This window comes from Chenopodium album, chromosome 26 (assembly GCF_948465745.1).
Source record: "Chenopodium album chromosome 26, dcCheAlbu1.1, whole genome shotgun sequence".
NCBI lineage: Eukaryota > Viridiplantae > Streptophyta > Magnoliopsida > Caryophyllales > Amaranthaceae > Chenopodium > Chenopodium album.
Window position 1 is genome coordinate 2,721,823 of NC_137859.1, and position 62,714 is coordinate 2,784,536.

General features: G+C 35.4%; 11 protein-coding genes across 14 annotated transcripts; 4 read left to right on the plus strand and 7 right to left on the minus strand.

Annotated features, from left to right (window-relative positions):
- Nucleotides 1-947: 947 nt before the first annotated feature.
- On the minus strand, nucleotides 948-4,156 carry LOC145617560 (laccase-17-like). The gene is made up of 6 exons (XM_081672274.1): nucleotides 3,999-4,156; nucleotides 3,667-3,818; nucleotides 3,288-3,532; nucleotides 3,039-3,173; nucleotides 1,962-2,951; nucleotides 948-1,300 (listed from the first exon to the last, which is right to left on the minus strand). The coding sequence occupies exons 1-6, from the start codon at nucleotides 4,101-4,103 to the stop codon at nucleotides 1,170-1,172; spliced, it is 1,758 nt and encodes a 585-aa protein (XP_081528400.1). The 5' UTR covers nucleotides 4,104-4,156; the 3' UTR covers nucleotides 948-1,169.
- A 3,504-nt stretch (nucleotides 4,157-7,660) lies between these two features.
- Nucleotides 7,661-10,697, minus strand: LOC145616602 (laccase-17-like). Its single transcript, XM_081671353.1, has 6 exons — nucleotides 10,519-10,697; nucleotides 10,190-10,341; nucleotides 9,812-10,056; nucleotides 9,562-9,696; nucleotides 8,496-9,479; nucleotides 7,661-7,994 (listed from the first exon to the last, which is right to left on the minus strand). The coding sequence occupies exons 1-6, from the start codon at nucleotides 10,624-10,626 to the stop codon at nucleotides 7,864-7,866; spliced, it is 1,755 nt and encodes a 584-aa protein (XP_081527479.1). The 5' UTR covers nucleotides 10,627-10,697; the 3' UTR covers nucleotides 7,661-7,863.
- Nucleotides 10,698-13,586: 2,889 nt separating this feature from the next.
- Nucleotides 13,587-16,133, plus strand: LOC145616154 (aluminum-activated malate transporter 2-like). The gene is made up of 6 exons (XM_081670852.1): nucleotides 13,587-13,857; nucleotides 14,104-14,253; nucleotides 14,391-14,663; nucleotides 14,871-14,986; nucleotides 15,092-15,235; nucleotides 15,606-16,133. Exons 1-6 carry the CDS (start codon nucleotides 13,587-13,589, stop codon nucleotides 16,131-16,133), a joined length of 1,482 nt encoding a protein of 493 aa, XP_081526978.1.
- A 442-nt stretch (nucleotides 16,134-16,575) lies between these two features.
- LOC145617512 (zinc transporter 1-like) lies at nucleotides 16,576-18,594 on the minus strand. Its single transcript, XM_081672221.1, has 2 exons — nucleotides 17,328-18,594; nucleotides 16,576-17,056 (listed from the first exon to the last, which is right to left on the minus strand). The coding sequence occupies exons 1-2, from the start codon at nucleotides 17,965-17,967 to the stop codon at nucleotides 16,665-16,667; spliced, it is 1,032 nt and encodes a 343-aa protein (XP_081528347.1). The 5' UTR covers nucleotides 17,968-18,594; the 3' UTR covers nucleotides 16,576-16,664.
- Nucleotides 18,595-18,729: 135 nt separating this feature from the next.
- On the minus strand, nucleotides 18,730-23,199 carry LOC145617513 (E3 ubiquitin-protein ligase SDIR1-like). The gene is made up of 9 exons (XM_081672222.1): nucleotides 23,062-23,199; nucleotides 22,158-22,282; nucleotides 21,974-22,028; nucleotides 21,817-21,869; nucleotides 21,474-21,702; nucleotides 21,232-21,346; nucleotides 20,752-20,800; nucleotides 19,309-19,422; nucleotides 18,730-19,115 (listed from the first exon to the last, which is right to left on the minus strand). Exons 2-9 carry the CDS (start codon nucleotides 22,233-22,235, stop codon nucleotides 18,990-18,992), a joined length of 819 nt encoding a protein of 272 aa, XP_081528348.1. The 5' UTR covers nucleotides 22,236-22,282; nucleotides 23,062-23,199; the 3' UTR covers nucleotides 18,730-18,989.
- Nucleotides 23,200-26,237: 3,038 nt separating this feature from the next.
- On the plus strand, nucleotides 26,238-33,221 carry LOC145617511 (pumilio homolog 1-like). The gene is made up of 9 exons (XM_081672220.1): nucleotides 26,238-27,504; nucleotides 28,121-29,571; nucleotides 29,654-29,795; nucleotides 29,972-30,079; nucleotides 30,790-31,002; nucleotides 31,099-31,209; nucleotides 31,969-32,163; nucleotides 32,368-32,542; nucleotides 32,866-33,221. The coding sequence occupies exons 1-9, from the start codon at nucleotides 26,875-26,877 to the stop codon at nucleotides 32,901-32,903; spliced, it is 3,063 nt and encodes a 1,020-aa protein (XP_081528346.1). The 5' UTR covers nucleotides 26,238-26,874; the 3' UTR covers nucleotides 32,904-33,221.
- Nucleotides 33,222-33,864: 643 nt separating this feature from the next.
- Nucleotides 33,865-34,695, minus strand: LOC145618141 (uncharacterized). Its single transcript, XM_081672932.1, has 2 exons — nucleotides 34,225-34,695; nucleotides 33,865-34,140 (listed from the first exon to the last, which is right to left on the minus strand). Exons 1-2 carry the CDS (start codon nucleotides 34,576-34,578, stop codon nucleotides 33,967-33,969), a joined length of 528 nt encoding a protein of 175 aa, XP_081529058.1. The 5' UTR covers nucleotides 34,579-34,695; the 3' UTR covers nucleotides 33,865-33,966.
- Nucleotides 34,696-36,960: 2,265 nt separating this feature from the next.
- Nucleotides 36,961-40,701, plus strand: LOC145617962 (transcription factor PCL1-like). 3 transcript variants are annotated; one of them, XR_014107824.1, is made up of 3 exons: nucleotides 36,962-38,048; nucleotides 38,873-39,006; nucleotides 39,356-40,701. XR_014107824.1 is itself a non-coding variant. In XM_081672734.1 (2 exons), exon 1 carries the CDS (start codon nucleotides 37,102-37,104, stop codon nucleotides 37,999-38,001), a length of 900 nt encoding a protein of 299 aa, XP_081528860.1. In that variant the 5' UTR covers nucleotides 36,961-37,101; the 3' UTR covers nucleotides 38,002-38,048; nucleotides 38,793-39,210. The 3 variants fall into 3 exon arrangements, 2 of the variants coding, with proteins under 2 accessions (XP_081528860.1, XP_081528859.1); XM_081672734.1 differs by lacking the exon at nucleotides 39,356-40,701 and having other exon boundaries at nucleotides 36,961-38,048; nucleotides 38,793-39,210; XM_081672733.1 differs by lacking the exon at nucleotides 39,356-40,701 and having other exon boundaries at nucleotides 38,873-39,210.
- Nucleotides 40,702-41,579: 878 nt separating this feature from the next.
- Nucleotides 41,580-43,459, minus strand: LOC145618305 (pentatricopeptide repeat-containing protein At5g59600-like). The gene has a single exon (XM_081673081.1). The coding sequence runs from the start codon at nucleotides 43,363-43,365 to the stop codon at nucleotides 41,725-41,727; it is 1,641 nt and encodes a 546-aa protein (XP_081529207.1). The 5' UTR covers nucleotides 43,366-43,459; the 3' UTR covers nucleotides 41,580-41,724.
- A 6,003-nt stretch (nucleotides 43,460-49,462) lies between these two features.
- On the plus strand, nucleotides 49,463-53,983 carry LOC145617914 (uncharacterized). 2 transcript variants are annotated; one of them, XM_081672682.1, is made up of 5 exons: nucleotides 49,463-50,017; nucleotides 52,436-52,601; nucleotides 53,193-53,225; nucleotides 53,418-53,512; nucleotides 53,608-53,983. In XM_081672682.1, exons 1-5 carry the CDS (start codon nucleotides 49,631-49,633, stop codon nucleotides 53,830-53,832), a joined length of 906 nt encoding a protein of 301 aa, XP_081528808.1. In that variant the 5' UTR covers nucleotides 49,463-49,630; the 3' UTR covers nucleotides 53,833-53,983. The 2 variants fall into 2 exon arrangements, with proteins under 2 accessions (XP_081528808.1, XP_081528809.1); XM_081672683.1 differs by lacking the exon at nucleotides 53,193-53,225 and having other exon boundaries at nucleotides 49,467-50,017.
- A 161-nt stretch (nucleotides 53,984-54,144) lies between these two features.
- LOC145617913 (protein TOC75-3, chloroplastic-like) lies at nucleotides 54,145-60,687 on the minus strand. The gene is made up of 8 exons (XM_081672681.1): nucleotides 59,888-60,687; nucleotides 59,250-59,676; nucleotides 58,298-58,519; nucleotides 58,100-58,207; nucleotides 57,548-57,739; nucleotides 57,201-57,449; nucleotides 54,938-55,192; nucleotides 54,145-54,682 (listed from the first exon to the last, which is right to left on the minus strand). Exons 1-8 carry the CDS (start codon nucleotides 60,622-60,624, stop codon nucleotides 54,443-54,445), a joined length of 2,430 nt encoding a protein of 809 aa, XP_081528807.1. The 5' UTR covers nucleotides 60,625-60,687; the 3' UTR covers nucleotides 54,145-54,442.
- Between the last annotated feature and the right edge of the window lie 2,027 nt (nucleotides 60,688-62,714).

Below are 62,714 nucleotides of genomic sequence, written 5' to 3' on the forward strand. Positions count from 1 at the left end.
CAATCTTCCTTGATAAGATAATAAGCTAGGAGACTAGGAGTATCACCTATATATTGAAAAATATATACAGTATTTTAAATAATTCTTACAAATTGGAAACAAAAATCAGAAATTTCTTACAAATTGGAAACAAGAAGTTGGATAATAATTGAAAAATGATATGAAGAGAATAAATAAAAAAAATCATCAAAGTCATTAGTATGACAACCATAGGGCTTTACATCTGCTTTTCTGTTTGATAAGAAAGAAATTCAGAGGTTTGGGCCCACAGCATGTCTAGGTTCTGGATTTTAGGGCCTTGGGCCCGCTTGTCAACTCAGCCTCATCTGTTGTGGGTTTGAAATTAAGCAACGAATATGACATTTTTTACGGGTTATGGCCCAACTACTTTGCCACTCAATTAACTACTGCCTCTTTCTTATTTTCCACCAACCCACCCAAATACTCAAACGGTTAATAAAGAGAACCATCACGGTAAAAATAAATTAATTACTGTAAGATATTTTAACTCGCATCATTCGAGAACATAATGCACATCCTCTGATTGACTGATTACTAAGTAGCGTGTAAAGTTCTCATTCTAACCATAAGTAAAAAGATTAGTAGTGGGATAAAAAACACGTAAACATTTTTCAAACGATACACTTCAGATTATTTGATTTGTAATTACTTATTTCAATTTTAAAGATGAAAGCACACCCAAACTCTTGAGTATAAGAAAAAAAAAGGGCAATGAAGAATTAGGGCCTATTCTCATTGACTGAACTCAGCTGAACTGAACTGAACTGAATTGAACTCAGCTGAACTGAACTGAAATGAATATTTTATAAGAGAAGGAAATTAGGAGCTGAAGTGAACTGAACTGAGCTGAACTGAACTGAACTGAACTGAACTCAGCTGAACTGAACTGAATTTCAACGTAAGAGAACAGGCCCTTAGTCTCAAAACTCAAAATATTTTGATATTAATTTCATTAGATGGAAAATTGGGAATTGTACAAAACCATCCTTATTCCAAACAAACTCTACAATTCAATGCCTCACCTTGCTTTTCTCTCAAACTCAAGCAAAACCATCACACAAAAACAAAATAATTTAAATTCATACAAAAACAAAAAAATGGAAACAGAAACTTGTAACGAATTAACGGCCAATGAAAAGGCTGACAAATCAGCATTTGGGAAGGTCGGCGGGCGGAGGTGGCACCTTCTGATTGGGTAGTTTTCCATCAAGGACAATCCAAGCCATCCTTAGTCCCCAACTCATGTGAACCTCAAAATGGCAATGCATAAACCATACTCCTGTTTTCAATAATTAAACAAAATTAATTATAAATTAAGGTATTCCATTATTGTTAATTAATCACAATATACTTCAAACTAATAAAACATTTTGATATTAAAGCAATTAACACGCGTGTTCTTACACTAACTTAATGATTACTTAACATTACACTTTGGTTAAAATATCGTTATTAGTGTATGCTAATGTAGCACTTGTTTTATTATTAGCCTTAGCTTATGCAATTACCACTTGTTGGTACACAATCTAATCCAATTGATGAAAAGTCTTAATCTTGTCCCTTCAATAAAAAGGGTCATGATTTAATGGCCATTTAATTTAATTATAGTCAATGCTTAATTGAAGTATTAATTAGATGGAGATTACGATTTTACGACAAAAATTCTAGATCGTTACATGCATTTTTACTATGCTCCACTTTGAATGTTGACTGTCTAATCCAATTTAGTAACTATCAAACATTCATTCTTGTTCAAATGTTGCAAATGCATGCGAATGTGTAACTATTATGCACAAATCATGAATGAGCTAGTTACTCGTATACTATTGTTATTAATTATTATGCACCCGACTTGATATATATTTTAAGTGACAGATAATATGAAAGAAAAAATATTTTCGCGTCTTTATGATTATTATTAATGTAGTACTAATACTAACCTGGGTTATCGGCCTTGAATCGAATGGCAACCCAACCACCGGAGGGTACTCCAACGGTGTTCCTAGCAACAGGATCAACAAGGTTATAGTTGGCAGGGTCCTTCTTAGGGTTAAAGTTACCAAAACCTTGGCCAACGACGTAAAAATCATAGCCGTGTAGATGAAGAGGGTGACTCTCCGCGCTAATAATGCTAGTGTCTTGCAAAACAAGCTCTACGTTTGTGTTATATGGGATCACTAACACTTCGGTATTATTCATTGTGTTAGTATTATTAGGTGGTGTGCCGGTGTAATTAAATTGCTTAAGAGGCATTTGAGGGAAATTAGTCTTGTAAACCCCTGCATTTTGGCCAAAGAAATAGGATTGAAGCAGGGCAGTTGATGGCAGGGCCATAGAAATGTTGTTTACTGAGGCCGCGAATTTGGTCCGGTTATTAGGCCCTTGGCATGTTTGGTTCTTAGGGCAAGGGCTAGTTCCAAGTCCTACTGTGAAGAAGAAGTGTTTGTCCACTTTTTTTGGGACTTCGGCTGGAAACTTTGCATTGTTCAAACTTCGGAATTTTTGTGAGAAATTTCCTACAAACGAAGTGTCGTTAATGGAAGGGAGACGAGGGAGATCCTTAGAGGTTACATTGATGATCTTGTGATGAGTAGCCGAGGAGGGTTTTGATGGGATTTCGTACTCTAGGATAGCTGCCGCGGTAGTGTTGTCAAAGGTGCCACTACCGGTGAAGTAAGGCCTAACTGCCATTAGGTATGTGGTGTGTCTAGGATTAGGCTTGGTTTTAAGGAGTACATTGGTGGTTTGCCCCGGTGCAATGACTAGAATGTCGGTATTAAACGGCTTTAGATAGAGTGCATCGGCTTCAACCAATGTCATAGTGTGGTTTGCTATGCTGAAGAATAGCTCGTCATTGAGTGCAGCATTAACCAAACGCAAGAGGTAAGTCTTCCCTGGCTTAACCTTAAGCTTATACGTGTCCGCCATACCTACAAGCCAAAGGCAAATTGTATTAATTTAACATGTACAAAGTACAAAAATGTTTAGGCTGTATAACACAGTGATATGTCAAGTACCTTTAGCTCCGGTACATGAATTGTACAATGGCCCGGGAAATCCATTGAATGTATATGCATCCGATACGTTAGGGCCTCCGCCAGTTTGAAGGGCTTGACTAATGACTGCTTCAGTGTCATTGTTCCACCATTCACCTACAACATAAGTATGGACAATTTATATATGTGTGATCAACTACATAGATTTTAAGGGGCTAAAACATACAAGTTTGAGTGGTGATTATTATTAGTCTTAATAATAGTACGTACCAAACATTATGGTGGCTTCCTTGTGAGGCTTAGGGAATGGATAGGATTCATTTCTTCTTGGGAGAATAATGATAGGTCCATAGACAGATGCCCTAAGCCAAGAGACATGAGCATGCCAAAAAAGAGTCCCTCTTTGACCTTTGATCGTAAAGTTGTACACGTAACTATTGTTTATCTGAATTGGACATTGTGTTATGTAACCTGGACCGTCTGCCCATGGGCTCCCTAGTTGTCGAATACCATGCCTGTAATATTAAATGATTATTAGTTTATGAAATGAAATGGTCAACTAGTGGAGGCCAGGCATAATCGACGAACTATATCTCATATTGATAACAACAAAGTTCATCACTAGCTTTCATTATTTAGTTTATCATACCAGTGGATTGAAACATTGTTCTTGACATGGTTTACAACTTTTACAATGACTCGGTCACCCTCCCTAGCAATGATTCTTGGCCCAGGGAACTTGCCATTCACAGTGATCATGCTCTTTGTTTTGCACAAATGTGTCACATTTTGCAACTTTATCTACAAAATCATAATGCAAAATCCAAGAAAAAAACTTTATACTCGTAGTAAGCAAAATATTAAAATCATTACATAAAAAGAAGCATCATAAAATAAAAATAGCATACTAGTATATTCAAATCATATTAATTTCATTGGCTAATAAAAAAGTGAATTTCTTTTTTTTAAAAAAATACATACATCAAATCTATAGTGCCTTGTCACTCCATGACACAACCAAACATTGGCAATAAACAAAAGTAGAGTTGCACAAAATGCAGGAGACGAAAGAAAAAAAGCACCCATATTTTTTTTTTCCTTTAGTATAGAAAAATGTGTGTAGATGTTATTGGATGGTTTTTTTTGTGCAAGTTTGGAGTGATTAGTGAGAGTTAACATAGTTATTTATATAAGAATGATGTGGTAAAGGTATGTTTGGGTTGGGTGTGCAATTAGGTGATTAATTTTTGAGGGACTTGTCACTCACCCTTGAGTGCTATTCAAGTCAATATTATATGGTCATAATATAATATCTCCTAATATTTTGTCAATTGGAAGTTGTTCTATATAGCTTGAAGTTATAACTTTCCATTTTTGTTTTGGATTACTAAATGAGTTATTTTTATGTTTATCCAACCATTTTTTTTCATACACGTACTTGTATAGTTTTATCTCTAATTTCATTAACATTACTATATATGTGTATGTACCTAGATACTTTATGTTAGTTATATGTTTGTAAGTACTGTAAATCAATCTTTTTTTTTTTTTTTGAAGGGTACTGTAAATCAATCTGAAATACTAGTACTCCAAAGTTTTTGAATGGAATTTCTTTTCACAAATGTATTTTATTTATGTTATACTCCATGTTCCACCTCAAAACTATATGGCAATGAGGGGAGTAGCCCCTTAACCTTATAAAGTGGACACAATTATCTTTTTTCTTCAATGTCATCCCAATACAAACTCTCACTTATACACTCAATTAATGTAGGACAACACACCACTCATATGTGAGTTTTCTCATAAGCTAAACAGTATGTGCAAAAGATAATAAAAAAAAATGATCCAACTATGAAATCTTGAATTTCACACGAAACTAAAAGTTACCTCATGCTAAATATACATTGAATATGTTTTACCTCTAATCCTAAGAATGGCTCAACATATGGGGGTATCTTGAATCTTAATAATAACGGTATCTGTTGTTATCTCAAGTTGCAATTTTCTGTTCGAACTAATATTAAGGGCCTATTTTGTTTTCGATTAGGGAGTATTATATAAACTACATCTAGATTTTAACACAATCTATTTTGAAATATGTACATTTTCTCAAGATTAACAAAACTTTACATGTCTATTCACAAATCTACATATAGCTAAAACATTTTTAGTGAACCCTGTAAATTTTTGTATTATTCATTAATCTTTCTTATTCCTTCATAACACAACTATTATCCAACATTCCAACTAAGGTATATCAAGTCATTGTTCAATTCCAAAGACTAAGAAACATTGCCCCAATAATATATAATTATTTTTTTACCTATCTTATTATCCAAAGTATAGTAGTTTGGACGTTGAATCTTGTTAAATGATGCAAGCATGTTGATTTGAAAACATAAAAAATAAAAAAATAATAATTAGCCTTAGTACGTAATCAAGATGCTGAATCTAACCATCCTTAGTTTAGAAATAATGCTTTAAATTTGGTAATGGTTTTAGTTCGAGAGAGAGCTAATTAAGGTCCCACTAATAAGCACAAAGTGTAAGTGTAAATTTGCGTTCACGTTCTCTGTCTCTCGTTTAGAGAAGGACATTTTATCCGCCTTTCCTGTTGTCTACGCTTTTTCATTATTTTTTTTTTTTTTTTTTTTTTTTCCCTTCATTTAATTTTTTAGCGTTATTATATTAGTTGTCAAAAAATTAAAAATTAGTAATTGAGTTCAAGTGTCACTAGTAAGTCAAACTTTGAATAGTATAGACTATAGACTATAGAGATTACTAGTTGAGATGTTATTCGGTTAACACTATATTTTTATTTTCAATTTTGAAAATCTACAGTATTCATAATTCTTAAAAAGTTTACCATTATATTCAAATTTAATAATTGGTTGGTTTTTTTTTTTTTTTTACTTTTTTTTGCTGGCTTTTGATTGCATTATGTGATTTATACGTTAGGAAAAATATGCTCATGTGAGTTCTTGTTAACTTTGTCTCTATACATACTTTCAAAACATTAATAAATTTTCATAAGTTTTACTAAAGTATGAGTACAGAACGATATTAATGTTGTAAACTTTGTATTGACAAATGTGAGAACTCCAACATTGTAATTAAAAAGAACGGAAGAAACATAACACATCAGTTGGAGCTTTTTTCACATAGAATAGACATATTAATTAGAGTGTTGAAGTACATATCAATCCCAAACACAAGTAGCAGTAGTAGTAGTCCATAGTAGTTTGTAGTTTCACCAACCATGCACTTTGTATGACACTCTACCTTGCTTTCTACTGTACTCAAGGATATTTAATTTAATTAATTATATTATATATTAAAGGTCCTCAAAATAAGCTTGACATACAATTATTATGTGCATGCATGCATGTAAATTGCACGTCAACAACATTACTATAATAATGTTATTATATTGTGACAATATCTATTATGGAACAGGTTACAATTATATACTACCTCCGTTACAAGTTATGTGCAACGATTTGACATAAAGTAGAGAGGGAAAATGTCCAATCGTTGCACATAATATGTAACGGAGGTAGTATATCCTCTTATAAAGTTTTTGTCCTTTAAGAACAATTTAGATTTACAGCACATAATTGGCAAATTAAGCTTTAGCTCTTTAATTTTTGCTTAATAAATTTTTGCATGAATGAATTATTTGTTGACCCTTAAAATTAGCTCCCTATTCCCACTACAACGAACTCCTAAAATTTGGTAAAGTTAATCTGATCTGCAACTTGAACTTCTATCTTGTCTGTCAACTGCCATTACCAGTCCTTTCTGTTAATGACAAGACAATGATTTGTTCAACTTAATTGTTTGTTAGATTTTCTTATGATTGGCTTCATCTTCTGTTAGCTTGCTGACTTGATCTATTCATTCGTCTCACAAATTTTGGGCATTGTACTCCTACCACGTTGAAAATAGTTTATCTGTTTCTAGTTAGTAAAATAATGTTTCGTAATGTTTTTCTTTTTCTTAACAGTACAATAAAATAAATAAATAAATAAATAAACCCTAATCAAACCAACTAATGTAATTACTAATGAGATCTTGGCCTAATGGCTAACACCAGTGATCTGCTATAATAGGTTGTAAATTACTAAATTACCCTTATTGTTTATTCTGCCAAAAAAAAATAAAATTAAAAAAAAAAAAACAAAAAACAAACCCCTTATGTGGCTAAAATAAATTTCAAGTTGGACTGGACAGTGGTCTTAATGTGAATCCAGATTGCAGCCCAAATTTATGGGCCCAGTTCATAATTTCAAAATTCCTCGATTTTTTTTTTAACACTTGCTTTATTGCTTAATTTAAAAAATAATAGGATCTTATACACGAACATTTCTAGTAAAAAAATCTTGTTAGCTTATATTTCCAAAAAAGCTTTTCATCGTTTATTATGTATGCAATCACTTTGATTATGTATTTTAACTTTACAATAGAATAAGCTGTGCATTCCATCTTTAACGTACGTTTGGGAGACGTTATGCACTTATGCTACAATAATTAAATTTTTCAAGTGACCAAGTTATCCTAAAACATACATATGATATGAAAGTCAATCAAGAATAAGTCTTGAATAGTTCTAGTTCTTGAGCAAATTAGAGGTCTTAGACTGAAATCGAACGCCTTTATCTTATTGAAAGTAAAACTTAGGAAATTAAATCAAATGTTACAAAGCCGCCTTCATTATTCTACATGTACAAATAATTAATTAAACTCCTCAGCTGGCTTTTACAACTTACAATCCTCACTCAAGCAAAATCCCATAACAAACAATCAAAATGGCAGAAGGCCAGGGTACGGTGTCATCGATCAGTTAGCATTTTGGAAGGTCGGCGGGTGGTGGTGGCAGCTTCTGATTGGGTAGCTTGCCGTCGAGGACAATCCAAGCCATCCTCAGACCCCAACTAATGTGCACCTCAAAATGGCAATGCATGAACCATACCCCTGTTTCATAATAGTAATTATATTATAATCTTTAATTTTGTCTCAATTTATTAAGCATGAAATCTACATGAAAATGATATTTTGATAGTACATGTTCGTTGCTTTATATTAAAACATAGGTTAATGTGACACATGTTTAGTTGTCATATGATTTTCAATTATTAATTGGTGAATATTAGCCAGTTAGCCACATTTACTAATTTGTATCCTAGCCAATTAATTAAAGAGAAATATCTAGCTATCTAATTGAGTTTACATCAATTTGATTTTAGAATCAACTTCTCTACCAATTCTAATTAGACTAATAAATGACAAGGGCACAAAACAATGTATGTACCTAGTTAAGACTCATGATGCCTACATACGTTTTATTAGTGTATACTGATTTTTACTGAATAGAACTGATATAAAAGAGCTAGTTTTCGCAGTTCCGATCAATTGAACATAACCTAATTTGACGACTATGATATGACAAATTTTATTGATATGTGTTACACAAACCTGGATTATCAGCTCTAAATCGAATAGCGACCCAACCACCGGAAGGCACGGCCACCGTGTTCCTTTCAACAGGATCAACAAGATTATATTTGGCAGGATCTTTGCTAGGGTTAAAGTTACCATAACCTTGACCGACAACATAAAAATTGTAGCCATGAAGGTGAAGAGGGTGACTCTCAGCACTAACAATACTAGTGTCCTGCATTACAACCTCAACACTTGTGTTGTAAGGAATCACAACAGTTTCAGTAGCATTCATCACATTGGTGTTGTTCGGGGGTGTGCCGGTGTAGTTAAACTCTTTGAGGGGGAATTGAGGGAAATTGGTCTTGTAAACCCCATCATTTTGGCCAAAGAAGTGGGATTGAAGCATAGCAGTTGATGGAAGAGCCATAGAAATGTTGTTAACTGTGGCTGCGAATTTAGTGTTATTATTAGGCCCTTGGCATGTTTGGTTCTTAGGGCAAGGGCTAGTCCCAAGTCCTACTGTGAAGAAGAAGTTTTTATCAACTTTTTGTGGGACATCAACGGGATATTTAGCATTGTTCAAACTTCGAAACTTGTTACTAAAATTGGCTACAAATGAAGTGTCATTGACTGAAGGTAGACGTGGGAGATCTTTGGATGTAACGTTAATAATATTGTGAATGTTTGAGGCTTTTGGTGGCACTTCGTACTCTAGTATGGCTGCCGCGGTTGTGTTGTCAAAGGTGCCACTACCGGTGAAATAGGGGCTAACCGCCATTAAGTAAGAGGTGTGGCTAGGAATTGGCTTGGTTTTAAGGAGAACATTGGTGGTTTGGCCTGGTGTTATGAGAAGAATGTCGGTTTCGAATGGCTTAAGGTAGAGTGCATCGGCTTCAACCAATGTCATGGTGTGGTTCGCGATACTAAAGAACAAATCATCGTTGAGTGCAGCATTGATCAAACGCAAGAGGTAAGTTTTCCCTGGCTTGACCTTTAGCTTGTATGTATCTTCCAATCCTATTATACAACAAAATTGAAATTATAAAGTATTGTTCTTTTAAAGAAAACAAAATGTTATTAGGCCTATCAAATTAAGCACCTTTAGCCCCTGTACATGAATTGTACAATGGCCCTGGAAATCCATTGAACGTATAAGCATCCGACACGTTAGGGCCTCCTCCACTCTGAAGGGCTTGACGAATGACTGCTTCAGTGTCATTGTACCACCACTCTCCTACACAATTATTTGTGCACAACGCGACATGATTAGTATCATACAAGTGTGTATAAAATAAGGGTTTGTGCTCTTATGTTTAACCAAAAGTAAAGATTTGAGCGCGATATGATACCAAAGATGATGGTTTTCTCCTCATGGGGCTTAGGGAATGGATATGGTTCATGTTTCTTAGGGAGGATGATCATAGCTCCATATAAAGTAGCCCTAAGCCATGATATGTGGGCATGCCAAAAAAGAGTCCCTCTTTGTCCTTTGATTGTGAAGTTGTACACGTAACTGTGATTACTTTGAATTGGACATTGTGTTACATAGGCCGGACCATCAGCCCACTGACTCCCTATCTGTCGGATTCCATGCCTATACATGAAAATTTCATCATCATTATACAAACAACAATTATTAGTGCAAATTATTATAATTACACATAATTTATAATTATTGTTCAAATTAACTACTTGTGGTAGCTGGTCTTAAAATCGACAAATCGTACCAGTGGATGGAGACATTATTTTGGACATGGTTAACAACTTTAACGACAACTTGATCGCCTTCTCTAGCAACAATAGGAGGCCCAGGGAACTTGCCATTGACAGTGAGCATGGTCTTTGTCTTGCACAAGTGTGTCACATTTTGCAATTTTACCTACAAATTCATAATATAAAGTTACAACTTTACAATACATGGTAAGCAATTCAACCATACAATATGATCAAAATATTAACTAAAGAGGGTGATATAACACTGTAAGAAAAAATAATTAATAATGATACATGATCATAGCATTTAATGTAATTGGTTCATAAAAGAGGGGACACATACATCAAATGTATAGTGTCTAGTTATTCCATGACAATGCCAAACATTGTTGGCCAGGAAAAGAAAAATGGCTGCAGCAAATGCTGGTAAGGAAAGAGTAGAAGCACCCATAGATCAGATCTTCTATCTCAAACTCGATATCGATTTCGATCTTTGCTATGATACTTGTTGCTAAGCTTTTGTGGAAGTGAAGAGAGCCTAAGTGAGGGTTTAAAACAGTAGTTTATATAGAAGTGAGAATGTGAGGAGTTTGTGGCTTGGTTGAGTAAATTAAAATCAGGTTTTTGAATTAAGGTCCCTTTCGATCACTATAGAGTGCTATACAAGACAATTTTACATGGATATATTTGACCCTATTATATTGTCATTTTGAAACTGTTTCACACTCATTTTAGATAGTATTTTAATACATCTATATATGCTTTAATTCTTCATGAGATAATTTTTATAAGAGCATTGATAGAGCTGGCAATTTTTTACTCAACTTAATAACTTGATTCGAACTCAATTTAAAGTTATCGATAATTTTAGATCCAATATAAAATAAACATGCATAAATTATTCGGATATTTCATATTTTCATACTGATATTAAGGTTTACACTATTTTGATATTTTTAACTAAACCCCAACATGATTCATTCCTATTTTTATATGCGAATATGTCTAAATGACATATGATGATTAGATCAACGCTAATATACTTAATAGTTTAACGATGAGTAATCTTAGCTTGATTACCATTATTACATCATTTAATCAATTAAACCATCCCTTTACACGATCATTATGAATGTGGGGTGCGCAAATTTTAAAACGGAGCTTCAAGGAGTGAAAGATTGATCGAACACATGACACGAAATGAGGAGGACATCTTATCTGCCTTTCTTTCAAGCAAGATAAAGATGATAAAGATTACTAACTGTTCTTGTCTATTGAGTTTTTTTTATGTCAACTTAATTCAACCAGTAAGAATTAATGCACATTAAACTTCACTTTCTTCTTTTTTACACCTAGGAAAAAAATAATTATGAAAAAAAAAAATTAAAGCTAGGAATTTTAGAATTAGGAGCATGTAACTTTTAATAATATTGCAAAAAAAAAAAACTTTTAATTATTTTTTAGTGAAATTATATTTAATTATGATTATTAGTATTCCATTATCTAATGGCAATTCCAAGTATCTTGTTGGTTATTATTTGATTTAACTAGTTTTTATATTAATCTATATCAAGTTATGAATTGATTATTAAAAAATAATTTATAGATCTTGATCTAAGTTACTAAACCTTCTTTTCTTTTACTCTCTTATGACAATATTTATTGTTATAGATTTGAATTCAAGACTAATAAGCTCGAAATGATTTGATAGTTATAAGTATTAGCATCTAAACTATAATCAAATTATGTTTTTATATGCAACTTATGCAAGTAATGCAACTAATATATCTAATTCGAAGTTGGGGTATTTATTTTCCAATAGTTTTGCTATTATTTGCGTTACTTTCGTGTAAATTTTAAAATTCAAATAATTTCACCCGTAAGTAGCATCGCCACACGCCCACACACTATTTAAAATATTGCAGTAATACTACATACACTGATATTATAAGTAAATGTAATTGTAGTTTGTAGTTGCACCAACTTCGCACCTTGTTTGGCACTCTGGATTTACGCTTGGTTTGTACTGTACTCAAAGGGGATTAATTAGACCGTCTATCAAAACTCTTGTGTTCTTACCTGATATACAGTATTTATTATATGCATGCATGCATTCACATGGTACGTGAAATTGACGACTTTACTGAGTATTGGCCATTTGGCCGAGTATCTAGAATAAAGTCGATCCCTTCATTTTTGTTTATTATCAAGGAAACCAAAAAGGATCTCTTAATTAAAAAGCTTCAAAATATATACTAGGATGGAGTAGGTGTAATATGGTTGCTTTGTATGTACGTACTGTATCAATCTTAAACGAAGTAAACAAGGATGTGTATTCATACGTAAATTATTGATACTTAACTAAAATTACTTTTACAGATTAAAACTTACACGGAGCCTTTTCTAAATCATTATTATATTTGTTATTAAAATTACTGGTTTTTTATTAAACTGGAATTATCTTGCGTACGTAAAATAAAATTAAATTGAATATGTTTTTTTTTCTAAGGCGAAGAAAATAGAGTCTTTTTATACAAAGTAATTAAACAAGACTACTCGGATTAGCTGATTAGATGGGCCTAGCTAGGTAGCTAAACCCAATCAAAGATATATTTGTACCTAACATGAGCTACCAAGAGCCTAATACTTAGTTATTGGGCGAGCAAATGCATGACTTAGCCCAATCTGCTTTGATCAGATATCAAGATTTGAATATTTGTACACTAACCTTTAAGACAAAAGCTATCAAATGAGAAATGTCATTATATACATATTAATAAGTTCAAATAAAAATTTTATGATTACTTTTATAATTAAAGAATTACAAATATTTGTGAAATACAGAGTACAAGATTTTGATCAGCTTTGGTTTGATATGATCTTATTTGATTATCTGAGATACAGAGTAAATAAATATTTGCTTAGATAAGCTAAATCGAGCCATAGTCAAACACTCAAACCTGATTGTATGACCGTCGTACACAGAGTAAATTCTTAATTGATGGAAATTTTACGCTATAAGATTTTCCTTGGGACATTGCAATATTTATGGTATAATAAATGGACAAGATAATATACTTCATACTAGAATAAGTATTTAAAAAAAAAAAAAAAAAAAAAACTCACATATTTGCCAACAATTAGGGTGGAAACATTTTATAATGTACTCCGTTTGGTTCCTTTAGCCTAAAAAAGCTCATAATACTAGAAGTACCCGCCCCAAATAAAATTTGTCACTCCAATAAAAGTTGTCACTAGTTCTTCCCTACCCCATATAAAATTTTCTCTTATCTAAGTAAACACCTCACTTACTTATAATCTCTCTTCATAATTAGATTGATAGATATTACTCATAGAATGAATAAGCTAACTAATTAATTATACATTAGGAGAGAAATAAGAATCTAATTAATGGAGAGCCCTAACCAAGAAACATCAAGTCACACAAGAAATTGTTTTAATGCTAAGTTTGAAATTTTGAGGACTAATGTTGGTGATATTTCGAAGTTAACTAAGCAACTTGCAAAAGATGATCCTAGAAGAATTGTTCACTCCATCAAAGTTGGGTTTGCCATCACATTGGTCTCACTCTTCTACTACTTTGATCCTTTCTACAATGGCTTGGGTGTCGATGCAATGTGGGCCGTTCTCACCGTGGTGGTTGTCTTCGAATTCTCAGTTGGTAAGTGTTCAACACTAGCACAATATCTTAGTGATCATTTGATTACTGATTAGACATGTACTTAGACAAATAATACGTAGTTAGGGAGTCATTACATTTCTAAAATATGATTGTTTGGTCGAGTATATAACATATTCCTAGACCCCTCAACCATCAAATTAATCTGGTTGAGTTGGTCGTCCTTTAAAGGATTATTCTGTACCTTATAATTTGTGTAATGTGTATCATGATGACTTGTATATATAGGTGCAACGCTAGGAAAAGGGGTGAATAGAGTGGTTGCAACAGTTCTAGGTGGTTTTTCAGCAGTTGGAGCTCACAAATTATCCAGTCTTCCTGAGGAGAAGCTGCCTATGCTAGAGCCTCTTTTTCTTGGACTTTCCGTTTTCTTAACAGGTAAATAAATAAACTACAAAATCACGACACGTTTATCAAAATCGTAATATTAGACATAACCCGGGTCATTATTTGGTAGGCAATAATAAATAAATTGCGTTAATAGTAATGAATTTGTATGTAATTTTGATTTGCAGCTGGAGTATTGACATTTATACGATTTTTTCCAAAGATGAAGGCGAGATTTGATTATGGACTATCGATATTCATATTGACATTCAGTTTAATATGTGTATCGGGGTATCGAACGGATGAAATTCTAGACATGGCAAGTAGAAGGATTACCACCATTTTAATAGGAACCTGTACGGCCGTGATTATTTGTGTCCTCATATGCCCTGTCTGGGCTGGCTCTGATCTTCACTCACTTGTTGCCACCAATCTTGAAACCCTTGCCGATTTTTTTCAAGGTAATATACAATTATATATGTCGAATGTATATCTTACTCGATCAATTTTATCATAGTTATGTTACGAACTCAAATCTTGTACAAACATAACTATGTATGTGTACCTCAATTGACTACTCTAGTCGTGATACTTTAGGAATGTAATACAAAGTATGTACAAGTCACGACGTACATTTGTGAACAAGAACTAACACATTTTGGTGACAGAATTCGGAGGAGAATACTTTAAACCTTCTTCGGGTGCATTTTCGAAGGACCACAAAAAACTCACACTAGACAGATTGAATAAAGTACTCGATTCCAAAAATAATGTAGATTCTTTGGTTAGTTTTTCTACCTTTCTTCATTATTTATTTCCAGTGAAGATTTTGTTCGTTTGCTACGTACTTTAATTTACCTAAGATATTAACATGCTCAAATGTAAGCAGTTTAATTTAGCAATGTGGGAGCCTCGGCATAGACACTTCAAGTATGATCATCCATGGACACAATACCAGAATATAAGTGAGTTGGTTCGGCGTTGTGCTTGTAGAGCTCAAGTTCTTCATAGTTTCCTATTTACTCAAGTCCAGGTACAAATTCTACTCTACACGTAAATTACTACTCCCCCGTCTCAAATTTTTTACCTCATAAAAACATTTCACTTTATTAAGTTTTAGTTGAGTGGAATTGATTAGTAAAAAATGGAACGTCTAAAGTAATAAGGAAATTGGGGCAAACAAAAAAGGACAGAGGGAGTAAACTTTTGTTGGGTTTAGCTTAATTAGTTACGCTCTTACATTGGGTTAACTACATTATTGTACATGTGCTATGTCTAGAATGTCGAGTTAGGTCAGGTCAGGTCAATTTTTGCTAATACTAGACCTAGCTACATTGTGGCTACATACTACTGTGTTGATTGTATGCTAACTTCATTTGATTATTATGATTGAACATGTAAAGACACCAACAGAAGTGAAGGTCAAGTTCCGTAAAGCATGCATGACGATGAGCACAGAGTCAGGAAAAGGCCTGAAGGAACTATCGTTGGCAATCATGAGAATGAACCAACCTTCTAATGCAAATCACCACATCCAAAAGGCGAAACAAACAGCTGAAAGTCTATATCCCTTGCTAACATCAAACATATGGGATAATGTCGTACTTTTAGATGTAACACCAGCAGCCACAGTCGCCACCTTACTAACAGATGTAGTAGTTTGCACCGAGGAGATTGCTAAGGCGGTCCAAGAGCTTGCGTCCCTAGCCAAATTTAAAGACAAGAATTTCACCATCATGGATGGTAGGGTTGCGTGTGGAATCGACAGAACCAAATTGGCTAATCAAGGATCAATTAACAGAAGTTATCTTAGTAATAATCAGTTGACTATAATCCATGATGGGGATTCATCCCCACTTTGTTCACCGAAAATTTCAATATCGGATCAGGATCCGCCTTCCTTGGCTATGGCTCAACAAAATGCAGAGTAACTGAGACACTGAGTAAACATTATAGTCTGATAGAGTAATAGTCTGTTTGACCTCCTGTTTTTTTTTTTTCATTTTTGATTATTTGGTATATGAAACACCTTGGGGCCTATCGTCTTCTCCCAGAGATCATCCTATATCCCACGCATTTGCACGAGTATATATATAACAACGAAGAAATTAATATAGATAGACATGGCACACAGATGAAATAACATCAAACTAATTGGAATCTATACAGGTTGTGTATCTGTGATTGTCCTGTATAGGCTGGCATTCATCTATCTTTACAAAGTTAATGCTTCTGATTTATACAGATTACAGGTTAAAATATAACATCTTTCTTCCAAACGAATTATATTTCATTTTGCCAAGACACATACAAACAGGTAGTTTTTTTTTTTTTTTTTCTTTTTTTTTTGGAAACATACAAACAGGTAGTATATAATGAACAAAGTTTTATGGAAATTTTGTATTAATTACCTCAAATACTGAACAAAGTTTAGATGAAAATAATTACAATTGTGATGGATTTTAATCCCATATCATCACAACTGCAATGACAGCAACTCCAAGAAGAACAGCAAAGAATCTATAAAATGGGGTGTCAAAGTAACAAGGAGAATGTGGCTTATAACCTTTGGAAATGAGATGATTAATAGCAACATAGATGAATATCCCGGTAGCAAATCCCATGGAAATGGCGTAAGTCCAGTCAGCTGCAGGGCCTTCGGTTGTTGCATCAATGGCAATTCCAATCCCTATACCGATAGGACTTGAAATCGCAAAGGCAAAAGAGTAGGCCACTGTTGCCAAAAATGGCCGCTTTGGGATCATTCTTAAGAGGGCAATTCCCATTGCAATGGCCGCGAACACTTTGTGCAGGGCTATAGTCCATAAATTCTTCCATGCATCTCCTTCATTATCTGTACCCCAAAAAACAAATTTGTCTTTCTAATGAGAATATAATTAACGGTTATGATACACGCAGTCTTAAGAACTAAGTATAACTGTTACTGAATAAGGACTTATATATATTTCCTACATTGGGAATTGTTTAGGAATGGAATTTTATAACGCAAAAAAAAAAAAAAAAAAAAAAAAAAAAAAAAAAAAAAAAAAAAAAAAAAAAAGGAGACAAACTTAGAGGCAGGAAAATTAAATAATGAGTTAGGTTTAAGTTAAAAAGTTGGTTACCTGCAATACCAACAGCAATGCCCTCAAAAATAGAGTGAAAACAAAGAGCAACTATGAGAAGAACAGAGTTCCCAATTGATGTAGTTCTTATGAAGATTGGACTGTGCTCCACTGCTTCGTCTCTCTCTGGCTGCTCCTCGTCTCCATGTTCTTCTACTGCCACCCTCTTTTTCCCTGCGCTTTTCTTGGCAACGTACATAATTATGCAATCCCCGAACATGGTAATGACATATCCAGCACAAGCTAACATGAAAGCAAATGGATATTCCAGGGATGTGAGGTTCGAAAAAACAGAAGAGGAATCGCTTAAGAAATGCATCATCGCTGTTCCAAGGAAGACTCCTCCAGCAAACTGAGTCCCAAGAACGAGAAAGTTCTCGTTCCATCGTAAGAAGTAGGGGGAGACTCCAAATACAAAGGTGCTAACAAGAAATATGACTAAACACCATATTTTGACAATGACAAGCTTCCTTGAATCGACATTCTTGGGAGTACTACTAGATTCATCATGACTGACTGGACTATCTTCGTGATCATGACTTATACCACCATGGGCATCGATCAAAATAAATTGAATCGAAAGAATGAGTGTTACAACAATAACGAAAGAAGTCGATTTGAGGGAAGAGATGGAAGTCATTGTATGTATGCAGCTCCTAATTCCACCTCTTTGTCCCTCTCAATGGCTAGAAGTCTACAAAACTTGATTTTGTTATGCCTATTTGCATGAATGACAAAAGAATAATCACATTATTTATTCATCAAGTAAAATCAGGCTTAACTTGTGTGGAGGTCATTCAACCTTCAGATTTGTAGTACATCATTGACTTTACAAAAATTGTACTACACAACTGATTAACAATCTGTCAATATCATAATTGGGCTGTGTTTGGGAGAATATTTTATGTAATTTAGACTTACATTATTTTGAAATCTAAATTATGTAAGACCAATGTTCATATATTTTGTGATATAGTAAAGGAAGACTTAATCAAACTAGTCAAGAAAGGCATGAAACATGCTGTTTTTGTCCCCATAATTGATATGCTAGTCCACCATCAACTATCTGGGAAAGACTCATCTAATCAAAAACATAATTTCAATTTATAATTCCAAAAAAATACAGTATATTTGTATATATTAGAAAGCTATAGATAAAATTATGTCATACAGTAACCTCACTCTTTGATGAAAGCAATGACGGAGAGTCTGAGACATGGTTGCCACGACACAGTTCGACTTTGAAGTGTTTTCCACCTTCATACATCTCATCTAGTTCTGCAGATCTTTCAATATCACTGTATATAACACAATAATTATCTGGGAGCTTTTCACATTTCAAATATAACATATAATGGCAGACAAGATCAGTTTCAGCAGAGCATCATTGACAAGTTTCCAATACAAAAAATTAAAGATTATGATGCTAGCAAGCTAATGTTTATGTCTTTCCAGGAATCCCAATTCACTCAGTATAATGAAGAACTGAAACAAGTCGAGCACTAATTGCAAGTAGTTCTACCATCTAATACACCAGTTGCTATACACAGGACGAGGCTAGAGAGCCCTTGAGGTAAGTCATGTACAGGCCATCTCATGCTAATATACACTGGAGTATATAGAAACTTTTTTTTTTTTTTGACAGAAGGAGTATATAGAAACTTAAACCATGTCAGAAACATCATTAGTACTATCCAAGACACCTTGCATTTCGGATCCTATTTTTAGTTTGCATACGGGGCATGTGCCTTGTTGCCTCAACCATGGATCAATGCAATTGGAATGGAACTGCAAAAAATGGAACATGGAGGCATTCAATTCTTATTCATATAGCAGCATTCAGCAACATCAATAACAAGAAATTGTATAAAGTATGATATATAGAAAAAAAAAATGCAGAGCATAATTTCTGGTCAATTATGCATTTAGAAGTTTCTAAATTGAGGGTATAGTGCATAAATCAGTCAGATGAATCACACACCTGATGTAAACATGGTAAGGTACGCAGGAGTTCTCCTCTCTTCACTTGCTCCAAGCATATAGTACAAGTAAGATCTTCTTCTGTACCCTTTGTGCTACTAGCATCTTGCTTTAGCTGTTCAAGAAACAGACACAAAATATATCATTGATTAAGAGACAGACACGAGATATATCATAAATCATAACGGAAAGCTATACTAATATAGCAACACCAAAGCCATTTATACTCAGCAATAACTCACAGTTCAGAATAAAAAGTGTTGAAATAAGAGGATTAGAAGAGAAAGGAAAGAGAGAAAGTAATTGATCCATTTTTCTTTAATTGGATGTGGTTCAGGAATGGAAAAGGGAAGAAATGGCCTATTTGCCAAATGGGTTTATTTCAAACACCAAAAAAAGAACGGCAACTGATTGGCATTTTGAAAAGCCCTGTTGCCCATATAACCCGTTTTCATAGGAATTCATTATGGAGCTAACCTTACCTTGTGAACACAGCCCATTTATGCTTATTTTCCCCTTTTCTTTTCTACATCCTCATTTTGCCCATTAAGCCATTAATCCTTATTTCTCCCTACTTTTTCTTCCATCTCCCTTTCATTTGTAAATTAATCCTTCATTACACACACAAATTTGCAGTGGATGATTAATACATCATCAAATAGTGTGCAGTCATTTTATCTTGTTTTATCTAGAGTCATGCTTTAAATTGCCCATATTGCTCATTCTTTCTTAACTACCAAATCTGAAACATTAAGCTGTGAGAACAGATAGTCAAGAGAGTCTATTGAGACAGCAAGTGCATAAAGACAAGCACCTAATGTAAATTATGCAAAATTCCACAAAACTACAGGACAAGCAGCTCCTAAGGCTTTTAATTGAGGCCAAGCGAACTGTCAAGAACATAATAGAATGGAGTGGAAGCTCCATGTAAATATGTACAGAATTAAGGTTACACACACTGTAAGCATAGTTCCAATGGTTTTCCGAACCACTAAACGCATATAATTGGTACTACTTTATATTTACTCAGCATTAACATGAACCATAGCTGTAAACAAAGAAGAAAGGAAGAATGCAAAACAGGAGTGACAAAATCCCTCATAGCCACTTGAAATCTCAATAACGCAAAAGCTAATAGATAAAGGATTTACTTCTCTATAGTTTAAGAGAATAGATCCTGTATAATTTACCCCATGCCACGCACAGTATAATTATAACTTTTTGTTTGGAAGCAGGGGATTTATTAGTTATAAAAGCATCCCATGCATGATTATGTTGGCATGCACAGATGCTCACAGAAAGAGGGGGGTGGGGAGAGGGGGGGGGGGGGGGGATGTAAGATTACACAGCATAACTACAGAAGAACCAAGAAAGATGAGATAACAGAAGGCAACAATTTTTCCACAAGTATAGTAGTACACCAAACAAGGTAAAGGAGAAATACCTCAAGGGACGTTGACGAAGATGAAGCCTCTTGTGATTGTGAAACCTCACTAATAAGAATGTCAAGAAATTATATGAGATGGAAGTACAATGAGCGAGTGTAACGCTCTTCCAATCATTACACAATCAACAAAATTACTTATTTCATATTATAAGAAGCATTAAACTCTTCCGGATGCAGAAGATAATTGCAAGATTAGCACTGAATATATGCATATTTAGTTACTGAATAAATACTGAAAATCTAAGTAAGTTACTACAAACTATGAGTAGGCAAGACCGCAAGAGTGATATTCTGGCAACATACTGAAGATTTCTAAGTACAAGCTACTAACATATATAAATGAGTATAACAGAATTAAAATCAAACTAATTCACCAAGAAAAAAAACATGCAGGCCGACTTCATAACTGAGCCACTGTAATTTTTTTAAAATTTAACCAAACTACCAGCAGTCATTGATAAATAAAGTGTCCCATACCACTCTGGTCCTGCGCCATTATACTTGTGGACTGGTAAGGCATTTATTTCTTCTTCACTCATTGAAGGAATGTTCGAGACATTGTCAGCATCCAGTGCTCTTAATGCTTCATAATCTACAGCATAATTTTGGAGAATTTAACGCCTAATAATGTATCATATTGACAAACCAACTAAAACATTCAAGTTTGTTTCTAAGATATGATGGTATAGGAATTTGTAATGTATGAATTTGCAGTATACCTAGGTCATCAAATTCACGATCCAGAAGTGCAAGCTGAAGCCTCAGTCCTTGTAGTCGCCCTCTGCTTGCTAAAGCTATGGATGGTGGCATCTGCAAACGGAACTCAGTATGTCCAAATAAGCCGCTAGCGGCTGCAGCATGAGCTTGAGCTTGAACTTGCAATTGTTGACAAGTTGCATACATCCTTAAGCTTGTTGCGATCAGAAACACACCAAGAACCAGCCAGAGCTGGTACATTCACATTACACAGCTCAAGTAAGCGGCAGCAAACACAAGTACAGCCGTACAGATCACATAGATTACAGTAATAGACAACAAGACGTAGATTTTGGAACAAATTACCAGAAAATTAGGTGACATCTGGTGGGTATTTAGAATTGTAAACAACAAAAGAACTGCAAAACAATAAACAAAGTGAAAGTTAGGTAATAGTCATATGAAAATATAAACAAGAAATCTCACTTCAGTCTAATGACATAGCATAAACCTTACCACTTACCAGTGACAAGAAAAGCCAACGAATTTGTATTTACAGGCCGAACTGGGTGAATTCTCTGTGGCATGAGAAAATGCAAGTTGGGTTAAATAAAACTGATCCAGCATAACAACCAATGTAACTCTCACCAAGTAAAGACAACCACATAAAAAAAGGAAATCAATCATGAACAAATAAGAAGACATACTACTGAGCGCCTTTCCGGAACTAATCCTGATAATCCATTTTCGATATCTCCTCGGCTACCACGGAAAACAAAACTCATGTTTCCAAGAGTAGCAAACAGCCTATATGCCTAGCACTTAGCAATGCCTGCAAAGCGCCGAGAACGACAAACTATGTGAGCAGTATAAGTTTTCATGTTCAGAACTTGCATATGAAATAGTATTTAGCAGCAACACATAGATCAGTGATAAGCAATGTGAGCCAACTACTAAACCACACACAAATTGAGTTCACATATATAACCTCATTGCCCTCAAATACATAGCCTTTTTGTCTGTTACTAAACACACAGAAAAACTTCCCTTTCCTTCTAGAATAACATCAAGGTCAATTAAAGGAAAAAAAAAAATTATAATTAGGCATTCAGGCACTTAAAATATACTTAAATTGCAAACCACAAAGTGACAAAGCTCATAACTTTTGCTATAGATTTATATAAAACTTAAATTTTGCATAATTGGGAAGAATAGGACCATCTCCAAACATACAAATTAAGCATGCGACAAGCTTAACCTAATCAAATATACTTTTAATTTCATCATATGGTTAATGTTGATTCTTCAATGTAATCATCGATAATGCAGCATTAATCAGCTACTTTTGTCATATGATTACACAAAATAATTGGACCATTATAACCCATCAAGATATAATCAAACTTTAGTTGAACAATTTCAAATGCAGATATTAATAAACAGAGGAATACCCAAAAAAATGCCCAATTTCACAAATTTGAGGATTCGCAAATAAAAGAGAGAAAGAAATACCAAATTTCAAACAGTTTGCCGGTAAATTCAAAAACCCACCATTAAAGTTGCAAGCTTTGAAACAATAACATGAATAATTAAACAGGAAAATTTACTTACAGTGGTAAAATTGGAGAATAAAGTTGCAATTTTTCAAGTGTATTGAAGCTAGCAAGATGAAGAGAGTGATGAAGTACAAGATCCCAACAACAACCCAATTTTTGGAGTGAACTTTTTTCTAGAAAAAAGTATGTTCATATTTTTAGTTAGAATGCTCCAGAAATTGACATCTGGAAGTCTCACAGGTATTTAGTACTGAAAATCTTGACCCTTGGATTGGATTCTACTTGTAATACACATCGTGCGATTAAAGCCATTAATTGTTCTGGTTTATCTCTAATTCTGTCAATTTTAGGTGAGATTTCGTACAAAGGTGTCATACTGCTTTCACAATTCACATGGATGCTTTTGGTATGAGTTTGATGTTGGTTTCCTACTATGAAGAGTGAGGACTACCAAACTCACGTGTTAATGCTTTAGCAATATTCTTAGGATGAAAGATTAAATTATAAAGTAAGTATTTAGATTTCGCAATTGCTATTGGAAACTAAGGGCCTGTTCACATTTACTTAATTTCAGTTCAGTTCAGCTCCAATCAGTTCAGTTCAGTTCCAATCAGTTCAGTTCAGTTCATCTCTTAATTTCCCTCTCACTTAACATATTCATTTCAGCTCAATTCAGTTCAGTTCAGTTCCAATCAGTTCAGTTCAGCTTCAATCAGTTCAGTTCAGTTCAGTTCAGCTCAATTCAGTAAATATGAACAGGCCCTAAGTTTGGTCGTTAAGAAAAAAATTGATCCGTTTTGCATTTTAAAATAAAGATTTACAAGTCTAACTAGTTTCAAATGTTATGTTTGAAATTTAAATACATACTTATACTTGTATTTTTTTAAAAAAAAATTTTGGTGCTCTACTTATACTTGTATTTCATTGGGTATATTCTTATGTGAAGTCATTAAGTGTTTGATTTTAACCCTTAACTTAGTTTTTTTTTTTTTTTTTACATGTATATGTTCTCTTATGTACATTTTTTTTTTTTTTTATTAATCCAATACTAGGGTTTTTGGGGCTTAGATAATAGTGTTCGGACACGTATATATTTGCATATTAGAATGACGAAATTAATCATCAACAATAAAGAAAGACCAACCAATTAGTTAGCAACATTTAATCGTAGGGCTTCATTCAAATCATTGCTATGCCATAAAGTTGTTTTAATGTGATCAAATTTGTTAAATACCGGCCGAGTTCAAAATCATTTATAGATTTCATCTCTTCTACTAAGTTTTTCATTTGTTCAGTTCGGTTTTTTTTTAAAAAAAAATTATTTATTTATTTATTTTTTTTTTTTTGTGGGGTTGAAAGTTTTTAATGTAAATGGAATATAATAAATTAATAATCCTTTAACAAAACATAGTTATGTGCAATTTTGTTAAACTCATCTCGATATTTAGTTTCTTTTTTGAAGAGAATCCCAACCACCCTTAATTTTCATCAATAAGAAGATCACTTTCCAAATTAGGTGAAATGCAACTAGTATAATCTGACAATTAAATTCTACGTACTACTCATTCCCCATGGCAAACAATGAACTAATTCAGGGACAAATTTATTTCCTTCCCTACAAACAAAGCTCAAGGACACTAATTCGTTCTTAAGAATTACAAACACGATAAATATATATCATCATCCAAGATAAAGCTATAGATTATTGTTCTTTTGGTCTCATGTGATTTGAGTGCGTTCACTAACTCAAGACGATCACTTTTCACAATCCATCTCTGAAACTTGAAGTCAGCAGTAGCTCTAAGTCCCCAAAGAAGAGCCTTAGCCTCAGCAATACTAGGATCACAAATTTATATGCTACGTAATTTCTTGTAATATGTATCTTAAGATATAATTTTACTGTTTAAAGTATATCTTAAGATATTTTAATTATAATATCACATTAAAATTATGTAAAATGCAGTAGCATTTATCAAAACCGTGACAGTATGACTTTTTATAATATTACTTGTTATACACCGTGTATAACATAATACAACAAGGATTCTAGAGAACAATTACATGCATATAGAGCACAAGTGCATTGTGCACAATGTTAAAGACTTGTAAAAAAATAACTAAAAATTCACGAAACAAAGTTATTCATACAAAATTTAATTGTTATCTATTAGCTCGTGCAATTTCCGAATTTGAAAGCTAGTACTGCAATATATGAAAAAAAAAAAAAAAACCCTACTCGTCTACTATATCTTTAACGGGAATAAAGGAGACAAATTATTGGCATATACTACTCCAATTATATTTGAGGAAAGTATATTAGAGGCACACTACCATTTTTGATATAGAGTAGCTTTTAAATATAACCAAAAAAGACTAAAAATAGAAACCATTGGATAACTATCTTACTGGAAATCACCTAAACTAGTTAACAACAATTACCAAACACTCCTAAAAAGGTTGAGATTTTCAACAACAAATACAAAATGGTCAAAAACCTAAAATCTAAGTAAATATTTGGTAACCCTCAAATTAAGTACTTTTAAGTTCTATAAACACAATTGATTACCCAATAAGGGTAAATCTGAAACTTCACATTTCCTAACTTTTTTTAAAAAAAACTGTCTAACTAAATAAAGGGCTTTTCAATAGTTCTCATGCTTCAATGAAAACCCACCGAATCTAATGCGATGACGTGGCATTTCTCAAAAAAGCTTTTTAATTTTGGATGTATGAGGTGGCCAAATTATTAAAAAAAATAAAAAATAGTTAAAATTAAATTAAATAAATAAACCCCACTTATCTGCATTTTGCCACTTCCATCGGTCCGTTATCACTTGGTCAATCACCTTATTTTTTGGAAATGAAGTGCTTACTTTACTTAATTTCTTTTAAAAATTCCATTTACTTATTATTTAACAATTTCCAACTCTTTTTTGACCTAATATGTTCATACCTAATATACTTAATCAAATAAAGAAACAAAATAAAAAATATTAACAAATATACTTCGTATATCTCAGCGTATATATTAGCTTATATCTCAATACGATCAGGAAAATCAAAGAAGTGCCTGATCAGAGCGGAACCTCAACTTAAGTACTTTTCGAGGTCAATTAACTATGAAAGGTGTAGGCATTAGCAGCAATTAGCAAACAACAATAATAATGTTTGTTAAAAAGGGTTACTAAAAGAAAAAGGGTCAGGTGAGCAGCAGTATTTATTCAGTATTTTGATGAAAAACACATTTTCTCTCTCCTCTAATTTTTCTCTCACCAAAAAAAAAAAAAAGTCCTCTTTCATGATACAAAAACCCTAAACAGGGGTTCTTGTAATAAGAAGAAGAGGGGGGAAAACAAGCTAAGGAAACCCTTTTGTTAAATAGCCGCCGGAATTGATCTCAGTCGTTGAATAACCCCTTCTCCGATTATTTTCTCTCTCTAAATTTTCTCTCTCTTCAATTTTTTTTACTCATTTTGCAGTTTTTCTGGAGGGGTTTTACTCTGTGATTGAAGTATTCAAACATGGCGTATGCTGTTGCTTGATCATCGTCCGATCAATCAGACCCAGATAATCTTTTCTTTTCTATCCCATATTTTGTTTTGTGAAATTATTAATTGGGTAAAGAAAAAGATTGATGCTTGATCATTAATAATCATAATAATAATTGGATTTTGATGAATTTGGGGTTTTAGGGAATTAGGGTTTTGAAAAAAAAACTGGGTGTAGTTGTAAATACTCTATATAAAATTAGGGTGTTTAGGGTTTTTGGAAAGTTTTCAGCTTTGTATGCAATTAGGGTTTCTAGGGTTTGTGGGTTTGGTGTAATTTGTCAACTTTTGGTATTGTGTTATTTAATTTGGGTTTGATAATGTTATCTGAATTGGGAAGGAGACCGATGATTGGTGGGAACAATGATGGATCATTTGGGGATGAATTAGAGAAGGAGATAGGGATGTTGCTCCGCGAACAGAGGCGGCAGCAAGACCCAGCTGATGATCGCGAGCGCGAGCTCAATATTTACCGGAGTGGTTCAGCCCCTCCCACTGTAGAGGGCTCATTGAGTGCGGTAGGAGGGTTATTTGGGAATACTGATGCCTTTTCTGAATTATCCCTAAGTAAGAATGGCAATGGGGTTATGTCTGAGGAGGAGCTTAGGTCTGATCCTGCTTATCTGTCGTATTATTATTCGAATGTCAACTTAAATCCTAGGTTGCCCCCGCCCCTTTTGTCCAAGGAGGATTGGAGGTATGCCCAACGGGCGCAAGGTGGGAACTCGGTGTTGGGTGGAATTGGGGATAAGAGGAAAGTGAATAAGACCGAGAATGGGCCTGGTAGGTCACCCTTTCTGATGCCTCCTGGGTTTGGTTCAAAGAAAGAGGAAAGGGAGGCTGAGCCGGAGAAAGTTCAGGGGTCAGCTGATTGGGGTAAGGATGGACTCCCTGGGCTGCCAGGTATTGGACTTGGAGCTAAACAGAAGAGTCTGGCAGAAATATTTCAGGTAATAGTTTGGTGCAGTTATACTTCTGTGGCACTAACCTATTGTTTGGCCTGTGTTGATTCTTTCTAAGTATTGGTATTGCTTGTTGATGACCTTTCGTAGTTCCATTATTGGTTGGAATAATCTTTGGCATGTTTGTGTGATCATAACGTACACTTTGAGGCATGTTCATTTGTTTAGCACCAGGATTTTGGTCTTGTTTAACTTTCTTGACTGATTATTGCGGTGACTGGCAATTCTTGTGAACCATACCATATTTTTAGGGTGTGTTTACTGGGAGCTGATGATTTCTTGCCTTGTTTGTAAATGGACAAAGTTGTACTGGAGATTGTGCTGCACTTGACCATGTTTGCTTAATCTTGCAATTATTGGGAGTCAAATATCTGTTCTATACAGCTTTTAATTTGTGTTGGAAGATTTAATTGTTCAAAGTGCTGGGCATATAATTGTTTAAGTCGTCGTCTGCTTTTGGAGCCAACTCAATGCTCCATGATTATCCAATGCCCATGAACTTACTAGTTAAGCTATCAATCTTAGCTAGTAAATTTTCCCCTATCTTTCTTTCTCTATGTTCACCTTCTCATATACTGTTTATTATCTTATTTAATTCCTACAGAATGATTTGGGACGTTCTAATCCACCATCAAGGCATCCCTCTCGCCCCGCCAGCCGCAATGCTTTTGATGAAAATGTTGATACACTAGGGTCAGCTGAAGCCGAGCTGGCTCTTTTGCGTCGTGAAGGTTCGAATATTCAGGGGTCTTCTGTTTCCCAGAGTCTTGCTTCACCTGCTTCATATTCCTATGCTGCTGCATTGGGCACACCCTTGTCTAGAAGCACTACACCTGATCCTCAACATATAGCTCGGGCTCCAAGTCCTTGCCCAACCCCGATTGGCGAGGGTCGGGCAGGAGCATCGAAAAAGAGTACTGCCGGTCAAAATGCTTTCAATGGCATGTCATCAGGGATGAGTGACTCTTCTGATCTGGTAGCTGCTTTGTCTGGCATGAATCTTAAGACAAATGGTAATCTTGACAATGGAAATCATTTGCCATCACAGATTGAACAAGACAGTTCCGATAACCATAACTACATGTTTAGTATGCCAGGTGGTCATGAGCATGTTAAGCAACATTCATATATGAAGAAGTCTGAACCTGGTCATCTGCATATGCCTACCGCTACTCACTCTGCGGCTAGAGGTAATATGGGTGGCTCTGATCTCAGGAGCCCCCAGGTTGAGCATCCTAAACCTGGTTATAATACTGGTGTTCCATACTCTAAGGGATCATCTCCATCCTCTTTAAATGGAGGAGGTTTGCCGCCTCATTATACTCAAATGGATGGCGCCGGGTCATCATTTGCAAATTATGGCTTGGGTGGATTTTCCTTGAATTCACCTGTCATGGGAGGCCAAATTGGGAACTACAATCTGCCTCCATTACTGGAAAATGTTGCTGCAGCTTCGGCAATGGGTGTTCATGGGATGGATTCAAGAGTTATGGCTGGTGGTTTGCCTGGACAGAATATGCCAGCTTCTCCAGATTCTGGTCGATTAGGGAATCAAATGTCAGGAAATGCTCTGCAGGCTTCTCTTGCAGATGCTATGTATCTCCAGTATTTAAGATCTGCTGAGTATGCTGCACATGTAGCTGCTTTGAGTGATCAGTCTCCCGATAAGTATTATATCGAGTTACTTCAAAAGGCATACATGGGTTCTGTGATGTCGCCTCAGAAGTCACAATATGGGGCTCCTTTGGGAAACAAAACCGGTGGTTCTAATCATGGTTATTATGGGAATCATGCTTATGGGGTCGGCATGGGTTACCCTGGAAGTCCATTGACAAGTCCAGTTATTCCAAACTCGCCTGCTGGTCCCGGTAGTCCTATCAGGCACAATGATTTTAACATGCGATATCCTTCTACGATGAGAAACATAGGGGGTGGTGCCATGGGACCTTGGCACGTGGATGGTGCCTTTGGATCCTCACTGTTGGAGGAGTTTAAGAGTAATAAGACAAAGTGTTTTGAGCTTTCAGAAATTGCTGGTCATGTTGTTGAATTCAGGTATGTCTGTGTGTGTATGTTGTGCTTTTCTTTTGGGTGCAACTTGCCAGTTAGATTTCTAATTATTGTGTTATGCAAACAGTGCCGATCAGTATGGAAGTCGTTTCATCCAGCAAAAACTTGAAACTGCTTCTACGGAAGAGAAAAATATGGTGTTTGAAGAGATTATTCCTCAAGCGCTTTCTTTAATGACTGATGTGTTTGGGAATTATGTGATTCAGAAGGTGATTTCATTTTTTTAAAAAACCTTTTCCCACTTGTGTAGTATCTCAAAATGAACTCTTCCTTGTTAGGTCCTGATTTGCACAGCTGCATTTGTCTATGATAGAATTGATTTATTACTAATATCTTTTTCCACTCTACTCTATCTTTACTGTACAATATCTGTTGCTATTTGCAGTTCTTTGAGCATGGAATGGATACTCAAAGAAGAGAACTTGCCATCAAGCTTGATGGTCACGTGTTGAACCTTAGCTTGCAAATGTATGGCTGTCGTGTTATCCAGAAGGTATGTTAATTCGCACGTTATCTTAATTGCTTTGGTTTTTGTAATGAGGTGCTTTGGTTTTTGTAAAGAGGTGCTTTGTTTTTCAGATTGGGAGTTATTTTCTGCAGGCTTACTGTTTTGGAGATATGCTGAAGTTCTAAAGTATCATTTCACACATACTATTTTGTTATTCTATTTACAATGATGGTTTTAAAACCTAAAGTGCTGCTACCAAGCTTGTGCTATATTCCTTTCACGTCAATTAGTTTTGAGTGTTATGATAAAGAATTCATATTTGTGTAATCGTTCTTTCTTGTTTCTTCATTTTGGTTTTGTATTACTTGGGTAATGGTAACTTCTGTATTGTAATTGTTTAGCACTTATTATATGTGTCCACTGCCTTGTTCATGGTGTTAATTGGCTTTTAATTGGCTTGTTAACTGAAAGGCTCTGACTTTACAAATGTAATGGAGATGTTTTATTTTACAACAATATTAGTTTCCCAAGAATGACACATTGTTTATAGCCTGCTTTCTTGTTAATTACTGCATTTTGATCTGAAAGCTTATTATTTACTTAACATTCCATTTTTAATATATTCCCTTGTAAAAGTAAAATTGTATTGACAGTTGCTTTACTGTGATCTATTTATTTGATTTCATAAAGTCTATTGAAGACATATTAGATTCGGTGGTTTTCTTAAGACTTGTTTTACCTATTTTGGTTGGCAGGCCATTGAAGTAGTTGATCTGGATCAGAAGATTAAAATGGTTCAAGAACTTGATGGTCATATTATGCGATGTGTGCGTGATCAAAATGGGAACCATGTAATCCAGAAATGCATTGAATGTGTCCCTGAAGACCATATTCAGTTTATAGTTGAATCATTCTTTGATCAAGTTGTTACTCTTTCAACTCATCCTTATGGGTGCCGTGTGATTCAGGTTTCTACCTCGATGCTTAAGTTGCTAAAGTTATTGCACTTTTGTTACTTCGTAAAAAGAAGCACCTAGTTTAATTGGTGTATTTTGTGCTTTTAGAGAGTTCTGGAGCACTGCAAAGACCCACACACTCAGAGCAAAGTTATGGATGAGATTCTGGGTTCAGTTAGCATGTTGGCTCAAGATCAGTATGGAAATTATGTGGTTCAGGTTTGTTATCTTTATCTGGAATTTGGAACATGGGTTTAAAATTACACTGTATTTGACTGTTCGGCATTGGATCTTTATAAATCAAGTTAACAATAGAAGAAAAATCTTTGAATCACATTTATACTATCACAGCTTTTTATACGAGTCTGAAAAGTTGGGAATGCCTGCTTTTATGGCAATCTTCTGATGAAATACAATTCTTAATTTATCTACCCTCGGTCGAATGGTAGAAACTTAGATATTTGGAAAAAAAAAGGCTTTAATCTTAGGAACTTGTACATGAGTATTCACATTAAGGCTTTAATTTCTTTCTGGGGATCACAGGATGTATAGTGACTTTTGTAGGTTCCCTAGGCTGCTATAATATTCACATTTCCTCATATGAACTTGATAGCAACTTTTCCTTTGGCTTTCAATTATATTTATATGTATAACCTGTCTCCAAGCAGAAAAAATCATTCCCAAATTATTCAGTTCAGTCGATATAGGAAGTCGATTCTCCATAGCTTTTCTATAGAAGTGTTTCAGATCACTAGTGCAGAGGATGTGGAAAGGGGAGGGATGGTGGAGGAGAAAAAAGGGATAGGTGGTGTTGTGTTGTCTGCTTGGTTTGTGTTCTTGGTGTCTTCCTAGTTATGTTTCTTATCATGTTTGCTTATCCATTCATTTTCATACTTTGATGCTAGAAGGTTTTAGTATCTGATGATTTGTTGGATGCATAGTCACCTTTTATGAATGTTTTTCACTTCTGTTGAGCAGCATGTGCTGGAGCATGGGAAGCCACATGAAAGGACAGCTATAATCAAGGAGTTAGCTGGTAACATTGTGCAGATGAGCCAGCAAAAGTTTGCATCCAATGTTGTCGAAAAATGTCTGAGTTTTGGCAATGCTGAAGAACGAGAGATTCTGGTAAATGAGATGCTTGGAACAACTGATGAAAATGAGCCTCTCCAGGTAAATGAGATGCTTGAAATCAGCTTGAATCACGTTTTAAGCCTTCTTTCAATTTCTTTAAGCACTAACTTTATGATTTCTAGGATTTTCCATTATCTTTTTCTTTTATGATTGAAAAAATAAATATTTGTAGTGAAACTTTATAACTTTCACTCCAATGATGCCTAAAAATTTATTGATCACGCTCTTTCTTATTTTGTTCAGGCAATGATGAAAGACCAATTCGCTAATTATGTTGTTCAGAAGGTGTTGGAAACCTGCAGTGATCAGAAGAGGGAGCATATCCTATCACGAATTAAGGTTCATTTGAATGCATTGAAGAAATACACATATGGGAAGCATATTGTTGCACGTGTAGAAAAACTTGTTGCTGCAGGAGGTACACTCCATGATCTTCTTTTTCATATCCGTTGTTCTGTACAGAGTTTTTTGCATATTCTGCTGAATTTGCTGTACTTTTATGGGGTTGACAACTTTGGAAAGTGCAATTAGTTCGCTGATGTTGTCATTTCCATTTCTGTCACATGTCTCTTTAGAGTTGTGATCAATTAGATTTGTCAAGTGTTTTGACAAGTATAGCTGTGTTTAGATGGCAAAATTTGCACATGCTGATGTTTGTTTGTTTTTTTTTTTTTTTTTTTCTAAATATATTTTTTTTATCTGATTTTCTGTGCTAATGTTGCAAATATCTTTCCTATGCAGAAAGGAGAATTGCCGGGCAGTCTCCACAGCCTGTGTAGGTGGGATAGTGAACCAGTGTTTGTACAGCTGACTGAAGCTACTGTGCTTCATTTTTTTCAGTCTTCTCTTTTTTCTTTCGCTTAAGATTTAGTTATTGCTCCGCCACTCCTTCGAAGGCTTGGTTAGGGAGCCCAGGAATAAAGGTTGTTGCTTTTGTACTTGGGAAATTGTACATTTTGTAGTTTTAAGGCTATACATAGAATCGAGCAAGCTGCACTGCAGATGTGATATATGCTTTTGCTCCTGCAGAGATAAAAGTGAGCATACAGGGGTGTAAAAAAAATCATTGAATGGTGAAGGGTAGGTTTTTTTCTAGTGATCTTGACTGTACAAATGTGGCCATGTCGAGAGCTGTTGATGTTCTAGGAAGCTCAGAAATTTTCCTTGTATGGTATCGATGTTCTTTCTATTTCCCAGAAGAAGAAAAAAAGAAAGTACAATCTTGTTCAGCTAATTCTTCTCGTCTTACTCCTCTAACCCTATTTTTCGTGTTCAGTAATCTTTATTACATTGACATTTTCCATATATTTTGAGATTGAAAGAGTATCTACTGAATTAGTGTCAATCTCATTTGTTTGAGACTAGAGCAAGGAAATTGCCCTTCATATTTTTAGTTTTGACCACCAACCTAAAATGAAACTGAACATCTTCCATGATTAGCAATTCCAGCAGTTGCTTGTTCATAATACATAGTAATTTTTAGTGGCTCGTAAGCTCTTTGTCAAATGGAAGAAAGTCTATATTTATATGGTGTTTTATTCACATTAATACTTGATTTTTATTCATCTGAACTTTTTATTGTTTAACAGTCATTTGACAAAGGGGAAATTAATTAATTACTTTTGGAAAAAAAAAAAGAAGATGATTTCCTGAGTAGCTCTGTCACAAGCAACTTCTAGGAAATCCTTTAACCCAACAATATTATTGTGTCAAGTAGAATCATGACATACCAACCATCAATTTGCAAGAACTCGAGAATGTGATTAATTTGTATTGATTCAATCATCCACTAATTTAATACAATTAGCCAAAAATGAAGCAAAATGAAACAAAATATTTTAACTAATCATCTTCAAAATCATCATCAATCTTCTTCTGACCAAAACCTCTAGGACCAGCTCTAGCTTTCACTTTACCCTTCTTCCCAACTCTCTTACTCTTTCTAGCTTCCTCTTCTTTCTCAAACTTCTCTCTTTCTCTTTTTGTCAGAAATTCTGTCACTGCAATATATATTACCTGCTCCCAAAATCATTAAAATCAAAATTTGGCTTTGAATTGAATTAAGTAGTAAATTAGACAAGAAATGAAGAAGTTACTTACCCCAATAGTGAGGATTGAGAGGGCAACAAAAGCAATGAACAAAAGAATTGAAATAATAATGGAAACACCATCATCCCCAGAAGTTGTAGCAGAGACTATTTCCTGGGTTGTTTCTGATGGAATTACTGCTGCATCTTCAGCAGAAACAGCAGCTAATGCTTTTAAATTTCTGGGTTTTTGAGTAAAATTGAAGGGTTTATGTTTGGATAAGGTGAGAGATAAATTGAGTGGTTGGGATTTGTTGTTGAAGATGAAAGTAGAAACAATGTTGTTTTTGTGATTATTTTGATGTTCTTGTCGATGAATTGGTGCTGAGAAAGGGAAGAGAGATGATGCTGAAGGTGTTGTAGCCATGATTCATTTGGTAGTTTTTTGGCTCATCAATTAAAGCATTTTTTTTTTTTTTTTTTGAGGAAAAGTGTTTTATGAAATTAAGATCACCTCATTTTTTTTTGTCTAAATTATTTTGAAATTTGATTTTTGAACATAGGCTTGGATTTGGGCTTACATACATTTTATGACCATTTGCCATATTGATATAGTATCCTTTAAATTGGGCCTTGAGTTTGTACATGTACATTGTTAGTAAACATGACAAAACTTCAGGATTTAAACAGTCTGGTCCATGACTATCTGGGTAGCTGGAAACCCTTCTGTGTTGCCGGCCAACCAAGACACGCCAAGGCCAAGGCAAAGGCATCTTAAGATATGATAATGGGGGTGGGACAAGATATGAATTAGATGGTTCCGTAAAATAAGTAGGTGTCTGGAGTTTATTTTAAATCCTTCCCTCCGAAAGAATTTGATGTCTAACCTTGTTAACTTTGAAAATGTTCTCCAAAGGCTAAATTTGAAGGCAATGATACACAATTTTACTTTTTTTCTCAGATTTAAAGACCCAAGTTTATAGTTAGAGGCAAAGTGAATACTATAGAGAAATTGTTATATACATCCGAGTGTACGGTACACTCAAGAGTATTTGTTTGTTCATTTGATGATAAAGTGAGCAATAATCATCAAAATGAGCAAAAAATACTCTTGAGTGTATCGTACACTCGGGTGTATAAAACAATTTCTACTTTCAACCACCACACATATGGCCTCAAAAAATTCAAAATTAAAGTGAATGTGAAGCATGTCTTCAAAGTTCATAATATATATGTCAAGATGTGTATTGTATTATTGTAGGTATTATGTGTTGGTCAAATGGTAACAGACTAATTGTGTAACACAAAAAAAAATACGTACTCTGTAGAACTAAGGGTTTGTTCACTTCAACTTAATTTCAGTTCAGTTCAGCTCCAATCAGTTCATTACAGCTCAGCTCCTAATTTCTTTCTCTCATAAAATATTTATTTCAGTTCACTGCAGCTTTAATCAGTTCAGTTCAGCTCCAATCAGCTCAATTCAGCTCAGTTCAGTAAACGTGAACAAACTATAAATGACAAAGGCTTTAGGCTTAATCACTCACACGTGCGAAAACCTCAACACTCCACATGAAAAATCGACTGTTAACGTCACTCTTTATTTAAGATCAAATTTGCGGCCTTCCTTTGCTGAATTACGAAGCACTCTCCATCACCGTTAGATTCATTTATTAATTTTCTCTCTCCTCATCCAACGGTCAATATTATCTCACCCTCCACTTTGACAGCTGTACACAAAAGCTCTCTCTCCTAATTGGTCTGTCTTTTAGCAAAAGTCACGCCATTATGGCGGTGTTGCTCCACTTAGCATGAATTCCCTATAATACCCTTTTCAATTAAATTCCAGCAAAGCTTAAAAAGTGCACCCAATTTCCACGCTGTCACTGCCTGATTCGCTAGTCGGTAAGTGATTTTAACCTTTTTTTTTTTTTTTTTTTTTTTTTTTTTTTGAGGAATTTACTTTTTGTCGTTATGGATAATCACATGTCACCTTCAATCAAACCCAAAAACATCATTTTAAAATACTCCAATGTTGTTATAATTTTACAAATTTCAATAGTTTTTATTAATTTTTTATGATGAAAAAAAAAAAAAAAAATCTAAGCAGAATTTGAATGCTTAAATATTGACATGAAGAGAAAGTAGATTAATATGAGTACTACACTACTACATACTAGGTGACTATGTGAATAAAAAATACATAGATTAAAAATAATACGAGTATCAAATATAAGTATCAAGTTATCAACTACTCTGTAATTGCAGCTATAACTCTATTGTGGAAATTGGGTATAAAGAAGTTTGCTAGAATAGTTACCTAACTTATTATTAACTACTAATTAGTTCACAAAATTACTTAACTAGTTTCTAATAATGGTTTTTATAATGAAAAAACAAATATATTGTTGATCTACAAGCCTGGTAAATTTTTTTTAATAAGTTTTTTTTAGAGAAAATTAGAGAAACTTAAATATCTTGTAATTGTATCCTTAATGTAATTGTAGCCTTTTTTGATTTACGGAGAATTTAATTAGTCTCTCTTTATAGGTTTCCTTAAAAAAAAAAAAAAAAAGTGCAATAATTTATTTTTTTAATATCAAATGGTGAAATATAATTTCCAACTCTTACTATTTTTCCATCATTTTTTAAAAAAAAAAAATTTAGTTATAGATATTTCCATTTTTCCATGAAAATGGATTGTGAGATTTTAAGGGTAAAGCGAACCAAAAATATCTTAGCTAAACCGTCCACATAGGCACCACCCGATTATTGAGTAGCGTAGATATTTATTTATTTCGTGCACTTTTTGCCCCTCTTCTCTTTCCTTTCTCACTTCTCTATTTCCCCTTTCATCCAAACACCCCTTTACTTTCTCTCTCTAAATATTATTAAATAATAAAATTATTCAATCATCCTTTTTTCCTTTTTTTTTTTATTTTTTATTTTTACCATGGGAGAAGTTAACGGCGACTACGACGGCAGACTGTACATCGCCGGCGAAGAAGAAGACGACGACGACGAACAAGTTCACGAGTGGGAATTAGGTTTACCTAACTTTGCCGACATAGCGCCGTTAACTCAAGGCTTAATTCCAATCGAACTTTTATCGGCGTTCAACATCAAGCCGGAACCCTACCGGACCTCCGGCGAAGTCACCCAAGCTTCCGAGGACACTCTCTCCATCCTCTGCGGCGCCAATTACAAGGATTTCTGCGAGGAAAACGACGACGAGTCAGGGACGAAGAAGCAACGGCGGACTGATTCGCCGGAAGATGCTGATTCCGCGGCGGCGGAGGTCGCGGCTGATGCGGCGATGTCCGGCGGCGGCGGAGGTGGTGGAGAGAAGGCGGTGAAGAGGTCGAGGTTGGTGTGGACGCCGCAATTGCATAAGAGATTTGTTGATGTGGTTGGACATTTAGGGATTAAGAATGCGGTGCCGAAGACGATTATGCAGTTGATGAATGTAGAGGGTTTGACTAGAGAGAATGTTGCGAGTCATTTACAGAAATATCGGCTTTATTTGAAGAGGATGAGAGGTGATTCGTTTGATGGCGGGTCGAATTCATCTTCGGAAAATGGAAATGGGAATTCGGGTTCGGTTCCGGTGATGCCGATGATGGGAATGGGAATGGGAATGACAGGAATGGGGCATTTTAATGGGTTTGAGCAGAATCAGAATAATCATAATTATAGTCATAATCAAAATCAGAATCATAATAATAGTAATAATCATTATAATTATAATCAGTTTAGTAATGGTGGGAATGGAATGATGATGCAGTCAGGGAATAAGTATGGTTCTATGGTTTCTTATCATCAACCTCCAACTGTTGGTCCTGGTAATAACTGAAGATGGAGCTCATCTTAGATCTTCTCTGTTTTATTTTTATGACAAAGGTATAATCTTTTTTTCTGATTTCATTATTTTTCAGCTTCTGGTGATTTTGATTTTGTTTTTGTGTGAAAGTTTTGATTTGTTAGATTATTGACTTGAATTGTGAAATTTGATTGTTTGATCTGTTCTGATTCTTGGGTAGTTGGTTTTTTGTGCTAGATTGTTGTGTAGAATTGAAATCTTAAACTTGATCAGCTTAGTAGGATGTGTTAAATTTAGAAACTAAAAGGGTCTACCTTTGAAAGTTCTAGTTGTCCTGCTTTCATTATTTGATTTGATTGTCAGTTTTCCATGTATTTGGATGGAGAGTTTCAGAAATGGTTGGGCTGTTAATCTAATATTCTGATGTATGTTATCTCGATCTTTCGGAATTTATTGTCAGTAATATAGTGCAAGTCAGTCTAAAATAGTACAGTAATGAAATCTAACACTTTCACAACTAAATATTGGAAATAGGTGGTATCTATCTGTTTTGGTTTGGTATTCCTTTATGTAGTAATGTTATACTTGTTGCACATGGTGGCTTTTAATCTTTTATAGTGATCAAGAAACTGATGTGATGTTGAATTGAGGACGGGTATTATGGTACTTTGCTTTACCTTACTTCAGTACCTTTGGTCTTGTGTGTTTTGTATCGAAATGTCGCATGTAGTAGAAATCATTTGTGTTGCTGTTATGAGCAAGAGTTGATCTGAAAGCATATATCATGCAGTATGATTGTCCATCTTATTCTTGCTGCTGAATAGGTTATTTTCCTTTTGCTGACAAGAGGGACACAGCCCTAAAACAAACAGGTTTTGATAAGATTATGCTCTGTATCTTATAGATTGAATGACTGAACATTCCACCATTGGGAAGGCACTCTAGAAAACAGAAATGCTTCACATAAGTGACATGAAAGAAATTCAAGGGAATCGAATGCCTCCAATGTATGGACGACTCGTGTTCAAGTCTGAAGAAGTTAGTACTCTTGTCTAATGTATATCATTCCGTTGTCACCGTGTCTAGAAGAAAGATTCTGTCATGGTTCATGTAGGTTATATATATATATATCACAGTCTCAAGGATATGATCTAACGTGTTTTTGGGATTGATGTACAATTGATTTTAGAATAACATTGTATCTTTCTTTTCAGTTGTGAAGCTGAAGCGACACAAGAAAGATGAACATATTATTTAATAACAAATCTAACTGATCTGTTGTCTTTGATAATCAAGCAACACCATCTCAAGAATATGTTTCTAATGTATTTTTGAGATCGAAGTACATTTGGTTTAAGCATATATAACGCTGTATCTTCTTTTTCAGTTATCAAGCTGAAGCAACACAAGAAAGATGAACAACAGATTAGCTAACAACTATGCTGTTTTTTGCCTGTTCGGCATACAAGTGCATTGAGTATTTCTCTCTCATTTTCTTTTTCTCCCTTTACAGACATATTCTTCTTCTTCTCCCTCTTTGCTTTTACCCCTTTCAGAGAAGGTAGGGGTGCCACGGGTAGTGCGGGGGCTGGGGTTGAGCATCATCATCACAAATGTCTTTTTGTTCTGTACAGAAGTTGAGGGCCTATCTTAGGGTTAAGATTATGGGAGTTATTTGGGTAGCTTGCCTAATCTATAACTATGTTATGCTTATAGGGGGCATGTTTGGGTTATTTGGAGTTGTGAGATGCAATATTTTCATATCATATTTACTAATATGGGAGTTTATTCTTTCTTAGGATAGCAGATAGCTGAGAGTCAATGCTTCCAGTTCATGTTCTCTGAAGATGTAGATTTGATTCAAATGGGTATGTTAGAGGGTGGGTGGTGGCAGGAGGGGTGGTGCTTTACCAATTCAGGGTAGTATGAAAGTGGAACTAGAGGTACGATCATGAGTTAGAGGTTCGTTTGCGACAAAATATCAACAGAGGTATCAATCGGGCGAATATGATGCACTTTGCTTTAGAAGTTTAGATTGAGTAGAACCTGGAAAGTAAGAAGTGTGATATATGTTTCTTGGACTAAAATCACTGAAAATCTAAAGGTGGAGGCCGAGGGTGACACTTATCTATTGTGGTTTGAACATGGGATTCTTATAAGCTTAAGCTTAACTCTTTAGGATTTTCTAAGGCCCTGCTTTTCAGAAAAAATGCAAGTGGTATTTTTAGATAACCCTCAAGTGGTTGGTGGTCCATTTTTCTGAGCTTCAAGTGTTTGATTGATTAAATCTTTATGAGCTGTATTGGTGGCTAAAACACCCCTACCCCTTGCAAAAATAAGAAAGTACACACACAGAGATCTTGTGTAAATTAACCCGGAAAAACAAGTTTGTAAAAATTAAATTCAGATAATTTAAATTCAGGTTTAATAAGCGATAAGTTCATTTTACACCTACGAAAAGGGTATTCAGTTTAATGTATGTTAATTTCTGTTTCTATTTGTTTTATGATATCATAACAATCAAACTGTTTATACAATAATGTCTTACCTTAGCTGTCATTGCAATTTTTTAATACAATAGTGAAGTTGTATACATTTAAGTGATGTAAAGCTTTGTCTCTGCTCCTTTTGCACATATAGAGCTTTTGTGCTATGGTTGATAGTTGATTGTGTGGTTAATACAACAGTGTAGTTGTATACATTTAAGTGAGGTACAAAATATGGTGTATGAGAGGTTTACCAACTCTTGTAAATAACAGAAGAGTGAAAAGTCAAAAAGGTCATAAAGTACTTTTTACTGTATTCTTGAGCAATCACAGTGAAAGGATTGTAACTATCAAGCTCAATTTATCTATGTTGATTATTTTATTATTCGAGTTATTAATATACTCCTTGGAAAAGATTTGGTTAATATGAAGTGTTACCAACTTACCAATCCTCGTGTAAAAAGATTAAGATCATGAAAGTTTAAATGCATTAGTAACGAATTACAGATTCACAACAAGGTTAGAAGGGTTGTTAAGTGTCATGTGTCAAAGTCAACGAGGTTATTTTCTTACGACATGCCATTTGCATAAAAAATAAGTTAGGGGTCATTAAAAACTCATGAAAACATGACCTTGTCAAGAACCTAAAACACCATTTTCATTTGCCAACACCCCAACAGATCGATCTGGAGGGGACCACAATATCTTCTTGTTGCAACTTGCTGTAATTTAAAATCTTATCCATAATAAAATATGATTCCTTGAATAATAATGCTTATTTAAATAAAGTGATTAAGCAAGAACGACCAAACTTCCCAATAACAAATTTAATGGCAAATTGCGGTTTTGAGATGATGTAAGAGTTCTAACTCCAAAGTAGAAAGATTTAATTAATAAAAATGAAACTAACCCAAAAATGACACAATTCCAAAAAAAAAAGTGCTGCTTTTTTTTTTTTTTTTTTTTTTAAACCAAAAAAAAAAAAAAAAAAAAAAAAAAAAAAAGTGCTGCTTTTTGTTAGGAAATTTGCACAAAAATAAAGTACTTGCTCATCAGAGTCATTACCCTACTAACTTAAATTATTTTCTTAGTGGATAAAGTGACCTTTTGAGTTGTCAAAGGTGACATTCTAGATAATGAATTAATGATGATGTAAAAATACACTTAAGTTGAATGTATGCATAATCCAAACAACAGAAATTGTTTCCATTTAGGTACAGTATATGAATGTCTTGTTCACCCCCTCTAAGGCCAGGGAAGCTGTTGTGTATCAGGCAGCCTCTATCCAGCTGCACCCGGGAAAACTTTTCGATTTCTTCTTCTTCATCAGTTTCTTTAGTCTTGCGGCGTTTACCCAACTTCCTGATCCGGCATACAAATTTGACAATAAACTTGTCCCAGAACCCTTGGGTTCGAGTTCTGACAGATGTTTTGCTGCTACTTCTGCTAGCTCTATGTTACCATGCTGTCTACAGGCTCCTAATAATGCTCCCCATACGAACAAATCAGGTTGAATAGGCATTGCATTGATTAAATCATAAGCCTCGGTTAATTTCCCTGCTCTACCAAGAAGATCTACCATACATGCATAATGCTCAAGTCTCGGCTTAATGTTATAATCCTCTTGCATTGATTCATAGAGGGTTCTTCCGAGGTCTATCATCCCACCATGACTACAGGCTGTTAACACTGCAGTGAATGTCAAGTGACTGAGCTTCCCTGCATCCTCAATTTCCATCCTCTTGAAAAGTTCTATTGCTTCATTACAATAACCGTGGTTAGCATATCCAAAGATCATCGAGTTCCATGTGGGGGTATTCCTTCTAGTCATGTTATGAAACAAAGTTGATGCCTGAGATATACATCCACATTTAGCATACATGTCTATAAGCGCACTCTGCACATATATATCCTGCTCTAGCCCAACCCCCAAAGCAAAACCATGAATCTCCTTCCCCCATGACACATTTGCTACATTAGCACAAGCAGATAACAGAGTGCTGACAGTATTTGTATTCGGAAAACATTCAGAATCCATCATTTTTCGGAATGTGACAAAGGCTTCGTCATTTTTAAAATTCTTCACTAACCCTGATATGATAGAAGTCCAAGACACCACATCCGGCTCAATCTTGTTATCACGCATTACTTGGAAAAGCTCATCTACCATTAAACTATCCCCTGCTTCCGAAAATCCTGCAATTAAAGTATTCCATGTGACCACATTAGGCCTCAATTTCATCACTTGCACATTCTCTACAAAACTTAAAGCCTCTTTTACCAATCTAGCATGAACATACCCTGCAACCATAGCATTCATAGCAACCAAATCCTTCTCAATCATGTTATCGAAAACCTTCCTAGCTTTATCAACAAATCCACATTTCGAGTACATATCTATAAGAGCACTACCAACAAACACATCATCATCAAACGAACTCCTCAAACTGAACCCGTGTATCTCCTCTCCGGTCCGTGTTTCTAACAGATGTCCACAAGCTTTAAGAGCACTAGGAAGCACAAAATTGTTAGGCTTTACACCTTCTGCAACCATCTCACATAAAAAATCCAATGCTTGCTCGTAAAAGCCACATTTGGCATACGCCCCAATAAGGGCTATCCATCGTCGATAATTACTCTTAGGCATTTCATCGAACACTTGGTGTGCAATACCCAATTCCCGACATTCGACATACATTGTGATGAGCTTGGAAGCAATATGACTTAAATTAGCTAATCCATTGATGATCAAATGAGCATGTAACACTTGACCCGACACCAAAGATCGATTTAGAGTGTAATTTTCGATGCATTTGATGTAAGAATCTGAGGATGTTTGAAATGAACGGTTTATGAAGTGGGTTCGGTTGTAGGATGTCAGGAAAATGGTTAGTCTGAAAATCGGAAACATTTGACTGAATTAACTGATTTTCACAAACTACGAGTAACAATCAGATTACATTATTGTACTATTGTTGGTACGGACTACGGAGTAGTACTACATTTTTTTTATCCAGACTACTTGTCTGGATCCAGCAGAACTGCAGAAATATCAAATCTAGCTCGAGCTATCAATTCGGGTATTCAAGTCGAGTTTGGGTCTAGTCAAATTAGGTATCGGGTTAAATCAGGATCAGGTTGTGTCGAGTCAATCTAGCTTCGGATCAGGTTTAGGTTCAGCTCGTGTCAATTTCAATTCAAGTTATACGTGTTCGTTTACCTTTTCGGATATAGGTCAGGTTCAATTCGAGTTAAAATCAGATCGGATTCAATTTCAGGTTCAAGATTGTGTTGAGTCGGGTTTGGATGGGTTAACAAGATGGTACATTCGGGTTCGGGTTAGTGTTGAGTCAGGTTCTAGTTCAAGTTCAATTCTAATAAATATCGATGTGGCCAAGTTGAACTATATAATTACGCTTTCTATAATTTGATCAAGCATCATCAAGATTTTATTAAACCTATATACGAGTAATAGAGAACAAAAGTTATATAAGCTGCACAAAAGATTTTATTAAATCGGATTGAAGGTTTACAAAATTATACCAGTATATAAGCTGAATAAAAGGTATATAAAATTTAATCAAATCTTCCTTAACTCGGGTTCATGTTTTAATTGAGTCGGGTACTAGTTCAGATTCGGATTGTTTTTGGGTCGGATTAAATTGGTTGACGGTTACTATCAAGTCGTGGCAGGTTCAGGTCCAGGTCATAAAGTATTGGATCAAATGGTTTTCGGATAAGATCATGTCAGGTTCAAGTCAGGTTACAAGTCACTAGTTTCACCCAATTTTTCGAGTACAGGCTGGGTTTAGATCTTTGTCTGATAAGGTCAGGTTCTCGAGTCGGGTCAGTTTTTGACAGCTCTAGCTATAATCCACACTTTTTGAGAAAATTTTGAGGTTTCGAGGCCCGGTGGCAAAAAGTGTTGAGACCCTAGGGAACATATCTCGGGGTCATATAATGCCGTTTGAATCCATATATGATCATTATATGTTTTTATAAACGTACGCGTGGTAGGCATGAGTTTTCGAAATCAATGCAAGTTGTGAACGAGTAAAATGACTGTTTAAGGGCATATTGGATGGTTCCACCGATTCAATTGGATACCCGGAGGGTATTAGGGACCATGTTAAACATACCGACAATTTTTATTTGTGGGTGAAAAAAGGTTAAAAAATTACAAAATTGAAGGCTACAATCCAAGTTTTTTGAAGAAATTTTGGGGTTTTGGGCCCTGTAGCGAAAAGCCTTGAGACCTTAAGAGAACATCTCGGGGTCATATAATGTCGTTTAAAACCATATATGATCATTATATGTTGTCATAAACGTCCTTGGTAGGCTTGAGATTACGAAATCAGTGCAAGTTGCAAACGGTTAAAATAACTATATCATGACATATTAGATGATTCCATCGACAAAATTGGACTCCCGGAGAGTAGTAGGGGCCATGGTAAACATCTCGGAAACTTTTATTTTCGAGCGAAAAAATGTAAAAAAAATTACAAAATCGAAGGCTATAATCCAGGTTTTTTGAGGAAATTTTGAGATTTCAGAGCCGGTGGCGAAAAACCTTGAAACCCTAGGGGATATATCTCAGTGTCATATAATGTCGTTTGAAACCATATATGATCATTATATGTTGACATAAACTTCTGTGGTAGGCTTGAGTTTACGAAATCACTACAAGTTGTGAACGGGTAAAATGACTGTTTAAGGGCATGACCGTATTATGGACCATGGTAAACATCTCGGCAATTTTTATTTCCGGGCGAAAAAAGGTCAAAAATTACAAAATTGAAGGCTATAATCCATGCTTTTTGAGGAAATTTTGAGGTTTCGGAGCACGGTGGCGAAAAACCTTGAAACCCTAAGGTATGCATATCTAGGTCATATAATGTCGTTTGCAACCATATATATATGATCATTATATGTTGTCACAAACGTCCATGGTAGGCTTGAGTTTACGAAATCACTGCAAGTTGTGAACTAGTAAAATGATCGTTTAAGGATAAATTGGATGGTTCCAGCGACCCAATTGTACTCTTGGAGGGTATTGGGGGTCATGGTAAACATCTCGCCAATTTTTATTTCCGGGCGAAAAAGGTCAAAAAATTACAAAATTGAAGGCTATAATCCACGCTTCTTTAGGAAATTTTGAGGTTTCGGGGCACGGTGGCGAAAAGCCTTGAAACCCCTAAGGGATACATCTATGGGTCATATAATGCCGTTTGTAACCATATATGATCATTATATGTTGTCATAAACGTCCATGGTAGGCTTGAGTTTACGAAATCACTAAAAGTTGTGAACGGGTAAAATGATCGTTTAAGGGTATATTGGATGGTTCCAGCGACCTAATTGTACTCTTAGAGGGTATTAGGGACCATGGTAAACATCTCGGCAATTTTTATTTTTGGGCGAAGAAAGGTAAAAAAAATTACAAAATTGAAGGCTATAATCCACGCTTTTTGAGGAAATTTTGAGGTTTCGGGGCACGGTGGCGAAAAGCCTTGAAACCCTAAGGTATACATCCGTGGGTCATATAATGCCGTTTGCAACCATATATGATCATTATATGTTATCATAAACGTCCATGGTAGGCTTGAGTTTACGAAATCACTGCAAGTTGTGAACGGGTAAAATGATAATTTAAGGGTATATTGGATGGTTCCAGCGACCCAATTGTACTATTGGAGGGTATTAGGGGTCATGGTAAACATCTCGCCAATTTTAATTTTCGAGCGAAAAAATGTCAAAAAATTACAAAATTGAAGGCTATAATCCACGTTTTTTGAGGAAATTTTGAGGTTTCGGGGCACGGTGGCGAATGCCTTGAAACCCCTAAGGGATACATCTCTGGGTCATATAATGCCGTTTGTAACCATATATGATCATTATATGTTGTCATAAACGTCCATGGTAGACTTGAGTTTACGAAATTACTGTAAGTTGTGAACGGGTAAAATCATCGTTTAAGGGTATATTGGATGGTTCCAGCGACCCAATTGTACTCCTAGAGGGTATTAGGGACCATGGTAAACATATCGGCAATTTTTATTTTCGGGCAAAAAATTTCAAAAAATTACAAAATTGAAGGCAATAATCAACACTTTTTGAGGAAATTTTGAGTTTCGGAGCATGGTGGCGAAAATCCTTGAACCCCTAAGGGATACATCTCTGGGTCATATAATGTGTTTGTAACCCTATATGATCATTATATGTTGTCATAAACGTCCATGGTAGGCTTGAGTTTACGAAATCACTACAAGTTGTGAAAGGGTAAAATGATCGTTTAAGGGTATATTGGATGGTTCCAGCGACCCAATTGTACTCTTGGAGGGTATTAGAGGACATAGTAAACATCTCGACAGTTTTTATTTCCGGGCAAAAATAGGTCAAAAAATTACAAAATTGAAGGCTATACCCACGCTTTTGAAGAAATTTTGAGAATTTAGGGCACGGTGGCGAAAAGCCTTGAAACCCTAAGGGATACATCTCTGGGTCATTTAATGCCGTTTGTAACCCTATATGATCATTATATGTTGTCATAAATGTCCATGGTAGGCTTGAGTTTACGAATTCACTACAAGTTGTGAACGGGTAAAATGATCGTTTAAGGGTATATTGGATGGTTCCAGCGATCCAATTGTACTCTTGGAGGGTATTAGGGACCATGGTAAACATCTCGTGGGCGAAAAAAGGTCAAAAAATTACAAAATTAAAGGATATAATCCACGCTTTTTGAGGAAATTTTGAGGTTTCGGGGCATGATTGTGAAAAATCTTGAAACCCTAAGGTATACATCTCTGGGTCATATAATGTCGTTTGTAACCATATATGATCATTATATGTTGTCATAAACGTCCATGGTAGGCTTGAGTTTACGAAATCACTGCAAGTTGTGAATGGGTAAAATGATCGTTTAAGGATATATTGGATGGTTCCAGCGATCCAATTGTACTCTCGGAGGGTATCAGGGACCATGGTAAACATCTCGGCAATTTTTATTTTTGGGCGAAAAAAGTTCAAAAAATTACAAAATTGAAGGCTATAATCCACGCTTTTTGAGGAAAGTTTGAGGTTTCGGGGCATGGTGGCGAAAAACCTTGAAACCCTAAGGTACACATCTCTGGGTCATATAATGCCGTTTGTAAGCATATATGATCATCATATGTTGTCATAAACGTGCATGGTAGGCTTGAGTTTACGAAATCACTACAAGTTGTGAACGGGTAAAATGATTGTTTAAGGGTATATTGGATGGTTCCAGCGACCCAATTGTACTCTTTAAGGGTATTAGGGACCATGGTAAACATCTCGGCAATTTTAATTTCCGGGCGAAAAAAGGTCAAAAAATTACAAAATTGAAGGCAATAATCAACGTTTTTTGAGGAAATTTTGGGGTTTCGGGGCACGGTGGCGTAAAGCCTTGAAACCCTAAGGGATACATCTCTGGGTCATATAATGTCGTTTGTAACCATATATGATCATTATATGTTGTCATAAACTTTTATGGTAGGCTTGAATTTACCAAATCACTACAAGTTGTGAACTGGTAAAATGATCGTTTAAGGGTACATTGGATGGTTCCAGCGACCCAATTGTACTCTTAGAGGGTATTAGGGATCATGGTAAACATCTCGGCAATTTTAATTTCCGGGCGAAAAAATGTCAAAAAATTACAAAATTGAAGGCTATAATCCACGCTTTTTGAGGAAATTTTGAGGTTTCGAGGCATGGTGGCGAAAAGCCTTGAAACCTTAAGGGATACATCTCTGGGTCATATAATGCCGTTTGTAACCATATATGATCATTATATGTTGTCATTAACGTCCATGGTAGGCTTGAGTTTACGAAATCACTGCAAGTTGTGAATGGGTAAAATGATCGTTTAATGGTATATTGGATGGTTCCAGCGACCCAATAGTACTCTTGGAGGGTATTAGGGACCATGGTAAACATATCGGCAATTATTTCCGGGCAAAAAAGTTCAAAAAATTACAAAATTGAAGGCATAATCCACGCTTTAAGGAAATTTTGAGGTTTTGGGGGCCGGTGGCGAAATTTAATTGGGTCGAGTACTAGTTCGGGTACAGATCGTTGTTTGGTTGGATTAAATCGGTTGACGGTTACTCTCAGGTTGGGAGCAGGTTCTGGTTCATGTCAAAAAGTATTGGATCAAATCGGTTGTCCGTTAACATATGGTCAGGTTCAGGTCGGGTTAAAGGTCACTAGTTTCACCCCATTGTCCGTGTACAAGTTGGGTTCAGATTATTGCCGGTTCAGGTCGAGTTCTCGGGTCGGGTCAGTTTTTGACAGCTCTAAATCTAGCTTCGAATGACATGTTCACATAAATACTGTGCAGATTTTTAGTTGGCCATAAGTACTACAGAGTATACTCTACTAATTCATATTATTTGCAACGATTTGACATAAAGTATGAGTAAATAATGTCTATTGTTGCAAATTATATTAAACGGAGGTTGTAAAAATAAATTTCCTTTGTGAATCAGTTTAAAAATTTATTCCCCAAATATCGTCCACGTTAAGCGTTAATTTTGTTTTTTTTCTTTTGGTTCAGTTGAAAACCGCTAATAGCAGTAGCAATTGTAGTTTTAAAACCGCTACTACAATTAACATTTTTAGAAAAGAGACCCATTTAAGTTACAACTAGTCTCTTTGCCTCCTTAGTTAATTACAAATTCCTTATTATATCGACAAGTTCAAATTTTAAAGAGACTACATCTCAGTAAGAATAGGTCTCTTTCTCTTTATTTTGAAAAATACAAAACTGATTTGAGAATTTGTTTTTCAATTATTAATTATAGTTCCAACCTTATCATTGTTACACAATTCATATCATTCTTTAAATTTAAACTCGACCCAATTAAGTCATTTTTATTAACTCATGTCATTACTTACTCATAGAGTCATAGTTAATCTTGAAGATCAATAAAACAATTCACCCCCTACATACAAAAGAGACAACAATGACACCTAAATTTGTGGCCAAATTTAACTCCTATCAATGGCCTCCCTAGTCCCTACACCACTCTTCCTTCCCCCTTCCACAACCATCCAAACCTTTCTTGCAAAAATTGAACCAACAAACTTTGCCATTTAGCCAAAAATCACTGTAAATGAAAATTTAGTACCAAAAAACCATTGAATTAAATATGCGTAATGGATTCACACTTCCTTCAACTCAATTAAAATCAACCCCTCAAATCCTAATATTCTCTCATCACAATCAAAATTACTCCCCAAGAACATATCTTTATCCCTTTACTCTTCACCTTCAATCTAATTTTCTCTCTCCTACTTCTGTTCCTGTACTTAGATGCTGCTATGGAGGCCATGTAATTGATCTTTTGGTGCTGGGTTCACATTCTTCAATACCCAGTTCCAGAAATTTGAGGAAGAAGCAGAGATATAAAGTAAAAGCTAGTGCTAGAGAAACCCCTTATCAAGTTTTGGGGGTTTCTTCTTCTGCTACTCCTAATGAAATTAAAAGGGCTTATCGAAAACTTGCTCTTAAATATCACCCAGATGTTAATAAAGAGGTATTTTTTCTTTATCCTTAATTTCAATTTTGATTTGGGGTTTGTTTGCATTTTGCTTGAATTGGATGCTTGTAATTGATTAGTGAATCGGGATGTTTTGAACTTTTAATTGTGAAAAGAGGAATTTTTGTTAGTTGAAATTTTTATATGTACATTATAGTGGTGTTGGTGTTTGCTGTTATTTTAGTGCATTTATGGGATTGGGAGCCTAATGGGAATTCATGTGGACGAGATTTGATCACATATCTTGAGTATCACCTCGTTTCGACTTTCAAATTGATTAGTTAGGTTTTAGCTGATAGTTGAACACCATTGCTTTAGCCGAGATGTTCTAGTGTTGGAATAAGGCATACAATCATCAGTGAATAGTAATGTCAATGAGCTTCTGTTTTGTGTATCAGAACTAAAATAAATTGTGGCCTTGTGCTAGCTGTTATATTGTGGTGACTGGTGGCCTATAGTTATGGTTATGGTGTGGAAAGGCGGATTGGCAATGTAGTGTTCATCATTCACCTATCACGGCTGTAGTATATGAAATACCAATGGTCCAATGGACTTGTTGCTAAGGATTTTAGGGAAATGAAATTGTTAGTTACAGTTGCTTCATCCTTAATCATTGCTAATTGGCTTAGACTATGTTCTTTGGAGTTGTCATTGCAGCTAAGGTTTTAGACATCTCTTTGGAAATATCCTCTATCCGCCTACCAGGGTGAGTCTCATGGACCCCACAACAGTGGTTGGAACCATCCACTTTGTCTTTTAACCGCAGTTTAGCCATTTTCGTAGGCCGCATATGACTTTGGGATGCATCTCTTACGAATCCGTGATTTTTCAACTCGAACACTCCAAAATTTAGCCTTTCAGTTGGCCCGAAAGTGTGGATAACCTTTGGACAATTTTCAGAGTTTTTAATCAGGAAAGGAAACAAGTCGGGGTGCTTCCCATAGACCGCAAGACACCCCGGGAGCCCACTTGGGCGGTTCAAATCGTCCGCTCAGCCTTTAAACTGCCAATATATCCGTTTACAACTTATGTTTCCTTCATTAATTCAAGGGCACCACGGGACTTTATATGGCCGACTAATATTCATATATGGTTTTAAACAATATCATATGACTCACGACTTTGATATGCATCCTTTACATTTTTGAAAATTTTCAAAATCGATCCCAGGACCTAGAATGGTCCAAAAAGTGGATTATAACCTTCACTTTTGGACAATTTTGACTTTTCTGGACCGGAAAGAAAATTTTCGAAAGTCTTCCCATGTAGCCTATGACACAGGAGGCCATTTGGATAGTTGAAATGATCTACTTCACCTTTAAACAATCGATTTAGCCATTTTCGTACATGCCTCCCTTAATTTACCCAATGCCACCATTGGCCTTTATGTGACCAATTAGTGGTTTTATATGGTTTTAAACAACATTAAATGACCCCAAGATGCATCCCTTAATTTCCTTATAATTTTCGAGACCGAGTCTTAAAACCTCAAAAATTGGTCCAAAAGCGTGGATCTTCAGTTTTAGACAATTTTGGACTTTATCGGACCCTAAAAGAAAATTGGTCAAGGTTCTTCATATGGACCCCACGACACCCCAGAAGGTCATTTAGGTGGCCGAAACCATCCACTTTGCCTTCAAACCATCAATTTAGCCATTTTCATACAAGTCTCCCTTGATTAAACCATCCATTTATGTGACTGATTGGTGGTCATATATGGTTCCAAACAACATTAGATGACCCCAGGATGCATCCCCCAAAATCCCAATAATTTTCGACACCGAGCCTCAAAACCTTAAAAAATTGGTCCAAAAAGCGTGGATTATAGCCTTTAGTTTTGAAGATTTTTTTAACTATTTTGGACCGCATAGGAAAGAGGTTGGGGTGTTTCCTATGGACCCCACGACACCTCGGGAGGCCATTTGAGTGGTTGAAACCGTCCACTTTGCCGTAAAACCATCAATTTAGTCATTTTTGTACACGCCTAGCTTTATTAATTCAAGGCTACCACAGGCGACTGATTAATGTCCGTACATGGATTTTCAAGGTCCGTCAGGGGCGCACGAGACACCACAAAACGTTAAACGTGCGGTGCTCTTCCAGCCGTTGGGACTCGTTTGGCCACGGGCTCCTATTGCTTTGTATGTACTAAATCTATGTAGCTGATTGATCCAACCCCACTGATATGGGCTGAAGCTTTGTTAGGTAGGATTCATGAGCTACATGGTGGATTATATTAGGTGTTGCAGAGGCATGTGTGTTTGCTGCAGTTGCTCATACTTATGTAGGTGATCTCATGGTATTCGTTCTAATAACAATGCATGTCGCTTTCCCTTCAAGCATGGAATCTTAGTTATGGAGGTTTAATATTCTCAACCTTCTACAGTAGTTCTAAGTTCATTTCTCTATTTACAGGCAAATGCTCAAGAGAAATTTTTGAGAATAAAGCATGCATATAATACATTGATCAACTCTGATTCTCGAGATAGATATGATGCTGGCAATCGCAGATCTGACTTTTCGTATTCATCTTCTGGAAGAAGTCAGAGCACCCAAGAAGAGGAAGAATTCTATGGATTTGGTACATTTTCAATTCATCATAGCAGTCTATAATTACTGATTTATAATAGTTCTCATTTTAGGTGATTATGCATACTCAGGTGATTGTTTCTATTGATTACTAACCAGACTGAATTGGAAATAAATAATCGGCACTTGATTTTATGATTGTAGTTATAAAATTTATATCTTATGGACCGACAAAATTCCATTTTGAGATTGTTTTCTAGTTGTTTTTAAGTTTTAACCTTACACAAGTACCTGTCTAGCTTGGAATTATGTTGAATAGGTTTTCATCTAGTGTGTTAGTGGATGTAAATACTGGGAACTCTTACTAAATCTAGTTTACTAAAGTATGTATAATATCTTAGCAAATTCTTGAATATATGACTAGCTGCTTAGCTGCTACAAGCTTGCGGAGAGAAACATATGTGATTCAGCACACTTATAATTTCTTGAAAGATCATGGTAGCGTGTTGTCCATCTATGATATATATATGGTTCTATGCCCCAATATTGAAAGGGACTACCACCACACCTTTTATGATCTGTCCTGTGTGGTCTAGCGCTGTCATAGGAATGTATTCTTATGCTGAACCCATTGCTGTTGCAGGTGAATTTTTGACGGATGTCCAAATTACAGTAGGTAGATTATTTATCTTCTTTGATATATGCAAGGCTACAGTGATAACCATGTACCATCTCTTCAATACTTGCAACCTAGCTAGCAGAAATTGCTTCTCTTTTACTTCCTTTTTCTCCTGGAACATGAAATTGTTCAATAAAAGCATAAATTTGCTTCCTTATTGCTGCTCAAGTCTAGTTTTGGGTGTTGCAGGTGATTTCTTTAAAGATCTACAGGAAGAATTTCAAAGCTGGGAAGCAAATGCCTCATCACAAGGGAAGCCGAAGAGTTTATGGGAAGAGTTATCGGTGAGCCAATATTTACACGCTTTTCTCATACTTCAGATTTTGGAAGTTGCAGTTAGCAGCTAATTGAGCTAAATGATCTACTATTATCTCTACAGGAAATAGGTGAAGAGTTTGTTGAATTTTTGGAGAAGGAACTCAATATAACCAATGAAGATATTGGTGGTGAGGCACCTAGAGAAGATTCTTTTAAAAGTTCTGGTGCTCAAAGAGTAAATAATGTTGATAATGGAACAGGAGGAAAAAACAAAAACAGCATTGAAGAAAGTATTGACGACATTGAAGCTGCTCTCGCTCAATTAAAGAAGGAATTAGGCCTATAGCAGTAAAATTACTTCTTTTGCTTAAATTTTGGTGTATATTGTAACACAAAACTGTATCATGATAGTTTCAGCTTGAAAGATTTAGTCTATTCACAGTGAGTCGGTGACGTCTTTAAATGATTGGGTGGATCCCTGAATACCATTTTGGTCATGCTTTTAGTCGTTTACAAAGATTATGTCCTGCACAGAACCTATGCTCCAACTGGAGTTATGGAGATGCTTCTTTTCAAATGAATTTAACTTGAATTTGCACTAGAAATCGACATATTATCTATAATTAACTATTATTGAAATACAAATGCTAAATGTTCATCGGGACAAGTGTCTGCTCATTTCATATATGCCATAATAATTGAAGTTATCGACATCAAAACAGAAAAAATGACCTTTCAATTGAAAAATTGAATACTGAATACAGTACCAAAAAAAAAAAACATAAGTTCTCATTTATGAATTACTACCCACAAGAAATCAACAAACAATTTTTCCTAGAAATCCGCCATTTACCTTCAAAAAACTAATTTGGCCTCTCCATTCTACACAACTCTATCAAAAGCTAAATTAACCTCAGTTTATTAAGGCACGATTGGAAACAAAAACTATACCGAGCTCAAAATCTTTCCCCGAACCGGAAGAATATTGCTCCAGTACCAGAATTGTGATCAACAGCATACTCAGCTCGCACAAGACCTAGCTTGACACCAGCTCCATAAGATGAGCCCTGACCCATTCTTCTATAAACTTCTGTAGGATTGCCCTTGACGTCTTTGGAAGTTCCAAGATCATTCCCGTGTTCTGCAAAAACATACGCATGTGTGTTTTTGATAGGTATCCGCAATTCAGCAGCAAGCTGTAGATAAAAAAAGAAAAAAAAATGTTAGCCAACACTTGTATTTCAAGTTTTGCATCTCTATCTTAGCACAATAAAACACAACTATCAAGGTCATACATTACATCAAGTGGATATGCATCTTTCTCATAATTTCAATAAAGATTCATCTATGTTAATCATGTCATCAATATATGCCTATTGATTCTGTGCTGAGTGCTGCTAAAAATAAAATTGCGAAGAACTGAAGATGACTATAGCTGATTAGAAACTTACCTCAAGAATGCTTCTAGCTGCACCAAGTTCTCCCATGTTATAACCCCTCACAGAGTAGGGTCCTCCAAGGGTAAACGCATCATAGCTAGGAAGGTCTCCCACACAGCCACCATAGTGACCATGAAGGACAAGTACAGGCGGTGGTGGTTTCCCAGCACCTTCTTCTACGTTCTTCAACTGAAGAAACCTGGTTAATGTTAGTTGATGGCGGTTGAAGAGTGGATTTTTACTGCCAATGCCCAAGCCTTGGTCCACCTGCAATCAGAAGACAAGAATCAAATCAAGTTTTTGCATATTAAGATTCATACAAGTCTGAAAAATGCACCAATGAAAGCTAAAACAGCATAAGCAAAGATATAATTTATCACGCTCGTTAAAAGATGCCAGGCCAATTTGACATATTGCCATGAAATCTTGTCACATCTCACAGCATACTGCCATACTAGAGCATTGACCCCCCACCCTCTTCCTCCCTTCAAACATTGACTGGTATAAACAACACTTTGTCCAAGAAGCTTTTATAAGGAGCTTCAAACATATGCAACTTTACCCCCAATAGGTTGCTCCCTATAGCAAAGTTTGGCAATTGCTAAAAAGAATTATTCCATCAGTAATTAGGTTTTGATTACCATGTAAGTTTATCCCTTTTTGCTACATAGTATATAAGATGTTTTTAGATTTATCTCAATTTTTATTCAGCATATCAGCTTTGATATCAGCTTTGCATACTTTTTTTTTTATAAAAGATAATTAGAAATATTAATGGTAAAGTGTGCCAATCAAATGTTGCATTTAGCCTAGAATGGAGGTAGTACAATAAATTGATACTACATAACAAACTTACCTTACTACCCTAATGGGAGAATGGTACACAGAAAGTACTAATTAATTTGTAAAGCTATACCATCAATGACATAAGAGAATTGTACCTCGTTTTCCATTTTGACTAATGTTTGTCCAAGCTCCTTTTTGGATGTCTCCAAAAAGTTTTATATTACCACAATTAGTAACTATGGAGTACCATTTGACATCTTTAATTCAAAGTTCAAACCAACTTATTATTGATAGAGAAATTCCAACATTAATCTGGTCAATACAGCTAACAAACTACCGTATTCATTTAAACATTACTACAGGGGGTCAGTCGGTCAGACCTCAGAAAACTCAAACCTTGGTTTTAAAAAGCGAGGTGCGCCTCGCTCCCAGGCCCTGGGAAATAGGATTTAGCTAGGCGAGGCTCAGTAACCTACGGAAGGCGTGCGCCTCAAAGCGCCTCTGGTAAGGTGCGCCTTTGCGCCTCAAGGAAAATAACTAAGATTTAAGTTATAAATTGAAGAATGGTGGACATTTTTTCAAATTCGGACTACCTTAGCTTTACATATATCATTATTTAATTTATGATGAATCTTTTTAATTGGTATTAAGTACAATCAAAGTAAAAAATAATTTGAAGTAAATATATAAATACAAGCGCCTTGCATACAAAAGGCGCGCGCCTTCGCCTTGCGCCTAGGTTGCAAGGACCATTTGCGCCTTGGTGCGCCTTTTAAAACTAAGACTCAAACTAGAGTATTCATTACTGCACTAGGCAAGTTGACATGAGATATTAAACAAAGAGAGATATGCTCAGCCTCAAGGGTTCATTCGCAACCATACATAATTTTAATTTGTCGCTCCACCCCCCCCCCCCCCCCCCCCCAAAAAAAAAAAAAAAAAACAAAACAAATCCCCCACCCCTTCATGGCACCCAGCACATTAGTGGATTCCTGAAAATCATGTAGCTAAATTGATGTCACATTGGAATTTCGTTTTCCAGTATAAGAGGCAATGTTTCCATTCATTTTAGGGAGAGAGTATGAGATTTACAAGAGTGGCAATCATTGCAACCAACATATCCATACTAGATTTTTTTTAATTTAGAAAAACCTGTAAAGTAAACTCATAAGTCATAACAATAAGATGTGACTTAAGCTACTCAGTTTGGAATGTTGCATAGATAATAGGTGAAATCCACAATGTGCAAAAGAGGAAATTATGCTATCCCACTTCCGAACAAGGAGAATTCCTGTTTGTTTCTAAGGTGTTCATAGCAATAGTGATTCATTTGTCAGTCAATCTTCATGACTATAGAGACTTAAAGGAATTGTAAAATAGGGTACTATGTCTAAAACATTCCTGTAACAGCTACTCCGTATATTAATAATAGTGCATTGACAAAGTACACTGGGAGAAATTGATCAAAAATGAAGGATAAAAAAGTTACCTGAAACACATTTCTATCACCAACTATAGCTCCATTTACAAACTTTGTGTTATCTCGTGTAATATTTGCTTGTAAGAATGCCACTCGGTCAATACCAGTATCACTTAAAGTTGTTGGGGGTCCATCAGCACTAATTCCACCATTGGGCAACACCCTTTGACCTGCAATGGCAATATGGCTGCTTTCATCTCGTGTTGTTATCTCTTCAACCACAAGTCCATAAGTAAGCTTGCTCTGCCGGGTAAGATTCTGCAAAAGTGACAATAAGTATAAGTCATAGCTAATATGAGTGGAAGAAAAAATATAGAACTAGGCAAGCAAAGTCAACTTCAGAATCAAGTACCAACCTCAGTAATATTAGCTTTCACACCAGACCTATCAACCCAGATAGGAGGAACTTCATCCAGTCCTGGGCCTCCAGTAAACACAGGACTCAGCTTTCTACTATTGAAGCAGCTTGTTCGAAAAGTGCGGTTTTTAGGACTATATACACCATCAATATATGGATGCACATATTCAAACTTGAAAGCAAGATCATCCTGAAAATGTGCTAGTTAGAACCAGAAGAATAACATCCCTAGGAGCTGAAACACAAAAGAGTGGGCCAGAACATCTTCATTCCTGAGAATATACTGATCTCTTGAAATAGAATAAGCTATAAATACAGATAATCACTGAACACAGACTGTAACTAATCAGAGCATCAACCTACTGACCAAGGGGATATGAGGCTAAGGACCATGAAGGGAAACATATTAATGGAACAGTCATGCTTAGAGGGACAAAAGATGAGCCGCCATTCAGGGTGAAAACAGTATCACATGGTGCACTTATTTTTATTAAGTACAATAAAGAAAAAGAGTATTTTTTTGAGGACCTGTATTTATAAGTAATATTACCTGCGGGTTGAAGAAGTTACTGGTGGTCACTGAGCCAAGGAATGATCTATTGAGACCTTTGATGTTTCGGTGTTCAAAGGAGACAGTTCCGCCTGGCTGGATAGAAGCCTGGGGAGGTTTCAGGAAGGGAAAAATTCAAAAAATCAGAACTTAATACAAACTTGATAAGTTTTGGTAGAAAAAGATAATGAAACCTACCAGTGTTGGATGCCCTTGACGTCCAGGAACAATACTCCACTCAGTACTCACTTCAGCAGACTTCTGATCAAGTTCTTTAAGCTTGATCTCAACAATTATTCCTCCTTCAGATTTTTCATCAGGACGTGGATTCACTTCAATGTTAGAAAATAAACCCAGAGAGTTTATGTTTCTCAAAGCTTGCTTTCCTGCTTCTATGTTAAAGACATGACCTACTCTAAGCTGCAAAATTGAACACCACAACAAACTAATTAATGCTTTAAAATGACGCAGAAATACTTTAGATTACAGCATAATCAGCAACTATGGCCATTTTCTCTTGTCATTTCTGATTACATTAGCAGATAACTTAGAAGTAAAAACTAAGCAGCCGGCACCACAATGATGTCCATATCCATTATGTATAGCCATGCATCAAATAGTAAATATATACAAACTATGAGTGCTTAACCTCATACTGATCCTAAATTTTCTGGTACATTTCTATATGTGAAAGTTAACAGTCTAAAAATCCTGCACATACTGCAGAATATGAATATTTTCATTTCCTTCGTTTTTCAACAGCCATGTATAGTTCTAATAATATTGACACTTTATGAAGTGAATTCTAAGTCTTAACCACGCAAAATAATAGAATAGTTGCCAGTCTCAAATTACATCAAATTGACGTTGTCAGTGTTTCCAATGGACATCCAAACTCACATTTTAACATGAAACACAGCAGCAATGTATTACTGATTACTCAACATCTTCATCACCTTTCTTATTCAGGTGATTTGGTGATTAAGGGGTATTACATGTATCAAACTTCTTAGGTATCATTTTAGACCACTGGTATGACAGCTAAAGGTACTGCTACATGAGCTTGGATATATCAACAAATCTCAAATATTAAATGTTCAAAACGGCTAAATAACTATGGATTTGCAACAAAAGATTAAAATGCTATTACCTGCTTAGGCAATTCCCTCCAAACAACGGGAAATTGAGTATTCCCTTCAACTACATTTCCAAGTTTATCCTGGAACTGAATCAACAACTGGGTAATATCCCCTTCCACCACCTCACAAACAACTTCCTTAGTATTCAAATTCCCAAAATTCACCACTTGAGCACAAGCATACCCCTCATCATGGTACCATTTCTGAACCGTATCTCTAATCTTCTGCAGTGACCTTGCAGTCACCTTCCCCTGATCACTCAACATCTTCATCACATCTCGATAAATTGGGGTTGGCAACAAGCACGGCCTAGCCCGGTCAATCCTCCTCCTATAATCCTTCTCTTGGCTTATAAAGAAATCAAGCTTCTCCTTATCAGTCATATCAGGATCCATCTCCACCGGCTTCGTTTGCGGCATCAACCCCACATTAATGCACCTAAATACCAATAATCACATACATTAAAATCAAACAAATACCCACATCAATTTCTCCACAAAATACTTACTACTCCCCAAAAAAACCAAAATTGAATCAAAACTTACAATTAAAACAATCACATAATAATACATTCCAATTATACTGAACAAAAACATCACAACAAGCAAATCTTAACAAAACACAGTAAAGAAAAAACCAAAAAAAAAACCTGAATTTCTCAGCAGATTGCCAGGTACTTTCAAGAAAAGATATAGTAACCTTAATAGAACCATCAGGATTAGTTTTCCCCTCCAAATCAACCCTCTCAAACATTCCACAAGTAGCTAGGGTTTCAAGCTCTTTCTGAAGCTGGGCCTTTGTATAAACCCCATTAGGTCTAAGAGAAACCATCTCAAAGAAAGAATCCTCAGTACCAACAGTAGACCGACGTCGTTGATCAAAGAACAGAATATCAGAAACCTTGTACTTCTTAAACCCACTAAGCTTATTAAGCTGAACAACAATGTTAGCAGGTAGACCATGAGGATCCCAACCTTCCGTCTCTTCGTCTTTGGCGAAAGCGGGGGGAGAGAAGAATCGTGACCACCAAGACCCATCTCCGCCTCCACCGCCCCCGCCTCCGCCATTGAAGAAATTGTTACCCCCGCCTCCGCCGCCGAGGGTGAAGAGGAGGATGCCAGTGGGAATGGAGATGATTAGGGTTTTGGAGATAATGGGGTGAGAGAGGAGGGATTGAAGAGGGGTAGAATTGGAAGAAGAAGAAGGGGTGTTGTTGTTGTTGTTGGAGGTGGGGTTGTTGTGGGAGGAGAGAGAAGATTTGATGGGGTTGGATTTGGGGAAGGAAGAAGGGAGGTGGGTTTTGGGACGGCGAGAAGAGGAGGAGTTTGCGGCGGTGGAAGGGTGGGAGGAGATGCGGATGGCGCCGGGAAGAGTGATGGACGCCATTATTGGGGATAAGGAGAGGCGAGAGGAGGAAGAAGGAGAAGTGAGAGAGAGAGAAGAAATGAGGATTTTGTTTGTTTTATAAGAAAAAGGGTTTAAGGGGAAGAGGAAAGTTGAGTTGGGTTCTGTGTTGCACAGCCTGCAGGTGGATCTATGGATTCATAGGATGTACTCTCTTCGTTCTTTAAAGATATTCTCGTACTTTTTTTGCTCTTTAAATTGTTTATGTCATGGGTAATGATTAATGAATCTCAAAAGGTGTAAATTATGGGTTTATAGCGATGATTAAATGGGATTGCGGAGGTTGCCGTAAATGAAAATTTGAGTTGTTTTTTTTATCTTTAATTCTTACAAAGTGGTTGCTTCAAGGTTGATTTAGGTTAAACCTAACAAAATATTGAAGAGAAGATAAATTCTATATAGAAGAGGCGGTAACACTAGAGACTTGAATTTGATAGATAAATGTTGGTTATTGTTCCTTCTAGCTTGATGATACATTTTTGTCTAGCATATACTTCGTATAATGTAATGATTGAATGTGTCTAGCATATACTTTGTATAAAGCTCACTTTTGGTTCATATAGTCGACCTCCTTATGGGATTTAGGCTTTGATTGGTTGATATACTTCGTATAATATGTATGATTGTATGTGTGTTTTCTTGTTAGATCATGTTTGATGTTTCTATTTATTTGCATTTTGTACAAAGTAGTTTCCAAGTTTAATTTGTCAATGGTATTTAGTTTGTTTTCTAATAATATAATTTGGTCACATTTATTTTGTTTAATTTTGGTGATTACAACTTGAAAGGAAGTGTGATGCTCATTTTAAGAGTTCAATGTCCAATGTCCTGACTTTATTAACAATCTTAAAGTATTGTTTTGTACTCAACCTATAATATCCATTTATGATTTAATTGTTATGCTTCAATTTCTACTTTATGTGATTATATATTTTTTCCAATAAAAGAGTTTCTTGCAAAATGTAAGGGAAAAAAATGATAAAGAAAGAAAACACTCCATTTTTCACAAAGATTGAGGCTGATGTTTAGGAAGTTAGTTATAAAATCTAATCAACTTATCAGATGAACATTGATAGTTTGCCAAGTGGCTAACTAGAAGAGAGTGCTTCCTCAACCATATGTTTCTAACTATCTTGCTAAGTTATGACATCTTTAACCAGATATTACACCATTTTTTCTTACATTTTAAATCAAGACTTTAATTACCTGAATAATTTATCAACTTTAATTTTAGTCTTTGAATTGATTTACCAGTTTATTTTCCATTTCTCAAATTATGGCTGAAATGGATGTCAAAACTATTGAACAACTTCTTGATCATCGTATGTAATATCATCTATTATATCGTTAATTGCTTTTTCGATTTTATACTTTTAACATGTTTTCTTTTGTTATTCTTAGTCATATAACATAATTATTTTGATGAATTATGTGTGCAGCTGAAAATCCAACATCCGGTGGGAATGCATTGTCGACAGTAGGAAGAGCTCATGACAAAGAAGACGACCACTTACACCATGGAAAGAAATTATCTGTTCTTGGCAAAGTAAAAGAGAAGGCTAAAAAATGGCGACAAACTCTAGTTAGAAAGAAATCAGGACATGATAATGATGGTAATCGTACACCTTCATGGGGTGTTGCCTTGGAAGATTATGTAGATGAAGATGAACCTGATCACAATTTTGGATCTCTAGGTATCGTAACTCAAACCTTGATTTGGACTAATTAATTCTACTCAATATTTATACGGCAAAAAGGAAGCAAGGCCAAACTGTTCTTGTATTTTTTGTAGATAGGATGATATATAATATGTTTGTTGTGCAAATAATTTTAGTCCATCTTTAGTTTCTAGGATCAAATTGGATGTCTAAATCTCTTGGCATCAAATTGTTATTTTTTAAAAAACTTGAATATAAATTTAAATTGCTTAGTTGAAGGATATGTTTCAATGATTCTTTTAATAAGCTACTTTTTCCTTTAGCTTATGAATCCAATCGCGAACCCAAGAGTTGTAAAGAAGTTACCAAACATGAAAGAGCAAATCCATTGGCATTTGAGAAGAAAATTTACAA

Coding starts and splice junctions, on each gene's coding strand:
- LOC145617560 (XM_081672274.1), bottom strand. CDS start 4,103: ATGGGTGCTTTTTTTCTTTCGTCTCCTGCATTTTGTGCAACTCTACTT. Junction 3,174..3,287: donor GGAAGCCACCATAATGTTTG/GTACGTACTATT, acceptor CTTATGTTGTAG/GTGAATGGTGGAACAATGAC. Junction 1,301..1,961: donor ATTCAAGGCCGATAACCCAG/GTTAGTATTAGT, acceptor TATTGAAAACAG/GAGTATGGTTTATGCATTGC.
- LOC145616602 (XM_081671353.1), bottom strand. CDS start 10,626: ATGGGTGCTTCTACTCTTTCCTTACCAGCATTTGCTGCAGCCATTTTT. Junction 10,342..10,518: donor CTAGACACTATACATTTGAT/GTATGTGTCCCC, acceptor ATGAATTTGTAG/GTAAAATTGCAAAATGTGAC. Junction 9,697..9,811: donor GGAGAAAACCATCATCTTTG/GTATCATATCGC, acceptor ATAATTGTGTAG/GAGAGTGGTGGTACAATGAC.
- LOC145616154 (XM_081670852.1), top strand. CDS start 13,587: ATGGAGAGCCCTAACCAAGAAACATCAAGTCACACAAGAAATTGTTTT. Junction 14,254..14,390: donor ACTTTCCGTTTTCTTAACAG/GTAAATAAATAA, acceptor TTTGATTTGCAG/CTGGAGTATTGACATTTATA. Junction 15,236..15,605: donor TCCTATTTACTCAAGTCCAG/GTACAAATTCTA, acceptor GAACATGTAAAG/ACACCAACAGAAGTGAAGGT.
- LOC145617512 (XM_081672221.1), bottom strand. CDS start 17,967: ATGACTTCCATCTCTTCCCTCAAATCGACTTCTTTCGTTATTGTTGTA. Junction 17,057..17,327: donor CATTGCTGTTGGTATTGCAG/GTAACCAACTTT, acceptor TTTGGGGTACAG/ATAATGAAGGAGATGCATGG.
- LOC145617513 (XM_081672222.1), bottom strand. CDS start 22,235: ATGAGTTTTGTTTTCCGTGGTAGCCGAGGAGATATCGAAAATGGATTA. Junction 21,347..21,473: donor TCGTGAATTTGATGACCTAG/GTATACTGCAAA, acceptor ATTATGCTGTAG/ATTATGAAGCATTAAGAGCA. Junction 20,801..21,231: donor AATGGCGCAGGACCAGAGTG/GTATGGGACACT, acceptor CATTCTTATTAG/TGAGGTTTCACAATCACAAG.
- LOC145617511 (XM_081672220.1), top strand. CDS start 26,875: ATGTTATCTGAATTGGGAAGGAGACCGATGATTGGTGGGAACAATGAT. Junction 29,796..29,971: donor GGAATTATGTGATTCAGAAG/GTGATTTCATTT, acceptor TGCTATTTGCAG/TTCTTTGAGCATGGAATGGA. Junction 32,543..32,865: donor AAAACTTGTTGCTGCAGGAG/GTACACTCCATG, acceptor TTTCCTATGCAG/AAAGGAGAATTGCCGGGCAG.
- LOC145618141 (XM_081672932.1), bottom strand. CDS start 34,578: ATGGCTACAACACCTTCAGCATCATCTCTCTTCCCTTTCTCAGCACCA. Junction 34,141..34,224: donor TCTCAATCCTCACTATTGGG/GTAAGTAACTTC, acceptor TTTTGGGAGCAG/GTAATATATATTGCAGTGAC.
- LOC145617962 (XM_081672734.1), top strand. CDS start 37,102: ATGGGAGAAGTTAACGGCGACTACGACGGCAGACTGTACATCGCCGGC.
- LOC145618305 (XM_081673081.1), bottom strand. CDS start 43,365: ATGTTTCCGATTTTCAGACTAACCATTTTCCTGACATCCTACAACCGA.
- LOC145617914 (XM_081672682.1), top strand. CDS start 49,631: ATGCGTAATGGATTCACACTTCCTTCAACTCAATTAAAATCAACCCCT. Junction 53,226..53,417: donor GGATGTCCAAATTACAGTAG/GTAGATTATTTA, acceptor TGGGTGTTGCAG/GTGATTTCTTTAAAGATCTA. Junction 53,513..53,607: donor GTTTATGGGAAGAGTTATCG/GTGAGCCAATAT, acceptor TTATCTCTACAG/GAAATAGGTGAAGAGTTTGT.
- LOC145617913 (XM_081672681.1), bottom strand. CDS start 60,624: ATGGCGTCCATCACTCTTCCCGGCGCCATCCGCATCTCCTCCCACCCT. Junction 58,520..59,249: donor GGAGGGAATTGCCTAAGCAG/GTAATAGCATTT, acceptor TCAATTTTGCAG/CTTAGAGTAGGTCATGTCTT. Junction 58,208..58,297: donor GTCAAGGGCATCCAACACTG/GTAGGTTTCATT, acceptor AAACCTCCCCAG/GCTTCTATCCAGCCAGGCGG.